The 63,413-nt window shown below is 48.0% G+C and overlaps 5 protein-coding genes and 2 long non-coding RNA genes across 8 annotated transcripts in view; 4 read left to right on the top strand and 3 right to left on the bottom strand.

Moving 5' to 3' along the window:
• Window positions 1-20,082: 20,082 nt before the first annotated feature.
• Window positions 20,083-24,395, top strand: LOC308679225 (uncharacterized protein; the record flags this gene model as incomplete). The annotated part of the gene is made up of 4 exons (XM_081346814.1): window positions 20,083-20,237; window positions 20,468-21,483; window positions 23,306-23,410; window positions 24,071-24,395. Exons 2-4 carry the CDS (start codon window positions 20,555-20,557, stop codon window positions 24,393-24,395), a joined length of 1,359 nt encoding a protein of 452 aa, XP_081202940.1. The 5' UTR covers window positions 20,083-20,237; window positions 20,468-20,554.
• Window positions 24,396-26,107: 1,712 nt separating this feature from the next.
• LOC308679221 (mitochondrial-processing peptidase subunit alpha-like) lies at window positions 26,108-28,117 on the bottom strand. The gene is made up of 6 exons (XM_081346813.1): window positions 28,045-28,117; window positions 27,719-27,915; window positions 27,554-27,633; window positions 27,136-27,218; window positions 26,727-26,813; window positions 26,108-26,377 (listed from the first exon to the last, which is right to left on the bottom strand). Exons 1-5 carry the CDS (start codon window positions 28,089-28,091, stop codon window positions 26,753-26,755), a joined length of 468 nt encoding a protein of 155 aa, XP_081202939.1. The 5' UTR covers window positions 28,092-28,117; the 3' UTR covers window positions 26,108-26,377; window positions 26,727-26,752.
• Window positions 28,118-28,275: 158 nt separating this feature from the next.
• On the top strand, window positions 28,276-34,435 carry LOC308679222. The gene is made up of 3 exons (XR_014028730.1): window positions 28,276-28,343; window positions 33,166-33,264; window positions 34,406-34,435. It is a non-coding gene; the product is annotated as an uncharacterized lncRNA (long non-coding RNA).
• Window positions 30,210-31,961, top strand: LOC308679216 (uncharacterized protein). The gene is made up of 2 exons (XM_081346807.1): window positions 30,210-30,242; window positions 30,472-31,961. The coding sequence occupies exon 2, from the start codon at window positions 30,554-30,556 to the stop codon at window positions 31,805-31,807; it is 1,254 nt and encodes a 417-aa protein (XP_081202933.1). The 5' UTR covers window positions 30,210-30,242; window positions 30,472-30,553; the 3' UTR covers window positions 31,808-31,961.
• Window positions 34,436-36,844: 2,409 nt separating the features above from the next.
• On the top strand, window positions 36,845-39,422 carry LOC308679226 (uncharacterized protein). The gene is made up of 2 exons (XM_081346815.1): window positions 36,845-36,933; window positions 37,169-39,422. Exon 2 carries the CDS (start codon window positions 37,256-37,258, stop codon window positions 38,513-38,515), a length of 1,260 nt encoding a protein of 419 aa, XP_081202941.1. The 5' UTR covers window positions 36,845-36,933; window positions 37,169-37,255; the 3' UTR covers window positions 38,516-39,422.
• A 3,492-nt stretch (window positions 39,423-42,914) lies between these two features.
• On the bottom strand, window positions 42,915-44,878 carry LOC308679228. Of its 2 annotated transcripts, XR_014028732.1 has the most exons (3): window positions 44,252-44,878; window positions 43,810-44,149; window positions 42,915-43,080 (listed from the first exon to the last, which is right to left on the bottom strand). It is a non-coding gene; the product is annotated as an uncharacterized lncRNA (long non-coding RNA). The 2 variants fall into 2 exon arrangements; XR_014028733.1 differs by lacking the exon at window positions 42,915-43,080 and having other exon boundaries at window positions 43,685-44,149.
• Window positions 44,879-60,738: 15,860 nt separating this feature from the next.
• Window positions 60,739-63,413, bottom strand: part of LOC308679218 (uncharacterized protein) — a 4,329-nt gene continuing 1,654 nt past the window's right edge. Inside the window, exon 2 of the mRNA XM_081346808.1 lies at window positions 60,739-63,413. This exon is cut by the window's right edge and continues 504 nt beyond it. Coding sequence (XP_081202934.1) covers window positions 61,788-63,413 — 1,626 coding nt within the window. The 3' untranslated portion in view covers window positions 60,739-61,787.

Below are 63,413 nucleotides of genomic sequence, written 5' to 3'. Positions count from 1 at the left end.
GCAGGGGGCTGGACAGCTCCAGGCTATAACCGCTTGGCGGGAAAGCCTGAATAGAGCGAGTCATTGACAGCTCCAGGGCATGGTCAGCTCTGGCGGGAAGCCAGGGTTTAAAGCCATTGGCCACCTGCACTGGCGGGAAGCCCAGGTTCAAATCTATTGGTCACCATTCACCTGGGCAGGTATAAGAGATGCCAGGTAAACCCCTTTGTTTCAGCTTCATTCCTGATCCAAATAAAGAAGTACTACCCAGCTCAAGTGTCCGTCTCTCTGTGCGACCACGCGACATTGCACTGGCGACGAAGGTGGGATCCTGCACCGGACAACGTTAGCCGTGGACGGAATCCAATCGGCAGCCCCGGATCAAGACGCAGGACGACTGAGACGGCGGAATGGCACAACTGGGTCAGTATCCCCTTTTCAATAGCAACCGCCCAGAGGAGTGGGAAGCCTTCGTGGGGCAGCTCGAGTGCTACCTACGGGTGAACGGGGTGAAAGAGGACCGGCAGAGAGCGGTGGCGTTACTCTGCAGCTGCAGCACGGAAACGTACCAGCTGGCGGTCGGTCTCTGCGCTCCCAATGACATCCACTCCGTCGGGTACAATGAGTTGCTGGCTAAACTGACCGAGCACTTCAAGCCCGAGACGTCCGAGATCGCCTGGCGGTATCGGTTCGAGAAGCGGGACCAGCGGCTGGGTGAGTGCCAAACAATACATGGCAGCCCTGAGGCAGGCAGCTCGCCTCTGTAATTTTGAGAACTTAGAGATCCGACTGCGGGATCGGATCGTCTGTGGGTTGAGGGACAGGAAGCTGCGCCAGAAAACTTTGCCAAACAGAAGCTGACCCTGAGGGATTGATTACATCCAGAACAAATATGGAACTAAAAAGTTTCATTTAGCATTTGTATAAGTTTTGATGTGATATTAGTATTGCTTGTAGTCATTTTACATGAGCTAGAGTGCGATAGACTTAATAGCTTATTGTTGTTAACATATGGTTGTTTATGATTGTTTTTACTTTTATACCTTGTATTTAGCTCTGGGAAGTCGGGGAGGGGGAGGGGGGAAGGGGTGAGGGGAGGGTTAGGGAGGGTTAGGAAGGGTTGGGTGGAGGGAGGGGGGGAGGGATTGTTAAAGATAAAATGTAATGTAAAACTTTTCAATAAAAAAAAAAGAAGCTGACCCTGAGGGATGTCCAAGAGGAATTCCTAGCCTGGGACGCGGCCGAGGAGTCCAACGCGAGGGAAGGCGGATCCATCCACCAGTTGAGAGGGTGCAGCGACATAGACGGGGCAGAGCTGGAAGTGGACGCCATCCACCGACAACAGCGACCCATCACCCCCAACCGAGACAACGTGAGGGAGCCGAGACCAGCCGCGGCGGACGCAAGAGGCCAGGAGTGCAGGTGCGGAGCGAACGGCCCCCGGTCTACCCAGCTCCACGGCCACAGCGTGAATCGCCCCCAGTCTACCCAGCATTGCGGTTGCGGCCCCCGGTCTACCCAGCACAGCGGCTGCGGACAACCCCGGTCTACCCAGTGTTCCGGCTGCGGCACGAACAGCTCCCGGTCTACCCATTGTGCAAGCTGCAGAGGACAGCATCCCTGGTCTACCTGCCGTTTCAAGTCGGCAAAGTGTCGGACATGTGGGAAAACCGGGCACATTGCGGCGGTCTGCAGGAGCAAGCAGCGGGACAGCCTGCACGAGGTGGAAGCTGAGTTCCAGTGTGCTACAGGTACCGGGAAGCGGTTGCCGGGACTGACTGTCAGCCACACGGCGGGACGGCCGGGCGGTTTTCTAACAGGGGCCCCTGCGGTGCTAACCCCAAAAATAAAACTGAGGGTGAGGCTGCAAGGGGTCCCCTGCACGATGGAGTTGGACTCAGGGTCAGCCGTGTCCATCATCTCCACCAAAACATTTAAGGAAATTTGCAAGCAGAGCGGCCAATGGGTTCCCTTGAGGCCATCCAGACTGACCCTCTCTGACTTTCAAAATTCACCCATTAACATCCGGGGGGAGGCATTGGTGAGGGTTCAGTACAAGGGGTTCGAGGGCAATTTAAGTGTACTGGTCGTCAAGGGCCAGCGGACCAGCCTCGTGGGCTTAGGGTGGTTCAACGCGCTGGGCATCGGAATCACGGGGATTCACCAGACGCAGAGCTGCCTTTCCCTTGAAGCTGTCTGCAAGGATTTTGCGGACGTGTTCGACGGGCAGCTGGGAAGGTACACAGGTCCCCCAATCTCATTTAAGTTAGACCCCCAGGTGCAGCCCATAAGAATAAAGGCTAGGAGAGTTCCGTTCGCGCTAAAGTATAAGATAGAGCGGGAATTGGATAAGCTGGTAGACCAGGGGGTGCTAACGCCAGTCGATGGAGCGGAATGGGAAACTCCCATCGTAACGGCGCTCAAGGCAAACGGCGAAATTAGAATCTGCGCCGACTATAAGGGGACCATTAACCGAGCTTTGAGTGCCCATTCCTACCCGGTTTCCGCGGTCAACAGCATCCTGGCGTCCCTGCAAGGCGGGTCGGTGTTCGCTAAATTGGATCTTGCCCAGGCTTATCAGCAACTGCCGGTAGACCCAGGGGCTGCTAGAGCACAAACAATCATCACTCACAAGGGAGCGTTCCAGGTAGACCGGTTGCAGTTCGGGGTCAGTGTAGCTCCTGGAATATTCCAGGAGGTGATGGAAAGGACCCTCAAGGGAATACCAGGGGTTTGCCCTTACTTTGATGACGTCCTGATCGCAGCTAGCTCCAAGGACATACTAGCAGCTCGGTTGAAGGCACCCTGCACAGCCACAGGCAAAAGTCCAGCGGAACTCAGATGGGGGAGACGCCTCATAACAACATTAGACAGGCTCCACCCAGACAGGGTAGCAGCAGACGCCGGGACCCCCAACATCAAAACAAGTTTCAACACGGGAGACCCTATCTGGGCTAGGAACTACAGCACAGGTCACCCATGGGTGCCAGGGGAGATATTAGAGCAGACAGGACCCCTTTCCTACAGAGTAAAGGTGGAGGGGGGACTCCTTTGGAAGAGGCACCTGGATCAGCTGAGGAAAAGGGCTCCTGAAAGGGTCATAGAGGACACACTGGGGGCTGAGGAGGAAGAGCCAACACAAACACAATCACCCAGAAGGGTTACCAGAGGGGCACAGTGGCAACCCCACCCCAGGCAGGAGACTGACAGAGAAACCAGGCAGTCACCAGAACCCAGCAAAACACACACACAGACACACCACAATCCACCACAACAGGAGCAACAAGGAAGAGAACCTAGTCACAACAACACACCATCTGGAGAACCAGTCCCAAAAAGATCAAGCAGGCCGCACAAGGCTCCAAGCTGCCTCGCAGACTATGTGCGTTCTTAGGGGGGTGGAGAACAACCAAGGATTAACAATTGTAATTCTGTGTTTGTAAATATTGTACAGTGTAAATAAGTGTATATAGTTATGGAGACAGAATGACAGAGGGAAGTTCCTCACTATGGGGGAAGGGGTGTAGTGTATGCTCTTAAGCACACACGGAAATGTCAGCATAGCAGGGGGCTGGACAGCTCCAGGCTATAACCGCTTGGCGGGAAAGCCTGAATAGAGCGAGTCATTGACAGCCCCAGGGCATGGTCAGCTCTGGCGGGAAGCCAGGGTTTAAAGCCATTGGCCACCTGCACTGGCGGGAAGCCCAGGTTCAAATCTATTGGTCACCATTCACCTGGGCAGGTATAAGAGACGCCAGGTAAACCCCTTTGTCTCAGCTTCATTCCTGATCCAAATAAAGAAGTACTACCCAGCTCAAGTGTCCGTCTCTCTGTGCGACCACGCGACATTGCACCCATGTTCTATGAGCTCATTCTAACTAGCCTTGCCAAGGACTGCAAGGGCCAGCCAGATAAGAACTGGCTAGATAAGGAAGGCTCTTCCCTGGCTTGGGAGGTTCGGGATGTTTTGTAAGATTGACTAGGGAGTAGAACAATAGATAATGCTTTTGCTGTGCGTAATTTCCTGCTTGTTAACACTGTATAAATACAATAAACTCTGCGTAGGCAGACAGACATATTTGGGACACCCTGCTTGACTGGTCTTTGAATCCCACAGTGGTAGTGAAATGCTCAGGATGCAACAACAATCATATGTTTGCTGATAACTTGGACTGTTCTTCACGGTTTGCTACTGTACTTCAGCTGGAATTAGTTCCTGGGAACAGTTCAGAGCTGACAGGTTATTAGTGAAGGCAAATTCAAATTTAGAATAGAAGTGGAAGGGGACTTGGAGGTCTTGTTAGGACCCACCCCAATCGACATCTTAGGAAAGAAAGAACTCTTGAAACAGGAATTATCCAAAAGGAGCTTTTACTAAAACATGATTGGTAATGGAATACTAGACAGGATCTGAAACTGTGTTACAGATTGGTACTTTTAAAGAGTCCCCGAGTCAAACCCCTCCCCTCAAACCATCTGGTTAGTCCCGGATCAATGAAAATTCAGGTGTCAAACCCTTCCATGGGAAAGAGGGATCTTCCGATACCTTTACGACAATTACCTCCTTCCTTTTAGATTCTAATCGGAGATACAAACCAGATCTCTCCCCCTCCTTCCTTTGTTGTTCTCAGTTCAAAGGTACGTCCCCTGGTCTTTGAAGACAGCCTCCCGGCAGGCTGAATATGCATCTTCTCTTCTCCTCCTTGGAAAAATGGCAGAATCCAGGGAACGGTATAAGATTTTAGAAACATACAGATAGAGTTTTATGAATGGGATATGAATGGATTCTGACAGGTCTTCTAGTCCAACGCCCAGCTGAAGCAGGAGACCCTATATAAAGGGGAGAACACATCAGCGGGGCACTGTGTGACTGTCGGGAATACACGCCAGTTGCCTGAATTTTGGTCACGTGACCATGGGGATCTGCAATGCTCACAATTGTGCAAACCGATCAGGTCACTTTTTTCAGAACTGCTGTAACTTCAATCAGTAAACAAAGGGTTGCAAGTCAAGGACTCTCTCTGTTGTTGTTGTTGTTAGCTGCGAAGTCGTGTCCGACCCATTGCGACCCTATGGACAACATTCCTCCAGGCCTTCCTGTCCTCTACCATCTTCTGGAGTCCCTTTAAGCTCACGCCTACTGCTTCAGTGACTCCATCCAGCCACCTCATTCTCTGTCGTCCCCTTCTTCTATTGCCCTCGATCTTTCCCAGCATTAGGCTCTTCTCCAGTGAGTCCTTCCTTCTCATTAGGTGGCCAAAGTACTTGAGTTTTAGCTTCAGAATCTGGCCTTCTAAAGAGCAGTCAGGATTGATCTCCTCTAGGACTGACCTGTTTGATCGCCTTGCAGTCCAAGGGACTCGCAGGAGTCTTCTCCAGCACCACAGTTCAAAGGCCTCAATTCTTTGGCGCTCAGCCTTTCTTATGGTCCAACTTTCACTGCCATACATTGCAACTGGGAAGACCATAGCCTTGACTATACGCACTTTTGTTGACAGGGTGATGTCTCTGCTTTTTAGTGTGCTGTCTAGATTTGCCATGGCTTTCCTCCCCAGGAGCAAGCGTCTTTTAATTTCTTGACTACAGTCCCCGTCTGCAGTGATCTTGGAGCCCAGGAAAATAAAATCTGTCACTACCTCCATTTCTTCCCCATCTATTTGCCAGGAATTGAGAGGGCCAGATGCCATGATCTTGGTTTTCTTAATGTTTAGTTTCAACCCAAGTTTTGCACTCTCCTTCTTCACCTGCAACAAGAGGCTCTTTAGTTCTTCTTCACTTTCTGCCATTAGACTGGTATCATCTGCGTATCTTAGGTTGTTGATATTTCTTCCGGCAATCTTAATTCCAACTTTTGATTCATCTAGCCCTGCCTTTCTCATGATGTGCTCTGCATATAAGTTAAATAGGCAGGACGACAGTATACAGCCTTGCCGGACTCCTTTCCCAATTTTGAACCAATCAGTGGTTCCGTGTCCAGTTCTCACTGTTGCTTCTTGACCCGCATATAGGTTTCTCAAGAGACAAATAAGATGGTCTGGTACTCCCATCTCTTTAAGAACTTGCCACAGTTTGTTATGATCCACACAATCAAAGGCTTTAGCATAGTCAATGAAGCAGAAGTAGATGTTTTTCTGGAACTCCCTAGCTTTCTCCATGATCCAGCGTATGTTGGCAATTTGATCTCTAGTTCCTCTGCCTCTTCGAAATCCTGCCTGTACTTCTGGTAGTTCTCGATCCACATACTGCTGAAGTCTAGCTTGTAGGATTTTAAGCATGACTTTACTAGCATGAGAAATGAGTGCAATGGTGCGATAGTTTGAACATTCTTTGGCACTGCCTTTCTTTGGAATTGGAATGTAAACTGATCTTTTCCAATCCTGTGGCCACTGTTGAGTTTTCCAAATTTGCTGGCAAATTGAGTGTAGCACTTTTACTGCATCGTCTTTTAAGATTTTGAATAGCTCAGCTGGAATACTGTCACTTCCACTAGCTTTGTTGTTGCTCAGCTTTTCTAAGGCCCACTTCACTTCACATTCTAGGATGTCTGGCTCGAGGTCAGTGACCACCTCATTGTGATTATCAGGGACGTTAAGCTCATTCTTGTATAGTTCTTCTAAGGACTCTCTCTACAGCCCTTTAAAAATAGCCCATAAGGCATCTTGAACCTAACCCCATCAATAAGTCAAGGCAGTCAAGCCTCTGGGTACATGATTAGCTTAACCCTAGACTAATTCTATGGACATTCAAAACAAACAGAATAAGCTAAATAAACAATTAACAGAGGCCTCTGCTTTTAGGAAACAACCCCAACTTTGGGGAGCTGGGAAATAATAATAATAATAAATGCTTTTTATTTCTAATCATTCTAGCCTAATGATGCTTTTAATTTTTGTGGAGTTTTAAAAATCAGCGCCTCAAAAGCAGGGAAAAAGGGAGGCCCTAAAAGGAGGCCAGGGCTTGCGTTTAACCCCCTTTTCTAAAAGGTATTTATTTCTAGGAGGTTTTAAAATCATTTTCTCGAATGCAGGGTGGGGGAAAAACATTTAAAACATGCCTGTGCATGTCATACCACGTGATTCTGGACAGGCGCAAGGCTCAAGGACGTGTCATAGCATACGCGGGGGAGATTGTACAGGCAGGTCTGAACAGCTAGCGATTTAATTCCACCAGTCTCTTGAAGATGGCAACCTCTGGTTCCAAAGCTGGTTTTAAAACAACTGCAAAAGCGAGCGTCACACGGGCTGACACAAGGCCCCAGCCGGAAGAATGTGACAAAATCTGTTGCAGGGCTTATGATAAAGAAATTTTTTTATTCAGGCCCGTTTTGCCCGGCTGTAGCATGGTGTGTTGTAATTTTAACGATGAGGTGCAGAATACTTACTGTATAGCCTGTGAAATGAAGAATGATGCTACATTATCTCCCTGCAATGGTAAGTAAAATATGTTTTTATTTATGTTAATGTAAATGCTGCTGGCGCTGATATCACACTAGCAGGATGTGCTTTATATTTTGCAGACTCTGAATTAATAACGCCTAGACCAGGGGTGTCAAACTCAATTTCATGGAGGGCCGCATCAGCATTGCGGTTGCCCTCGGGCCGGGTTGGTGTGGCCTGGGTGGGTGTGGCCTACTGGGTGGACGTGGCTAGAGTGCGTATGGCCTACTGGGTGGGCGTGGCCAGCTCTACATCGTTCGCATCAAGGGTGCCTATGGGGGCCTGGGCAGGAGTGGGACAGATCTGAGAGTCTCTGGCAGAAGGAGGGTCTCTGGGCCAGGGCCAAGGCAGCGGGGGCCGTTCCCTCACTGTTTCCAGGATGGCTTCGCGGGCCGCATGAAACCACTTCGCGGGCCGGATCCTGCCCCCGGGCCTGGCCTAGACAGCAAACAGCCTTGGTGGAGCAATAGGCTAATGCCTCCTTAAGTAACACCAGCTGCCTGCAATTAGTGCAGGTTCGCATCCCACCAGGCTCAAGGTTGACTCAGCCTTCCATCCTTCCGAGGTAGGTAAAATGGGGACCCAGATTGTTGGGGGCAATTAAGCTGACTTTGTAATAATGCCGCTTGGGGTGTGTGTGAAAGCCCTAATAAGCAGGCATATACATAGAATGAAGGCTACTGCTAAGCTTGTAAGCCGCCCTGAGTCTTCGGAGAAGGGCGGTATATAAATGGAATTAAAAAAAAACACTTCAAGACACCCCAATTTTATATTCCTGTGGTAATCGCAGCAGTCACAAAGCTTCTGCAGATTTTGCTGATCTAGACTATAACTGGAGTTCTGAGCTATCCCAGAGACCACGCTACCAACCCTGTGAGTTAAAGAGCTGCAATTTGTGTAAAGACTGGCTTGCTTGCAACTGTGGACATGGATTGGAGGGTACAGGCGGGTTAGGAGCAGGAGCTCTATCACTGCTGGATTAGCAAAACTGAAACAAAAACACCCCACAATTAAAGCTAATTAGGATTTAGCACCATGTATAAACCGGCACAAGAATGAGCTTAACGTCCCTGATAATCACAATGAGGTGGTCACTGACCTCGAGCCAGACATCCTAGAATGTGAAGTGAAGTGGGCCTTAGAAAAGCTGAGCAACAACAAAGCTAGTGGAGGTGACAGTATTCCAGCTGAGCTATTCAAAATCTTAAAAGACGATGCAGTAAAAGTGCTACACTCAATTTGCCAGCAAATTTGGAAAACTCAAGAGTGGCCACAGGATTGGAAAAGATCAGTTTACATTCCAATTCCAAAGAAAGGCAGCGCCAAAGAATGTTCAAACTACCACACCATTGCACTCATTTCTCATGCTAGTAAAGTTATGCTTAAAATCCTACAAGCTAGACTCCAGCAGTATGTGGATCGAGAACTAGCAGAAGTACAGGCAGGATTTCGAAGAGGCAGAGGAACTAGAGATCAAATTGCCAACATACACTGGATCATGGAGAAAGCTAGAGAGATCCAGAAAAACATCTACTTCTGCTTCATTGACTATGCTAAAGCCTTTGATTGTGTGGATCATAACAAAGTGTGGCAAGTCCTTAAAGAGATGGGCGTACCAGACCATCTTATTTGTCTCTTGAGAAACCTATATGCGGGCCAAGAAGCAACAGTGAGAACTGGACACGGAACCACTGATTGGTTCAAAATTGGGAAAGGAGTCAGGCAAGGTTGTATACTGTCGCCTTGCCTATTTAACTTATAAGCGGAGCACATCATGAGAAAGGCAGGGCTAGATGAATCAAACATTGGAATTAAGATTGCCGGAAGAAACATTAACAACTTAAGATACGCAGATGATACCACTCTAATGGCAGAAAGTGAAGAGGAACTAAAGAGCCTCTTGTTGCGAGTGAAGAAGGAGAGTGCAAAACTTGGGTTGAAACTAAACGTTAAGAAAACCAAGATCATGGCATCCGGCCCTCTCAATTCCTGGCAAATAGATGGGGAAGAAATGGAGGTAGTGACAGATTTTATTTTCCTGGGCTCCAAGATCACTGCAGATGGGGACTGTAGCCAAGAAATTAAAAGATGCTTGCTCCTGGGGAGGAAAGCCATGGCAAATCTAGACAACACACTAAAAAGCAGAAACATCACCCTGTCAACAAAAGTGCGTATAGTCAAGGCTATGGTCTTCCCAGTTGCAATGTATGGCAGTGAAAGTTGGACCATAAGAAAGGCTGAGCGCCAAAGAATTGAAGCCTTTGAGCTATGGTGCTGGAAAAGACTCCTGCGAGTCCCTTGGACTGCAAGGCGATCAAACCAGTCGGTCCTAGAGGAGATCAACCCTGACTGCTCTTTAGAAGGCCAGATCCTGAAGCTAAAACTCAAATACTTTGGCCACCTAATGAGAAGGAAGGACTCACTGGAGAAGAGCTTAATGCTGGGAAAGATTGAGGGCAATAGAAGAACGGGACGACAGAGAATGAGGTGGCTGGATGGAGTCACTGAAGCAGTAGGCGTGAGCCTAAATGGACTCCAGAAGATGGTAGAGGACAGGAAGGCCTGGAGGAACGTTATCCATAGGGTTGCGATGGGTCGGACACGACTTCGCAACTAACAACAACATAAACCGGCTACTTCTCTGTCCATTCGGACAGTTCCCCCCCTCCCAACTTCCCAATGGAAGGTCAGTGCCCTCCCCGCCCCCAGTCTCTGGCCCAGCTTGGCTCCACTCCTGGCTCTTAGCAGCGAAACCTTCCAGCTCCTTCAGGGGAGGCAGAGAGACGTACCGGTTGAGGACGTTGAGATACAGCCGCGTGAACATGCCTTTGCCGGGGCCTCCAGCCGAAAAAGACCCCCCGCCCCCCATCATCATGTTCAGGACAGCGAAGGGGATGAAGTCTTCCTCCTGGGGCAGAGAAGCCAAACCGGAAGGTCACTCGGGCGAACAAGCAAAAGGGCCGCCCCAGCTAGAAGTGGACACTTATTAGGAAGGAGCAGCTTTCCAGTCCAATCATGACGTGGGCCAACTGTGGGATGGGGATCGGGCCTAAACTCACGTCGGACATGTCCTTCTCGAGCTGCAGAGAGAGGGAGAGAGGCCCCGTGGGAATTTGTGCACCTAGTGATTGGCCCTAGAGCAGGGCTTTTTAACCTTTTCACCGATTGTGCCACTTTTAGGATATGCCAACATCCGAGTAGCACCAGTAGCCTAGCAAGGGGTCAAAACCTTGATGACCAAAAGAAAAAAGAAAAAAAGTGATGAACTACAGGTAGTCCTTGACTTACAACAGTTCATTTAGTGACTGTTCGAAGTTACAATGGCACTGGAGCCTGGCGATGATCCTGGCGCTTCCGCTGAGCCCTGACAGCCCTGCAGCTCCAGCCGTCTCTTGCTCAGGCTTGTGCGGTGCTGCCACCGGTTCCGCTTATTCCCCTTCCCCGCTACTTTTCTAGGATGGTTGCGTACCACCTGCCAGGTGCCAATGTACCACCGGTGGTACCTGTACTACTGGTTGAAAAGCCTTGGACTACAGTGTTCTTTTCACCTTCAGCTTTTGAAAGTGTGCCTTTTACTGCTTTTAACACTTGCTTATTTTTATAGTTGCAAGTGGCACAGAATCCTCGACTTATGACCGTAATGGAGCCTGACTCAAAACTACAGCGCTGGCTTTCCCCAGATGTCCAAGAAGGAAACAGCTGCCTGCCGAAAGAGGTCTGAGCTTCCTCCCACCAGCCGAGCACGGTGTTCCCTCCTCTTTCCAGCCTTTAGAAGCACTGCAAATCCAATCTTTCTGGAGCTTCCCCCTCTTTCAAAAGACCTTGATGATGTTCAGATATTTTGGATCAATATCCATAATTCTGTCTTCATGGTCAAAGGAAATACAGTAACTGGCCACATTCTACGCGTACTGCACATCCTTCCGATCTTTTTTTTTTTTATCACTTTAACTTTCTTCTAAGGGACGCGGTGGCTCAGTGGGTTAGGACGCTGAGCTTGTCGATCGGAAGGTCGGCAGTTTGGCGGGTCGAATCCCGAGTTCCGCGTAACAGAGTGAGCGCCTGTTACTCGTCCCAGCTTCTGCCAACCTAGCAGTTCGAAAGCACGTAAAAATGCAAGTAGAAAAATAGGGACCACTACGGTGGGAAGGTAACAGCGTTCCGTGCGCCTTTGGCGTCTAGTCATGCCAGCCACATGACCACGGAGATGTCCTCGGACAAGCGCTGGCTCTTCGGCTTTGAAACGGAGATGAGCACCGGCCCCTAGAGTCGGAAACGACTAGCACGCATGTGCGGGGGAACCTTTACCTTTACTAACTTTCTTCTAGCTGCTCTGAGAACAGGTTTAAGGCAAACCCTCCATTTTAAATTGTAAAAAATCACTTTATGTAACCGAGAATTGAACTGGTGTTCAATTCCCACTCCAGCCAACACCATCCAGTCGGGTGTGTAGTAATTCCTCAAGTACGAGTGGAGGACCGTCCTGTCGATTTTCTCGATGTTCTCTGCCGGACAGAACCTGTTCAATCCCACGGTGTTTTCCCTGTAAGCCGCCTGTGGGAAGGGCAAACTCAAATGATTTTCAGAAAAGAAGGCAATGACTAAACAGATATTTGGCCAGACTTTCTTGCTTTAGGATTGCTGTTGGCCACCGGCACCCAGAAGAGCCCTTGCTGCTTGCAATGTAGCATGGTCGCACAGAGAGATGGACACTAAGCTGGGTAGTAACTTCTTTATTGAGGTCAGGAACGAAGCTGGGGAAAAAGGGGTTACCTGGCGTCTCTTTATACCTGCCCAGGTGAATCCCAACCAATGGATTCAAACCTGGGCTTCCTTCCAGTGCAGGTGGCCAATAGATTTAAACCCTGGCTTCCCGCCAGAGCTGACCATGCCCCGGAGCTGTCAGGCTTTGTTCCATTCAGGCTTTCCCGCCAAAAGCGGTTATAGCCTGGAGCTGTCCAGCCCCCTGCTGTGCTGACATCCTGTGTATGCTTAAGACTACACCCCTTCCCCCATAGTGAGAGGTTATCCCCCTTTCATTCCAACCCTCACAACTATATACAACTTATTAACATACATATATACAATATTTACATTCTGTTGATTCTTTTGTGTCGCTTCCACCTTCCACACCCCCCCTTAGGAACACACATAGTCAGCGAGATAGCTTGGAGCCTTGTGGGCCCTCCTTGACCTTCTTAGAACTGGGTCACCCGGTGGTGTGGTGCTGTTTCCCTTCTCCCTTGATTGTTGTGGTGGTGGTGGTGGATTGTGGTGTGTGTGTGTGTGTGTGTGTGTGTGTGTGTGTGTGTGTGTTGAGGTTCCTGGGGTTTGTGTTATGCTGGGTTTTGGTTGGCTGCCTTGATAGTATTGCTGTGCCCTTCCTTCGCTTGGGTCCAGTGTCTCCCTGTTTCCCCTGCCAGTTTCCTGCCTTGCATAGGGTTGCCCATTTGACCCTCTGGTAGCCCTCCTGGATGCTTGTGTTAATGTTTCCACCTCCTCCTCATCAACTCCCAGGGTGTCCTCCAAAACCCTCTCTGGAGCCCTTTTCCTTAGCTGGTCCAGATGCCTTTTCCACAGGAGTCCCCCCTCCACCCTTACCTTGTAGGACAGGGGCCCTGTCTGGTCTAGTATTTCCCCTGGCACCCATGGGTGACCTGAGCTATAGTTCCTTGCCAGATAAGGTCGCCAGTGTTAAAAACTGTCTTGATATTTGGGGTCCCGATGTCTGCTGCTACTCTGTCTGGGTGGAGCCTGTCTAGTGTTGTTATCAGACGTCTGCCCCATCTGAGTTCCGCTGGGCTTTTGCCTGTTGCAGAGCATGGCGTTGAGTGTTGGTGAAGAAGGAAGGTGGCCAGTCGTTGCTTCCATTCCCCCTGAACTATGCGCTTGAGGGCGTCCTTTGTTGTGCGCACGAATCGCTCTGCCAAACCGTTACTGACCGGATGGAAGGGGGCTGAGGTGGCGTGTCTAATCCCCAAGGTCCACAGGAACACCTGGAAATCTGACGAAGTAAATTGTGTTCCGTTATCCGACACAATTACATCTGGCAGACCATGGGTTGCAAACAGCCCCCTTAATGCCTGAATGGTTCCTGCTGAAGTCATGTTGCCTACAGGCACCACCTCCAACCACTTAGAGTGGCTGTCTACCACTACTAAGAATGTGTGTCCTTGGAATGGGCCTGCATAGTCTATATGCACCCTGGACCATGGCGTGTGTGTTTCCTCCCACTTGTGTACTGGTGCATGTGGTTGTTCGGGCCGTGACCTTTGGCATGTGTAGCACCCAGCTACTAGCCCTTCTATTTCCTTGTCTAACCCTGGCCACCACAGGTAACTCCTTGCCAGAGCTTTCATCCTTACTACCCCTGGGTGGCCCTCATGCAGAGACTGAAGGACTCTTCCTCTTAGACCCTGTGGAATTATGACTCTACTCCCCCACAGCAGGCACCCCTTGTGTGTTGATAGCTCGTGCCTCCTGGAAAAATATGCAACGAACTCTTGCCCTGGTGATTTGTCCTGCCACCCGCTGCTTACCCATGCCTGTACCCTGCTCAGGATTCTGTCTTTGGGAGTCTCTGTCGCTACGTCTTTGGCATTGAGGGGGCATTCTGGCAGCTCCTGTATTGCCAATATTTGAGCAGCAGGTGCGGGGTCTGGCTCTGTGTCCCTTAAGGGAAGTCTGCTGAGGCCATCTGCGTGCCCCATCTCCTTGCCTGGTCTGTGTACCAACTTGCATGCATATGCTGACAGAAAAATGGACCAGCGGAGCATCCTGGGTGACAGGATTTGTGGCGTCTGCTTCTCAGTTGTAAACAACCCTAACAGTGGCTTATGGTCAGTGTATATTAGGAAGTCCCTACCATATAGGTAGTCATGAAATTTCTTTACTCCTGCGACCACTGCCAGTGCCTCCTTATCTATCTGCGCGTAATTTCTTTCAGCAGCTGACAGGGCCCTGGAGTAGTATGCGATGGGGACTTGAGTTCCATCCTCCTCTAAATGGCTGAGGACTGCCCCAATCCCATAAGGCAGATTGGCTTATTTTCCTTGAAGTGTGTAACTGTAGCATTGCCTGCTAACAGGTTCTTCAGTGTGTTGAACGCGTTTGTGTGTGTGTCAGACCAGTCCCAGGGTGATTGCTTGTCAAGCAGCCTGTGTAAAGGCTCTGCTATTGTTGCTTTGTGTGGCAGGAAGGTGTGATAAAAGTTGAGCAGGCCCAGGAATGCCTGCAACTCAGACTTGTTTTTGGGAATTGGGGCTTCTTTGATCGCCCTGACTTTGGATGCTGATGGGTGGATGCCTTGAGCATCAATCCTGAACCCTAGAAACTCTGTCTCAGTCACCCCAATCTTGCATTTTTCCCTCTTGAGTTTCAGTCCTGCAGCCCTAAACCTCTCTAAAACAGCTTTCAATCGGTCCGCCAAAACGTCCTCAGAGCTACCTGCAATTAGGACGTCGTCGAAGTAAGGGCAAACCCCTGGTATTCCCTTGAGGGTTTTTTCCATCACCTCCTGGAAAACCCCAGGAGCCACGCTGACCCCGAACTGCAGCCGGTCTACCCGGAAGGCCCCCTTGTGGGTGACTATCGTTTGCTCTTTAGCAGCCTCTGGATTGACCGGCAGCTGCTGATAAGCTTGGGCAAGATCCAGCTTTGCGAACACCAACCCGCCTTGCAGGGACGCTAGGATGCTGCTAACTGCGGGGACCAGGTAGGAATGGGCGCTCAGAGCTCTGTTAATTGTCCCTTTATAGTCAGCGCAAATACAGACCTCATCATTTGCCTTGAGGGGCGTCACGATGGGGGTTTCCCAATCCGCCCCATCGACCGGAGTTAACACCCCCTGGTCTACTAGCTTGTCTAGTTCCCGCTCTATCTTGTGCTTTAAAGCAAACGGGACTCTCCTAGCCTTCATTCTGATTGGCTGCACCTAGGGGTTTAATTTAAAGGAGATTGGGGAGCCTGTGTATTTCTCTAACTGCTCATCAAACACGTCTGCAAAATCTTTGCAGACAGATTCCAGTGAATAACAGTTCCACATCTGGTGAATTCCGGTGATTCCGATGCCCAGCACTTTGAACCACCCTAACCCCACAAGGCAATCCCTATGGGTGTCAATCCAAGGGGATTGGAGCCTTGCCAAATTTGGCAAATGGATGTCACACAATATGCACCATTTGCCCCATGGAAGTATTTGCATGTTTCAATTGATACCTTTTCAGGATTCATCATGGCCACCCCCCAAAGGGGAGAAGCCACCAAACATGTCATTAATCACTGTATTCGGACCTTTGCAGTGCTGGGATGTCCAAAAGAACTCAAAACAGATAATGGCCCTGCCTATAGCAGCCAAGCCATGGCAGAATTTTGTCATCATTGGCAAATAACACACAAATTTGTAATTCCATATAATAGCCAAGGCCAAGCCTTGTTGGAAAGGGCTAACCAAACCTTGAAACATGCTTTAGATCACTATAAAAATCAGAACGGGGGAAAACGAAGCCCCAAACTCCCGGCAGTGCAAAATATGTTAAATCTTTGTCTTTATACTTTGAACTTTGCTAATTTGAGTGGTCAGGTCAACCAGACACTGATGTACAACCTGGTTGCGTCCATCAAAGTCAGAACCCGTCTTAGATCCACAGGGCAGCCCTGGAACCAGCAACGTGTGTCCCTGGGTGCAGTGTGCGGGTTTTTCGCACCTGGCGGGCTCCTCATGAACTTGCCAATAAATGAGGACACGTCTCTCTGAGCGTTCTCGGGATGAGGGCTCAGACCGAAGTCCTCAGCTCTCTTTTATTGAAATACAATCCTACACAAGCAACAAGCAGCTATCCAATGGTTACATTTCAGCTATCCAATGGTTACATTTCAGCTATAGCCATGTATGGAATGTCATTGTTTCTGTTACTTTCTTCTGTTACTTTCTTGTACGTGTTCCAACGGGATTGTCCGTCTGCACGTAGCAGGGTCATCTGATTTCTGGTAAACTGCAACTTATGAACAGAAACGAAACTTATCTCTGCCCTGAGTCAGACCTGCGCCATTTTATGTGAGCCTAAGGTGGAAATATCACAGGTTTCCTACACCTGAGGGTTTTTTTTCTTTTTTCATATAGAAAAATCCAAGAGTGCTCTCCACCACCACCACCCCTGCTGGATACCCCAGGAAAAGTTCCTTCTTTACCCAGGAAACCAGTTCCACCAACCTGCTCTGCAGCTTCCAAGCAACAGCCTGGCTGACCTGATCAGGTGTCAGGACCCACCCCAATCCACATCTTAGGAAAGAACTCTTGGAGACAGGATTGTCCAAACAGGAACTTTTACTAAAACATGGTTGACAGTGGATAATCTAGACAGGATCTGGAAAATGTGTTGCAGATCGATACTTTTAAAGTGTCCCCGAGTAAAAACCTCTACCTTCAGTCCATTTGGTCAATCCGGGTTCAGTTAAGTTTCATGTGTCAAAACCCTTCTTGGGAAAAGAGAACTTCAATGCATTTTCAACTTTTGCTTCCTCCCCTTCAAATTCCAATCAGAGATAAACCAGAATTCCTCATCCCCCTCTTTCTTTGTTCTTCTCAGTTCAAAGTTTCTTCCCTGGTCTTTGATGATGGCCTCCAGGCAGGCTGAATAAACAACCTTCCATCTAATGGATAGGGATAGCCAATTAATGGGAATGGCAGAATCCATCGTCCCGGGCCTAGGTTTGCAGCTCTCCAGCCTTGAACAGGGCAGCAGTGGGAAGAGGACCCACAGAAATTGCTCTTGGTTGCTCTCATGGAATTTATGGAACCATCTTCCGGTCGAGCTCTGGATGGCGCCCGACCTTCGCTCCTTCCGGCACGATCTCAAAACCTACCTTTTCGAACAAGCTGGCCTGGCCTGATGGGATGGGGTTGGGTTTTATTAATCTGTTTTAACCTTTTTTAATGTGTTCTAACTTATTCATGGGCATTGTTGTTTAATCGTTTTTAATTTTTGTATCTTGTTTTTTAATATGTATTGCCCTGTTCACCGCCCTGAGTCCTTCGGGAGAAGGGCGGTATACAAATAAAATAAATAAACAAACAAATAAATAAATAAATAATATGTTGCCATTGAGGCTTATTGCAGGGACTCGCCCAAAGGGTGTCCACTGGGAACCTTCTCCAGCCGGGGACTCTCAGCCTGGCCCTGGACATCATTGGCTGTCCTGGGAAGTAATCTTGATTAGGGTTAGTTGGGACTTCAATGGGAAAGGTGGTTCTCAAGGCCAGTTTACGGGACCATCTCTTCTCCCCATTTTCCTTCTTTCTCTTTGGCAGGGCAGAAGAATTCCTCATCCCCCTCTTTCTTTGTTCTTCTCAGTTCAAAGTTTCTTCCCTGGTCTTTGATGATGGCCTCCAGGCAGGCTGAATAAACAACCTTCCATCTAATGGATAGGGATAGCCAATTAATGGGAATGGCAGAATCCAGTAACAGGGTGAGATTTAGGGTTGCACAGATAGGGAGTTAGGAATGGAATATAAATGGATTCTGACACCAGGGTTCCAAATTCACAGCTCTAGTGCCTTCCAAACTGCCTGATCAAAGGAAGCACCTGATTTTCCATGCTATTTTTTTATTTAGAAGAAAGTCATAAATCAAAATTTACACTCAATGCATTATGAAGGATCTGTCAATACTGTTTAATTGCATCAGTGTCAATGGATTTCACAGTAAATTGAAATTATTTGGTAAAAAGGTACCCCTAAATACTTTTTGCTCCAATGGGAGGATTCGACCATTCACCTTGTCCTTGACTCTTCTGCACAGAATTTGAGGGGCCGAAACTGGGCACAGTATTTATGATGCAGGTTGAGCAAAGCAGAACCGATCAGAACAATTCTTGGCCTCTGTTTCATGGCCCTGATCTGAATTCTTAGGACAGTTTCTGGCTCCTTCTCCTCCTTCAGGGTCTCAGCTGCAGCCAGGATGGCCCAGAAAAGGGGCAGCTGAGAGGCCGGCTGGAACTCAAGCAGGAAGTAAGGAAGGCTGGTCTTGGACAACAGGCAAAGCCCCAGAAATCCAGCCCTTGTCAACACTGCCACACTTAGCATGTGTGAATGGGGTGTTAGATTCTAGGGAAGAAATTGTGTTGTGTTGTGTGAACTGAAACAAGACGTTGTGCTGAAGTATAAAATCGCAACTTTCTTGCCATTCAGCCTCTACAGTGCGTTTGCCAGCCTACCTGGGCAGGTTGTTGTGAGCTCTAATCTAGGGCCAGACAGTGCCCCGCCTCCTTGAGAGGAATAGCTGCCCTCCAAAGGAAACACTGGGCCGAGCGTATCTGGGCTGCAGTGGTCCCAAGGGCCAGCAGGTGGCGCCAAGACCCATCCTTGGCTGCCCCTGATGGCCAGTGGGGGAGTTGCTGTTCAGCTGTACTTCATCTCCAGGGCTGGGAAAGCCATGGCGCTCCGCGCCCCCCCCTCAACAAAGACCTCAGCGGGTCCCTCAAAGATCTTTCCACTGGCAGTTCCTGGGCAAGTGCAAGGAAGGACCCGCAGATTGTGGGGGACGGAGCTGGAGGGCTGGCGTGGCCTTCATCGTCCCGGGCCTAAGTTTGCAGCTCTCCAGCCTTGAACAGGGCAGCAGTGGGAAGAGGACCCACAGAAGTTGCTCTTGGTTGCTCTCATATGTTGCCATTGAGGCTTATTGCAGGGACTCGCCCGAAGGGTGTCCACTGGGAACCTTCTCCAGCCGGAGACTCTCAGCCTGGCCCTGGACATCATTGGCTGTCCTGGGAAGTAATCTTGATTAGGGTTAGTTGGGACTTCAATGGGAAAGGTGGTTCTCAAGGCCAGTTTATGGTACCATCTCTTCTCCCCACTTTCCTCCTTTCTCTTTGGCAGGGCAGAAGATGTGAGAAAAAAACCCAAGAAAAACATTTGGGAAAATCATGAGATGAATACAAATATTTAAAGTCAAACAATAATTGCATATCCTCCTTCCCGCCCCCCTATGCACGAAGAGGTTCCAGTGTGAATGCAGAGCGAGTGAAGGGAGGGGCAGAAGCTCTGGAGAGCCAAAACACCGAAACAGGCAGATTCGTCCATGAGATCAGGATCAGAATCACAGAATTAATGTAAATGAATTAACAAATAAATGATGATGATGATGATGATGAGAGTTGGAAGGAACCCTGGAGGTCTTCTAGTCCAGCCCCCTGCTCAGGAAGGAGACCCTATACCATATCAGACAAATGGCTGTCGAGTCTCTTCTTAAAACCTTCCAGTGTTGGAGCACGTTCAGCTTCTGGTGGCAGGTAGTTCCACTGCTTAATTCTTCTCCCTGTCAGGAAATTCCTCCCTCCTCCCCGCTCGGTTTCCCTCCGTCCTGCTTCTCCCGCCTTCGGGGGGCTTCGGGGACGAGCCCGGCTCCCTCCTCCTCGGGGCGCCCCCCAGATACGGGAAGGCTGCTCTCCCGCCTCCCCCGCCCTTCTCCCCGTCTGCTCCCACCCCCGCGCGGGAGGGGGGCTGCCTGGGGGCCGCGGGGGGGCCTGGCCGGAGCCCCCCCGGAGGAAGAAGGGAGGAAGCGCCCCCCAACTGCCCCCCGCCCTGCCTGGGGAGAGACTTCGCTACTACGCAGGCGCCATGTAGCTGATGGATGCAAGGAGGACGCCGATTGGTCGCTCTGGCGAGGGCGGCTATTGGCGGAAAGACTCGTAGGGGCGGTCCCTTCAAGCGAAAGAGGAAAAGCAACCAGCAAAAGGGCTCGCAGGGAACTGTCGCCTCCACTTCCGGGAACGAATCGAACTGAGGCGCTTAATTGACTCGGCCGCGGACTGGCTCGGAGCCAGGTAGGGCGCAAGGGATGCCGGGAGTCGCAGTCCGAGCTCTTCTCTGGTGGAGAAAGGGGGGAGGGGGGAGCCCGAGGCCTGGTCTGGCGGGAGGGGCGCTGGGAGGGAGGCCTGCCCGGAAAGTCTCACTGAGAGGCCGAGGCTTCGGCCTTGGTTCCCGGGCGGGACTGGGACTCCCCTCTGGGGAAGGGACGAAGCCGTGACCCGCCTCTCCCCCTTCGCCCCTGCAGGAGTTCGGGCGAGCCCGGCGGAGGAAGGAAGGAAGGAGGACACGTGGAGCAGCCCCGGGAGGAGACGGCGGGGAAGGCGCGGAAGGGATGAGCCGAAGGGGACTCCGGGAAAGGAGGCCGCCTGGAGGGCGAAGCGGGGAACAGGAAACGGGCAGAGACCCTGAGACGGCCCTGGAGGGCGGAGGGTCCCTCAGAAGAGGCGGGAGACTCGGGAAACGCCACAGAATCCAGGAGGGAGGAAAGAAATATCAGTGCCTGGAATGTGGAAAATCCTTTAAAAGAAATAGAGATCTTGAAAGGCATCTAAGAACCCACACTGGAGAGAAGCCATATAAATGCCTAGAGTCTGGAAAGACCTTCATTCAGAGGGGAAACCTTTATGTACATCAAAGGATCCACTCAGGAGAGAAACCACATAAATGCCTGGAGTGTGGAAAGACCTTCAGTCAGACGGGAAACCTTTATTTACATCAAAGGATCCACTCAGGAGAGAAACCACATGAATGCCTGGACTGTGGAAAGAGCTTCAGTCGGAGGGGAAGCCTTTATGTACATCAAAGGATCCACTCAGGAGAGAAACCACATAAATGCCTAGAGTGTGGAAAGACCTTCAGTCTTAGGGGAACTCTGTATAGACATCAAAGGATCCACTCAGGAGAAAAACCATTTAAATGCCTGGACTGTGGAAAGAGCTTCATTCAGAGGGGAAACCTTTATGTACATCAAAGGATCCACTCAGGAGAGAAACCACATGAATGCCTGGAGTGTGGAAAGAGCTTCAGTCGGAGGGGAACTCTGTACAGACATCAAAGCATCCACACAGGAGAAAAACCATTTAAATGCCTAGAGTGTGGAAAGACTTTCAGTCAGAGGGGAAACTTTTATGTACATCAAAGGATCCACTCAGGAGAAAAACCACATGAATGCCTGGAGTGTGGAAAGAGCTTCAGTCTGAGGGGACACCTTTATAGACATCAAAGGATCCACTCAGGAGAGAAACCACATAAATGCCTGGAGTGTGGAAAGAGCTTCAGTCGGAGGGGAAGCCTTTATGTACATCAAAGGATCCACTCAGGAGAGAAACCACATAAATGCCTGGAGTGTGGAAATTGCTTCAGTCAGAGGGGAAGCCTTTATGGACATCAAAGGATCCACTCAGGAGAGAAACCATTTAAATGCCTGGAGTGTGGAAAGAGCTTCAGTCAGAGGGGAAAACTTTATACACATCAAAGGATCCACTCAGGAGAGAAACCACATAAATGCCTGGAGTGTGGAAAGAGCTTCAGTCAGAGGGGACACCTTTATACACATTAAAGGATCCACTCAGGAGAGAAACCACATAAATGCCTGGAGTGTGGAAAGAGCTTCAATCAGAGGGGAAGCCTTTATGGACATCAAAGGATCCACTCAGGAGAGAAACCATTTAAATGCCTGGAGTGTGGAAAGAGCTTCAGTCAGAGGGGAAAACTTTATACACATCAAAGGATCCACTCAGGAGAGAAACCACATAAATGCCTGGAGTGTGGAAAGAGCTTCAATCAGAGGGGAAGCCTTTATGTACATCAAAGGATCCACTCAGGAGAGAAACCACATAAATGCCTGGAATGTGGAAAGAGCTTCAGTCAGAGGAGAAGCCTTTATGTACATCAAAGGATCCACACTGGAGAGAAACCACATAAATGCCTGGAGTGTGGAAATTGCTTCAGTCGGAGGAGCAACCTTTATGTACATCAAAGGATCCATTCAGGGGGAAAAGAGCTTTACTGAAAATAGGGGTCTTCGTAGACATCAAAGAATTCACACAGGAGAGAAACCATATGTCTAGAGTTTGGAAGGTGTGAACACTTACCCTTCATTGCCACCTCATCCTTTGTGTTTCACCATTTTACTGTTCCCTTTATTGCTACTCTGTTTAATGATTTTGCTATTCTGCGATGTCTAATAGTTGAATTTGAATCTTACACACTTTTCAAAGGGGTACGTAATCTTATGAGTAGAAGTCTATTCAATTCCACAAACCCGTATCACAATTTCTTCTCATTGGTGAGATTTCATTTTGAGATTCAGAAGCTGCTACTGGAATGTTCTGAAGAAACTTAGCAATTTCCATTGTGCCCACGGTTCTTTCCATGGGCCTGGAAATCAGACCCTTCTGGGTTAATTTTCCCCTTGAAATAGGACTCTCGCCTCTTCTGTACCTTTTGGCACACTCCCTCCTTCTACACAGAGAACAAACCACTCTTATTACTGAATCAGTTAATTATTACTGAATCAATTAATGAGTCAATTTACCCTTGTCTCTCCTTATGCGGGCCATAACCTTTGCCTCCTCTGAAGACCTCTGTGTTGCAGGAATACAGTCCTTGCTGAAGGCCAAGCAACGGGTTTCTTGAACTTGGTTGTGCTTTCTTGTAACTTTAATATTTTTATGATAACCTTGTAATATTATAGGTGCCTGTAACTTTCTAACTGCAAAACAAGGCACTCTCTCAGGCTGAATAGCAAAGGACTTTTTCATTTGTACATGCTAAAGTTTCAGCTGGCCGAAATGGTAACTTTTCACCACAGATTTCTGTGGCTCATGATGCTCATGATGCCTTTTCCCATGCGAATGTTCTCCTTTTAATACATTGGTTTTAAATGGTTATGTTATGGGATATTTAACTTACTCTCCATGTTTCTGATTAACAGGATTTCTTCCGTCCAATCAACTGTTCTTTTGTACTTTTTCTACTGTATGTGTCCTGTGCTCTTTTCATTAAGAGAAACCTTGTGAGATTAATAAGTTGCCTTTAAATGATCTTCTAATTTGAACAAGTGTGCCGTGTCACAATCTAGGTGTCTGACCTACCCCAGCTTGGACCCTTACGAAGGAAAGATCCTCAACTTCATCAGATTAAAGCAAAAGGTGCCTCTGGTAGAAACCAGTTCTGGGCTTCTGTGGTCTTTGTCACCTGTCATTTCCCACTTTCCTGTTTCCCCATCATGTAGAAACATATTTTCCATTTGTCTAAATACAGCCCTGGGAGACTGAAGAGGTACCAGGTTGATTAGCACGTTTCATACAAATGCTGAATGAGAAAAAGTAACATCCCTTTGTACTGTATTCTCCATGTTCATCCAGATTTTTCTCAAATGTAGGTTTAAAATCTACAAAGTCTTCATGCAGTGATTTTGTCCGTGCCATTTTGTTTTACTGGGAAGAATGTTAGTGATAAATCAAAATTTACACCCGATGCATTATGCAAGGAAATATCAATGTTGTTTCATTGCATCAGTTTCAACTGATTTCACAGAAGATTGAGATTTGATAAAGTTACCCCTACTTTTTGCTTCAACAGGTGGACTCGACCATTCACCTTGTCCTCTGAAACTTAATAATAGTAATAGGTCACCTAGTCCAACCCCCTGCTCAGCCAGGAAACCCTATACCATTTCAGACAAATGGCTGTGTAAAGTATTTGAGGGACTCAAACTGGGCAAAGTATTTATGCTGGTGGTTGGCTGGAGCAGAACCAGGTGGAAGAATTCTTGGTCTGTTTTGTGTCTACCATCTGTATTTTTATGAGGGGGGCAGTTTCTGGCTCCTTATCTCTCCTTCAGGAAAGGTTTCAGCTGGAACCAGGATTGCCACCGAGATGGCAGCCCAAGGCATCTCGGCCCAGCCCAGGCCAACCAGACACTGATGTACAACCTGTTTGCGTCCATCAAAGTCAGAACCCGCCTTAGATCCACAGGGCAGCCCTGGAACCAGCAACGTTTCTCCCTGGGTGCAGTGGAGTCTGGTGACCCTGCTGACTATCTTGCCCCACAGGCTTACTTCACCCAGGGTGCTGGCCATCTCCTGTGTGCACAGCCTGTTGGCGGGGTGGCTCGCTGGTTCCAGGGCTGCCCCGTGAATCCGAGGCTCAGCTTGTTCTGGCTTTGATGGACGCAACCAGGTTGCAGATCAGCGCCACCCCCCACCTCCATGGTCCCCTCGCTGAACTAGCCTTGCAGCCACGAGGCTTCCCTTTCACCAGGACCAGCCCCGCCCACCCACGAGGCATAGCGACGGCCAGTGGCAGCATGGAGACCGCTAGCACTGCCAATGTCTCTGTCTCCTCCTATCACCGAGCATATCTGGGCTGCTGGGCTCCCGAGGGCCGATAGGTGGCGCCAACATCTGTCCTTTGCTGCCCCCTGATGGCCGGTAGGGTAGTTGCAGCAAAGACCTCAGTGGGTCCCTCAAAGATCTCTTCGTTGGTGCTTCCTGCAGCCTGCGGGCCGGAGCTGGAAGGCTGCCCGGGCGGCGAGGGCAAGTGGAGCTGCCTTCATCATCCACGACCGCAGTGGAGAAGACCTGTGAATGAAAGTGCTGGAAGGCACCATCTTTGTACCTGGCGGAAGCACTGCAAGTGCCATCTTTGCAGCAGGAGGAAGCAAAAGTTAACTGAGCTCGCTGTCGCATTTGCAGCTGCCGGAACAGAGTGAGGCTCCTGGTACCCTCTGCAGGCGGTCAGCGGGAAAAGGAAAGGGATGAACTGGGCAATCGCCTAGATTAGAACTATGGCCCTTTTTTGACTTGTGGACTTCAAGTCCCAGAATTCCTCAGCCAGCCAAATACTGTCCATGCTGGCTCAGGAATTCTGCGAGCGGAAGTCCACAAATAATAGAGGATCGTTCCTCACCTCTGACATACAGCAACCTGAAGGGGGATGTAGCAGTACCCAAGGTTCTGTTCACATGACCTGCTTCCCCACTCCTGGCTTTGCATACCCAGACCCCTGGCATTGTTTAACGGTGTGTGTGTGTGTGTGTATAGAAAACTGATTTATAATACATGATGTGTTTGGTTTATAATACATGTGTAGGCGAATTTTTCCCATGTAATTTTGGGAGATGGGCAATCCTCCGAGTGTAACAAAAGGAGTCATACCTAAATAAATGGGCACATCCCCCAAATTCCCTGCCCTTGGATATCCCAGAAAGCCACTTTTGAACATCCCTGAGTGGATCCTGGCTTCTCTGTTAGGTATGCAAGATACAATCTGTGAAAACTATTTCTAGGGTGGCTTATCATCATGGAGTCGTGTTATGTAGAGATGGAGGTCAAGGATATGAAGGGACGTGCGCAGCAAACTGCCTGTCTTAGTATCTTATTCCCATGTTCTATGAGCTCATTCTAATTAGCCTTGCCAAGGATTGCAAGAGCCAGCCAGATAAGAACTAGCTAGATAAGGAAGGCTTCTTCCCTGGCTTGGGAGATTCGGGATGTTCTCTAAGATTGACTAGGGAGTAGAACAATAGATAATGCTTTTGCTGTGCGTAATTTCCTGCTGGTTAACACTGTATAAATACAATAAACACTGCGTAGGCAGACAGACATATTTGGGACACCTTGCTTGACTGGTCTTTGAATCCCACAGTGGTAGTGAAATGCTCGGGATGCAACAACGATCATATGTTTGCTGATAACTTGGGCTGTTCTTCACGGTTTGCTACTTCAGCTGGAATTAGTTCCTGGGAACAGTTCAGAGCCGACAGGTTATTAGTGAAGGCAAATTCAAATTTAGAATAGAGGTGGAAGGCGTCTTGGAGCTCTTGTTAGGACCCACCCCAATCGACATCTTAGGAAAGAAAGAACTCTTGAAACAGGAATTATCCAAAAGGAGCTTTTACTAAAACATGATTGGTAATGGAATACTAGACAGGATCTGAAACTGTGTTACAGATTGGTACTTTTAAAGAGTCCCCAAGTCAAACCCCTCCCCTCAAACCATCTGGTCAGTCCCGGATCAATGAAAATTCAGGTGTCAAACCCTTCCATGGGAAAGAGGGATCTTCCATTCTCCTCTGGCAGAAATCACAAACATCTTTATGGCAACGCAATTTGCGTTCAGGTGGGACAGCGAAATCCTGTCTGGCTCTCTTTTGAAGCACAGAAGACGCCATGACAATCTCACCTGGCAATCTACTTTTTTAACTATACTATTTAAATTTTGTGTGTGTGTGTATATATATATATATATATATATATATATATATATAGAGAGAGAGAGAGAGAGAGAGAGAGAGAGAGAGAGTGTGTGTGTGTGTGTGTTGGGGGAGGGGATATACATACATACAGATATACACATATGTATTCTCTATATAGATACATACATACACATACACACATATTCACTCTCTCTATATATACATACACACACACACATGGCCAAGTGAGATTGTCACGGCATCTTCTGTACATACATATATATCTGAACTAGATTATTACCTGACAGTCTGGGCTGGAGAACCACATCAGCTGACCATGGGGTCCAGGCCCCTGCTATCTGCAGAAACAGCGTACATTGTGGTATCCCTGAAAGAAGAGCAAATTGGTTTTATGTTCTACTGGGGTGGCATGGTCGCCTCCACCCAGGGTGTGAAAAATGGCATCACTCAAAGCAAACTCGAATGACAGAATTTCCCCTTAGCCTCCCTGTGAAGGACAGATCACATGCTAAAACGGGAGCCGGGAAAAGTCCCAAAGATGCTTTTTCAGTAACTACGACGTGGATAATTTGAGAATCTCCACATAGACAGAGTTAGGAAAAAGGACGCCATACGCCAAACAGGTTCCAGTCAAAAGCCACACATAGCTCGGCTAGGCTTTGTCGAAGGATGCCTGACAGGAAACAGACCTTGACACCTGGCAATCACAGATGCCTCCGTGCTTCTCCAACGTGAGAAGGATCTCATCCTTGCTGCTAAACCGGGCGGTAGACTAAACGGAGAAGGGAGGGAGAAAGCAGGAACCGGGTCAAGGAGGCAAAAATAAAAGGCAACTCAGCCCTAGTACAGGGCTAGGCAGCCTTGGCTCTTTTCTGAGCCGGCTCAGCAATTCTGGGCGTGGAAGCCACGAAAGAGCCAAGGCGGCCTACCCCTGCCCTCACGCATCCGAGGCTGGCTGGCAGCTTTTGGAGCAGAACTCGGGCCAAGAGCCCAGCAGGCAGGGGCGGGGGACAGGTGGCCTGCCTGGGGGCCTCGCTGACCGTCCGGCAGGCTGGCCATAAGCCCGACCCTTTCGCCTCCCCACCCCCCTCCGGGAAAGGCACTCACGGAAAAGGCCAGCTTCTCCAGGAAGTGGGCAACGCCGCCGGTGTACTTGGCTTCGTGCCTCGAGCCGGAGTTGATCAGCACTGGGCAGACGGGCGGGGGAGACGGTCAGCTCTCGGCCACGCTTCGGCCCCGCCGCCCCCCGCCGCCGCCCCCCGCGCCCCTTACCGCCCAGGGTGCAGAAGGGCCCGAACCTCCGCTGGGAGGCCACGCGCAGCCCGCCCTCCAGGGCGCTGACCTCCGTCTCGAAGCCCTCCGGCCCGTCCAGGCCGGCGAAGGCGGGCTTGGGCAGCCCCGGCAGAGGGGCCGTCAGCGGCGTGCCCGGGTAGCCGCCCCCGCTGCTGAACCGCCGCGAGCCGGCCAGCCTGCAACGGGAGGAGGGGGAGGCTGAGGCGAGGGAGGGCGAAAGGAAGCCCCGGGGGCAGGGAGGCCGTTCCCCACAGGAGTCCCCTCGGCCGGGGGACGCGAAAATCGAGGCCGAGGCCTCGACTCACCTCCGCGCCGGGCCCAAAAGGCCCCTCCGCACCGCGCTGGCCGCCATCTCGCTCGCCGAGGAGGAGGAGGACGCCGATTGGTCGCTGGGCTGACGGCGCCGGCGATGGGCGGGAAGGAGGTGAGGGTCCCGCCCCCGCTTCCGGCATTGGGCCGGAAGTGCCCGGAGGCAGGTGAACCCCGGGGGATGCCGGGAGTGGCGGTGGGCGGAGCGCGAGGCCTGGTCGGGCGGGGGGGGGACGGCTGAGGAGGCCCCAGAGCGGCCCTTGGAGCCGCCCGGAATGGCCTGGAAAACGTTCCGGTGACGAAAGGAGTTCGAGTGGAGGGAGGGGGGTTAACTTGCAAATGTGCTGGCAGACAAGCAGGTGCACTGTTTTGCCAGTCAGCTGCAGGAAGAAGAGGAAATTTTATTTTATTTATTTTAATCCCATTTATATCCCGCCCTTCTCCGAAGACTCAGGGTGGCTTACAATCTAAGCACAAATCAAATGTGCTTAGCAATATGAGACAGGTGCCAGCCCAGGGTTGGAAGGCTGTGTCTCAGGACACGCTGGCCACGGCAGCAACAGGAGCCCCTTCCGAAGGGGAGATAGGGAGGAAAATGGGAGATAGGGAGGATATTGCCTGTGTGGGCAATAGAGGTTGAAAAATCCAAGTGTTAAGGGGAGAGGCGTTGGAGGGATTTCCCTTCCCTCAGCTGCAGTTTTGCAAAGGGGTCCTGGGGAGAGAAGGGGCCAGAGAGAAGCTGGATCTGGGCAAGGAGGGGCTCTTGTTGCAACTAGAGGCGAGGGGGCTGACTGACACAATAATTTTGCTGCCCCTGATGTAATTTGCAGTTATCGTTCATGACAGATTGATATATTGACCCCAAACTGTACACCTATGACCACAATTGAACCAAAAGTTTCTGTTGCTGACCGTTGTTAAGTGAGTTGCGCTCCATTTTACTACCTTTTTTTTGCTATAGTTTTCAGGTCATCTCCCCAGTTTTTAAGCCAGTTAGTGCAGCTGCTAAGTGACTCACACCATTGTTAAGCGAATCTGGCTTCCTTCGCTGACTTTGCTTGTCAGACGGCAGCTGCAGAGGTTATAAAGTGTGAGCACGTGAGCCTGGCACTGTGCGACTGTCGGGAATACACGCCAGTTGCCTGAATTTTGGTCACGTGACCATGGGGATCTGCAATGCTCACAATTGTGCAAATTGATCATGTCACTTTTATTCAGAGTTGCTGTAACATCAATCACTAAACAAATGGTGTTAAGTCGAGGACTCTCTCTACAGCCCTTGAAAAACACCCCATAATATCCCCCAAAACAGAACTGTCCTGCAACCAATCTCCAAAACTAGCCCAATTGGGTAGAAAAACTGCTCCACTCTCTGTTCCCAGCCAGTATTCCAACTCAGTCCCCAAACTTCCACCTCATGGACACAGTTTGGCTTTTCAAGGGAAGAAAATGACACTGTTGTACTTTTGGTACACCCTACAGTTAAATTTGGTCTGCTAAAGCTTTGCAAACTCAGGAGATAAATGTGGGAATGGTTGAATCCAAAATAAAGCATCTCACCCCACTGAAAAGTCTTCTGCCCTGGAAATAGTCAGCTGGTTTCTAATCAAAGCTTTATTACGGTCAAAGAGAGAAGGGTAGAGTTAGGTGTATGAAAAAGCATAAAAACTATTGCAAAAGTAAAAGATTGATTTTACTATATGTGGAAGTAGTCACAATCAGAGCACTCAGGGCGGGGAGTCCCAAGCTGGGCGAGGGGCTTCTTGGCACCCCAGGAGCCGACTCTGAGCTCCCTCTGCCCAGAGGAAGGCAGTGCTAGGAAGCGCCAAGATCCGGCGCAGAAGCTTCAGTCTCCCTGCCCTGCGATGGACGAGTCAGGATTAAGGAAGAGACATAGCTGCCACAGTCGGGGATATGGAGCCCCCAAAGGGGCAGCAGCGTTAAGACGTTATACGGCACCCCCAAATCCACAGACTTTGCGCAGGCGCCACCTGGCTGGCTGAGGAAGGGCGACGCGGATTGGTCACTCTGGCGAGAGCGGCGATTAACAAAAAGACTCTTCGGGGCGGTCCCTTCAAGCGAAAGAGAAACAGCTACCAGGAAAAGGGTGCGCAGAGAAGTCCCGCCTCCACTTCCGGGAACGAATAGAACTGAGGCGCCTAATTGACTCGGTCGCGGCCTGGTTCGGAGCCAGGTAGGGCGCAAGGCATGCCGGGAGTCGCAGTCCGAGCTCTTCTCTGGCGGAGAAAGGGGGGAGGGGGGAGCCCGAGGCCTGGTCTGGCGGGAGGGGCGCTGGGAGGGAGGCCTGCCCGGAAAGTCTCACTGAGAGGCCGAGGCTTCGGCTTTCCTCCCGGGACGGGCTGGGACTCCCCTCCGTGGAAGGGACGAAGCCGTGACCCGCCTCTCCCCCTTCGCCCCTGCAGGACTTCGGGCGACCCGGCGGAGGAAGGAAGGAGGCCCCTCGGAGCAGCCCCTGGAGGAGACTGCGGGGAAGGCCCGGAAGGGATGGGCCGAAGGGGACTCCGTGAAAGGAGGCCGCCTGGAGGGCGAAGCGGGGAGCGGGAAACGGGCGGAGACCCCGAGACGGGCCTGGAGGGCGGAGGGTCCCTCAGAAGAGGCGGGAGACTCGGCAAACGCCACAGAATCCAGGAGGGAGGAGAGAAATATCAGTGCCCAGAATGTGGAAAATCCTTTAAGAGAAATGGAGATCTTAAAAATCATCTAAGAATCCACACTGGAGAAAAACCAATTAAATGCCCGGAGTTTGGAAAATCCCTTGAAAGAAATGGAGATCTTGAAAGGCATCTGAGAATCCACACAGGAGAAAAACCATATGAATGCCTGGAGTGTGGAAAGAGCTTCACTCGGACGGGACACCTTCGTATCCATCAAAGGATCCACACAAGAGAGAAACCGCATAAATGCTCTGACTGTGGAAAAAGCTTCAGTCGGAGGGGCACCCTTTATATACATCAAAGGATCCACACAGGAGAAAAGCCGTATAAATGCCTTGAATGTGGGAAAAGCTTCAATGTGAGGGGAAACCTTTATAAACATCAAAAAATTCACACTGGAGAAAAACAGCATAAATGCCTGGAGTGTGGAAAGAGCTTTAGTCAGAGAGGAAACCTTTATAAACATCAAAAAATTCACACTGGAGAGAAACCATATGAATGTTTCGAATGTGGAAAGAGATTTATTAATGGTGAAAAACTCAGTAATCATCAAAGGATCCACACAGGAGAAAAACCATATAAATGCCTGGAATGTGGAAAAAGCTTCAGTCAGAGGGGAGATCTCTCTAATCATCAAAGAATTCACACAGGAGAGAAACCATTTGAATGCTTGGAGTGTGGAAAGAGTTTCACTCGGATAGGACACCTTTATATCCATCAAAGGATCCACACTGGAGAAAAACCATATGAATGCCTGGTGTGTGGGAAGAGCTTTACTGTGGCTGGACACCTCCGAAGACATCAAAGGATCCACACAGGAGAAAAAACGTATAAATGCCTGGAGGGCTTTGAGTGTGGAAAGAGCACCTTTTCCATTCATCAAAGAATCCACTCAGGAGAGACACAGCATAAATTCCTGCAGTGTAGAAAGAGCTTCAGTCTAAGGGGAAACCTTTATGTACATCAAAGGATCCATTCAGGGGAGAAAGCATATAAATGCCTCCAGTGTGGAAAGATCTTTACTGAAAATAGTGGTCTTCGTAAACATCAAAGAATTCACACAGGAGAAAAACCATATGTCTAGAGTTTGGAAGGTGTGAACACTTACTGTTCATTGCCATCTCATCCTTTGTGTGACAACATTTTACTGCTCCCTTTATTGCTACTCTCTGTTTAATGATTCTGCTATTCTGTGATGCCTAATAGTTGAATTTAAATCTTACACACTTTTCAAGGAGTACAAAATCTTATGAGTAGAAGTGTATTCAATTCCACAAACTCATATCACAATTTCTTCTCATTGCTGAGATTTCATTTTGAGATTGAGAAGCTACTACTGAAATGTTCTTCCCATGGGCCTAGAAATCAGAGCGCTCTCTCCTGGGTTAATTTTCCCCTTGAAAATTTTCCATTCGTCAAAGAATCCACTCAGGAGAGACACAGCATAAATTCCTGGAGTGTAGAAAGAGCTTCAGTCTAAGGGGAAACCTTTATGTACATCAAAGGATCCATTCAGGGGAGAAAGCATATAAATGCCTCCAGTGTGGAAAGATCTTTACTGAAAATAGTGGTCTTCGTAAACATCAAAGAATTCACACAGGAGAAAAACCATATGTCTAGAGTTTGGAAGGTGTGAACACTTACTGTTCATTGCCATCTCATCCTTTGTGTGACAACATTTTACTGCTCCCTTTATTGCTACTCTCTGTTTAATGATTCTGCTATTCTGTGATGCCTAATAGTTGAATTTAAATCTTACACACTTTTCAAGGAGTACAAAATCTTATGAGTAGAAGTGTATTCAATTCCACAAACTCATATCACAATTTCTTCTCATTGCTGAGATTTCATTTTGAGATTCAGAAGCTACTACTGAAATGTTCTTCCCATGGGCCTAGAAATCAGAGCGCTCTCTCCTGGGTTAATTTTCCCCTTGAAATAGTTCCGTACTTTTTGGCACACTCCTTCCTTCAACACAGAGGACAAACTGCACTCTTGGTTATTACTGAATCAATTAATGAGTCTATTTACCCTTTTCTCTCCTTATGCGGGCCATAACCATTGCCTCATGTGAAGACCTCTGTGTTGCAGGAATATAGTCCTTGCTGAGGGCCAAGCAACGGCTTTTTTGCACTTGGTTGCACTTTCTTGTAACTTTAATGTTTTTGTGATAACCTTGTAATATAGAAGGTTTCTGCCTTAGCATCTAGGTGCTTGTAACTTTCTAACTGCAAAACAAGGCACTCAGGCTGAATAGCAAAGGACTTTTTCAGTTGTACATGCTAGAAGATTCAGCTGCCTAAAAATGTCCCTTTTCACAATAGATTTCTGTGGCTCATGCTCTGGATGCCTTTTCCCATGTGAACATTCTCCTTTTAATACAATGGTTTGAAATGGTTATTATGGGATGTTTAACTTATTGTCCATGTTTCTGATTAACAGGATTTCTTCCATCCAATCAACTATTCTTGTAGTATGAAAGGAGACTCACACGAATCTTGAGCAGCTGTGTTCTTTATTGGTTAACATTCACTCATATATGTATGTCTTAAAACAATAGCTTTAGCAGTTAAACATTAACAGTTTACATGCCATCCCGAAATTGGTTGTTTTTCCTTATCTATTGCTTATCCTTTTCAATTAACACAAGGAATAATATATGATCCAGTTTCCTGCATTCCATAAGCTTATCTTTCTAATTTAAGATCTTGTTTTTTGCATGTTATCTCAAGCCCACTCTGTACACATCCTTTGCAGTCCCTGTCTGAGCTTTGCCATCCAAAAAGGAACATACAGAATGTGTACTTCAAGATGGACTCAGGAAACATGCTACATATTCTTTTGTACTTTTTCTACTGTATGTGTCCTGTGCTCCTCTTTTCATTAAGGGAAACCTCCTTGTGAGATTAATAAGTTGCCTTTAAATGATCTTCTAATTGGAACAAGTGTCCCATCAGGTACAAATTTTCCCTTTGTCCACACCCCACCCCACCCCCAATGCCCGTCCAGATGGCAGGACCTGGCTCTAGAGCTAATTTGGCCTTCATGGTTGGGGATGTCATTGTTTGATATAATCTAAATGGGTTTTCCAAATGTCAGCACCATGTAAGACCATCCCCAGATATCTGAAACTCTTGTAAATTGGATGCTCTCAGTAGTTCCCTTATCTTTATAAAGCTTTTTAGCAGAAACAAGAGACTCTAAGGCCAACAAAGCTTTGTGAGATACGATCCATATCCTCAGCATATAGGAGGAGAAGTAGGGCCCAGGGATTGACACAGGTGTTAGCAGGAGAATGATCAGATGAGCTGTTGAGCAGCGGAGTTGCTACATAAAGAGCGTGGAGGTCTAAATACAGCCCTGGGAGACTGAAGAGGTACCAGGTTGATTAGCACATTTCATACAAATGCTGAATGAGAAAAAGTAACATCCCTTTGTACTGTATTCGCCATGTTCATCAAGATTTCTCTCAAATGTTGGTTTAAAATCTACAAAGGCTTCATGCAGTGATTTTGTCCATGCCATTTTGTTTTATTTAGAAGAATGTTAGTCATAAATCAAAATTCACAGCCGATGTATTATGCAAGGAACTATCAGTGCTGTTTAATTGCATCAGTTTCAACTGATTTCACAGTAGATTGAGATTTGATAAAAAGGTACCCCTAACTTTTTGCTTCTACAGGGGGACTCGACCATTCACCTTGTCCTTCTCTGAAACTTGGAAGGGACCTTGCAGGTCCAGCTCGAACCAGGATTGCCACCGAGACGGGCCAACTGATAGGCCAGCTTGAACTCAGCCAGGAAGTAATGAAGGCTGGACTTGGACAACAGCCAGAAATCCAACTCTTCTCAACACTGCCACACTTAGCAAATGTGAATGTGGGTGTTAGATGCTATGGAGAGAGTAGTGTTGCGTGAATCAAATCAAAATTTATTTATTTATTTATTTATTTATTGATGGGATTTATATCCCGCCCTATCTCCTGAAGGACTCAGGGCGGCTCACAATAAAACATATAATAAGTGCATAAATCAAGATAAATGAAATTGAGAACATCAGTGCAATAAAAAATTAGAGAATTTAAAAATGAATTAAAAATACTAAATATAAATTAATTAAGATGCCTGTCAGTCTAGGTCAGCTTGGTGGAACAGGTGTGTTTTGAGGCCGCGGCGAAAGGAAATTTACTGGTCTGGCCACGATATCTCAAGCTCTGGAGCAGACATGTCAAACACAAGGCCCACGGGCCACATCCAGCCTGCAATGTTGTCCGTCTGTCCCGGAGACCTGCTCTGGAACAACAAAAGACCACCCCAGGCCAACCAGACATTGATCTACAACCTGGTTGCGTCCATCAAAACTAGAACGTGCTCAGCTTTAGATCCACAGGGCAGCCCTGGAACCAGCGACGTTCCCTGCCCTGCTTACCGGGTGCACAAGCAAGTGGAGTCTCCTGGCTATCTTGCCCCGCAGGCTGACTTCACCCAGGGTACTGGCCATCTCCTGTGCGCACACCCTGGTGGTGGGGCGGCTTCCTGGTTCTAGGGCTGTCCCATGGATCTAAGGCTGAGAAGGTTCTGGCTTTGATGGACGCAACCAGATTGTAGATCAGCGCCACCCCCCACCAGCACCTCCACGGTCCCCTTGCTGAAATAGCCTTGCAGCCACAGGCTTCCCTTTCACCAGGACCAGCCCTGCCCACCCACAAGGCATAGTGACGGGCAGTGGCAGCATGGAGACCGATAGCATTGGCAATCTCCCCGTCCCCTCCTATCACCGAGCATAAAGGCCGGCAGGTGGCGCCAACAGTTGTCCTTTGCTGTCCCCTGATGGTCGGTAGGGGGGTTGCCGCTTGGCTGTACTTCATCTCGAGGGCCGGGGAAAGGCCACGGCGCCCCCCCAGCAAAGAGCTCAGTGGCTCTCTCAAAGATTCCTTCGTTGGCACTTCCTGCAGCCCAGGGCTCGTGGGGGCTGGAGCTAGAAGGCTGTCCGGGCGGACAGGGCAAGTGGTGCGGCCTTCATCATCCACGACCGCAGCGGAGAAGACCTGTGAGTGAAAGTCCTGGAAGGCACCATATTTGTGCCGGGCGGAAGCGCTGCAGGCTGAAGGCACCATCTTTCCAGCAGGCGGAACGAAAAGTTAACTGAGCTCGCTGTCGCATTCTTTGCAAGTGTCGGAACAGAGCGAGACTCCTGGCGCCCTCTGCAGGCGGTCAGCGGGAAAAGGGAAGGGACGAACTGGGCGATCGCCTGCCCTAGATTAAAACGATGGCCAATTTTTGACTTGTGGTCTTCAACTTCCGGAAATCCTGAGCCAGCCAAATACTGTCCATGCTGGCTCAGGAATTCTGCGAGCGGAAGTCCACAAATAATAAAAAGACTGTCGTTCCTCACCTCTGACATACAGCAACCTGAAGGGGGACGCAACGGTACCCAAGGTTCTGTTAACACGACCTGCTTCCCCACTCCTGGCGTTGCACACCCAGACCCCTGGCGTTGTTTAACAGGCTCAGTGCATGCCGATTTAACCTGGCAAACTGAGCAGACCCTGCATGTGTGAGGGCTTCCCTTGCCACTGTGGCTTATTGCAGGGACTCCACCGGGGAACCTCTCCAGGCAGGTGACTCTCAGTCTGTACCTGGGCAGCCTTGGCTGACTTGGGAAGGAAAACTTGCTTAGGCTTGGATGGGGGACCACCAGGAAATGCAAGAGATGATGTCTAGCAATGGAACGTTTAAAAAGCTCGGCTCCCTCCTCCTCGGGGCGCCCCCCAGATAAGGGAAGGCTGCTTTCCCGCCTCCCCCACCCTTCTCCCCATCGGCTCCGACCCCCTCGCGGGAGGGGGGCTGCCTGGGGGTTGCGGGGGGAGCCTGGCCGGAGCCCCCCGGAGGAAGAAGGGAGGTCAGAAAAAACCCCGGCAGGCCCCTCAGCTCCGCCGGCCTGGATGTAGGGGGGTGGGAAGACGGGACCCCAAAGATCAAAGGGAGCCCCTCGCTCCCCTTCCAAAAGAAAACCTTCGCTACTGCGCAGACGCCAAATGGATTATGGATGGAAGGACGACGCTGATTGGTCGCTCTGGCGAGGGCGGCGATTGGCACAACAGCTTCTCAGGGCGGTCCATTCAATGGAAAGAAGAGCTAACAGGCGCTCTGAGAAGTCCCGCCTTCACTTCCGGTATCAAACATTACAGAAGGGCCGAATTGACTCAGGTAGGGCGCAAGGGATGCCGGGAGTCGCAGTCCGAGCTCTTCTCTGGCGGAGAAAGTGGGGAGGGGGGAGGCCGAGGCCTGTCTGGTGGGACGGGCGCTGGGAGGGAGTCCTGCCCGGAAAGTCTCACTGAGAGGCCGAGGCTTCGGCCTTCTTCCCTGGGCGGGGCTGGGACTCTCCTCCAGGGAAGGGACGAAGCCGTGACCCGCCTCTCCTCCTCTCCATTCCCCCCTGCAGGAGGACGGGCGAGCCCGGCGGAGGAAGGAAGGAAGGAGGCGCCGCGGAGCAGCCCCGGGAGGAGACGGCGGGGAAGGCCCGGAAGGGATGAGCCGATGGGGACTCCGCGAAAGGAGGCCGCCTGGAGGGCGAACCGAGGAGCAGGAAACGGGCGGAGACCCCGAGACGGGCCTGGAGGGCGGAGGGTCCCTCAGAAGAGGCGGGAAACTCGGGAAACGCCACAGAATCCAGGAGGGAGGAGAGAAATATCAGTGCCCGGAATGTGGAAAATCCTCCAAATCAAATGAAGCTCTTAAAAAGCATCTAAGAATCCATACTGGAGAGAGACCGTATGAATGCCTGGAATGTAGAAAGAGCTTCAGTCTGAGGGGAAACCTTTATAGACATCAAAGGATCCACACAGGAGAGAAACTGAATAAATGCACAGAGCGTGGAAAGAGCTTCAGTCGGAGGAGCAGCCTTTATAGACATCAAAGAATCCACTCGGGAGAAAAACCATATGAATGTCTGGAGTGTGGAAAGAGCTTTTCTGATAGTGGAAACCTCCGTAATCATCAAAGGATCCACACTGGAGAAAAACCATATGAATGCGCGGAGTGTGGAAAGACCTTCACTCGGATGGGACATCTCCGTACACATCAAAGGATCCACACTGGAGAAAAACCGAATAAATGCACAGAGTGTAGAAAGAGCTTCAGTCGGAGGAGCAGCCTTTATAGACATCAAAGGATCCACACAGGAGAAAAACCTTATGAATGTCTGGAGTGTGGAAAGAGCTTTTCTGATAGTGGACACCTTCGTATTCATCAAAGGATCCACACTGGAGAAAAACCTTATGAATGCTTTGAGTGTGGAAAGAGATTTAGGGATAGGAGCACCTTTCGTGTTCATCAAAGAATCCACTCAGGACAGACACAGCATAAATGCCTGGAGTGTGCAAAGAACTTCAGTCGGAGGAGCACCCTTTATAGACATCAAAAGATCCACTCAGGTGAAAAACCATATAAATGCCTGGAGTGTGGAAAGAGCTTTGATCGGAGGTCCACCCTTTGTGTGCATCAAAGGATCCACACAGGAGAAAAACCACATAAATGCCTGGAATGTGGAAAGAGCTTTGGTCACAGGGGAAACCTTTATGTACATCAAAGGATCCATTCAGGAGAGAAACCGTATAAATGCCTCCAGTGTGGAAAGAGTTTCAATCATAGGGGAACCCTTTATGTACATCAAAGGATCCATTCAGGGGAGAAAGCATATAAATGCCTCCAGTGTGGAAAGAGTTTTACTGAAAGTGGTGGTCTTTGTAAACATCAAAGAATTCACACAGGAGAGAAACCATATGTCTAGAGTTTGGAAGGTGTGAACACTTACCATTCTTTGCCACCTCATCCTTTGTGTGTCAACATTTTACTGTTCCCTTTATTGCTACTCTGTTTAATGATTCTGCTATTCTGTGATTTCTAATAGTTGAATTTGAATCTTACACACTTTTCAAAGGGTACGTAATCTTATGAGTAGAAGTGTATTCATTTCCACAAACCCGTATCACAATTTCTTCTCGTTGGTGAGATTTCATTTTGAGATTCAGAAGCTGCTACTGGAATGTTCTGAAGAAACTTAGCAATTTCCATTGTGCCCACGGTTCTTTCCATGGGCCTGGAAATCAGACCCTTCTGGGTTAATTTTCCCCTTGAAATAGGACTCTCGCCTCTTCCGTACCTTTTGGCACACTCCCTCCTTCCACACAGAGAACAAACCACTCTTATTACTGAATCAGTTAATTATTACTGAATCAATTAATGAGTCAATTTACCCTTGTCTCTCCTTATGCGGGCCATAACCTTTGCCTCCTCTGAAGACCTCTGTGTTGCAGGAATACAGTCCTTGCTGAAGGCCAAGCAACGGGTTTCTTGAACTTGGTTGTGCTTTCTTGTAACTTTAATATTTTTATGATAACCTTGTAATATTCTAGGTGCCTGTAACTTTCTAACTGCAAAACAAGGCACTCTCTCAGGCTGAATAGCAAAGGACTTTTTCATTTGTACATGCTAAAGTTTCAGCTGGCCGAAATGGTAACTTTTCACAACAGATTTCTGTGGCTCATGATGCTCATGATGCCTTTTCGCATGTGAATGTTCTCCTTTTAATACAATGATTTTAAATGGTTATGTTATTATGTGATATTTAACTTACTGTCCACGTTTCTGATGTAACAGGATTTCTTCCATCCAATGAACTGTTCTTTTGTACTTTTTCTTCTGTATGTGTCATTTGCTCCTCTTTTCATTAAGGGAAACCTGCTTGTGAGATTAATAAGTTCCCTTTAAATGATCTTCTAATTTGAACAAGTGTGCCGTGGCACAATCTAGGTATCTGACCTACCTCAATTGGGTCCCTTAGGAAGGAAAGATCCTCAACTTCATCAGATTGAAGCAAAAGGTGCCTCTCGTAGAAACCAATTCTGGTCCAATTTCCTATCCCTCGTGGGTGGGCGGGGCTGGTCCTGGTGAAAGGGAAGCCTGATGGCTGCAACCTCCCCACCCCCATCATCCTTTTCTGAGCGGAGGAAGGAAAGAGATGAGGAGGGAGAGAGGGAGGGAATAAGTGAGGAAGGAAAAGCACCTTGGTAGCATCAATCCTGTATCATTGAGACTTGGGCTCAAAGGAGAAAGCAATTTTATGTTCTCTTTTGTCGCAGACAGGACTTTATTGGCAGTCCAAGTTAACATTGGTATTCTTGAATTGTGAGCTCTTTAGGAAAGTGTCCCCTCCTTGTGTGTTGCAAAGAGCCATTTCCAGTGGGGAAAACATTTTCTTTTGCTATATTTCTAGTCTGAATTAGACCAAGGCAGGGTCCCTACAGGAGAGCCCTTGTAAGGGTTATGTATTAATAGAAAAGCAACTAACTTACACCTGCTCCTAAATGCTAAAGCTGTTGCACATAAAAAATGGAGGTGCTCTGATCAACTATCACAGCCACCATTTTGACACTTTTGCTGTACTGTTGTCTGTGGACGTCCCCACTAAATGCAGGCATGGGATAAATTGAACCTGGTTTGTTCTCGGTCTTTTAAGTGGCCACAGACTACCAGCCAAAGTGGCATTTGATCACAAGGGAAGAAGGCATAGAGAAATGTTTCCCCTTTTGCCTTTCAGCATCCTTTCAGCAATGGGGAGGGAGGAAGATTATAAAGAGAGGAAGGGACCGAGAGAAGTCCTGCCTTAGCACTTAACTTAGCATTTAGCACTTAACCACAAGCAGCCATGCTTCCAATCCCTTGTACCTTCCTCCTGACCTCTCCTCGTGGTCTCCCATCAAATTGCCAAGGAGAGCGAGCCAATCAGCAGCAGCGTTGAAGAGATAAGTGCAGCCGGGTGCCCCCCAAGCAACTGGCATGACTGAGGGTCCTCTGCATGGCCTGATAACAACAGCCAGGCTCCTCTGGTGGACAAGGCTATAGTGCCTTCCTCACCTGGAGACAATGGTTCCCCCCCAACCTGGGCCCTCACAGGTGCCCTCCCAAAGCGAACAATATTTTTTTAAATTTTATTTTAATACCATTTATATGCCGCTCTTCTCCGAAGACTCAGGGCGGCTTACAATCTAAGCACAAATCAAATGTGCTTAGCAATAGCCTTCATTCTGTGTATATGCCTGCTTATTAGGGCTTTCACCCCCCCCCAAGCGGCATTATTACAAAGTCAGCTTATTGCCCCCAACAATCTGGGTCCTCATTTTACCTACCTCGGAAGGATGGAAGGCTGAGTCAACCTTGAGCCTGGTGGGATGCGAACCTGCAATAATTGCAGGCAGCTGGTGTTATTTAAGGAGGCATTAGCCCACTGCTCAACCAAGCTTCCTAATATTGAGATGGCCACCCCCATCCCGGCCCCCCAAGGTCAACCAAAACGCTAATGAAGCCCTCAATGAAATTGGGCATGTTGGGCAGACTACCTGGGCAAGTGGTTGTGAGGCATTAATCTAGGGAGACCCAGCACCCCACCTTCTTGGCAGGAAGGCAGGCTAGGAATGGCCCTTCAAAGGAAACTTGGGGCTGAGCATCTCAGGGTCTGCTCCTTTGCTGCCCTCTGATGGCCGTTAGTGGAGCTGCTGCTGTGATCTAATTCCATCTCAAGAACCCTGAAGACTTTGGCAGCCCCCACAGTAAGGATGGCAGTTGGGTCCCTCAAAGTGCTCCCCTGACCTCTCTGGTGGTTCCTCAGCAGGTGCAAGGGCCCTTGGACCATGGGGGCCAGAAAGCAGGGGCTGGGTGGGTGGCTGGTGCGGAGGGAAATATCTCCATAGTCCCCATCTGTGGCTTCCTGGCCAAGAGTAGCTTTGTTTGCCTAAAGTCACTTCCATCAGCTATATTATATGCCTAGGCCAGGGGTTGGCAACCTGAAAAAGCAAAAGAGCCACTGGGAACCGGTTCCATCACACATAAAAAAAAGTGGGAGCCGCGTGCGTGCGTCCATGCATGTGCATGCGAAAAAAAAAATTTTGCGCATGCGCAAAACAGTTTTTTCTTGCGCATGTGCGGACGCGCGCGGTTGCCATTTTTTTATGTGATGGAACCGGTTCCCGGTTACGCGATGTCGACGGCCCGTTTGCAGAGCTACCGCCTTCGGCAGCCTGCAAACGTGCCGCGACAGCTTTCCCAAAGAGCGGCGCCGCTGCCCATTTGTGCGGAGGTGCGGGCGCACCTCTCCAAAGGTTTGGGGAGGTGCGCGCGCACCTACGGTCATTCGAAGAGGTGCACGTGCACCTCTCGGAATGGGCAGCAGTGCCGCTTGTTGGGAAAGCTGCTGCGGCCCGTCTGCAAAACTGCCGCTTTCGGCAGCCTGCAAACATGCTGCGGCAGCTTTCTCAAAGAGCGGCGCTGCTGCCCGTTCGCGCGGAGGTACGCGCGCACCTCTCCAAAGGTTTGGGGAGGTGCGTGCGCACCTACGGTCGTTCGGAGAGGTGCGCGCGCACCTACGGTCGTTCGGAGAGGTGCGCGCGCACCTACGGTCGTTCGGAGAGGTGCGCGCGCACCTCTCGGAATGGGCAGCGGCGTCACTTGTTGGGAAAGCTGCCGCGGCCCGTCTGCAGAGCTGCCGCTTTTGGTTTGGGGTGGTGCCACTCTCCATTTGGAGAGGTGCGCGTGCACCACTGCCCGTTCGAAGAGGTGCGCGCGCACCGGGCGGCTGGGAGCCGCAGGAGACGGCTCAAAGAGCAGCATGCGGCTCCGGAGCCGCGGGTTGCCGACCCGTGGCCTAGGCAGAAAAGAAGTTTTCAGTGCCAGAGAAATGCTGTTCTCCAATTGCCGCTGCCTTCTATCAAGTGCCAGGAACACTGGTGGTGTGTTCCTGGCCCCGAGTTTTTTTCTTTTTTCATATAGACAAATCCAAGAGTGCTCTCCACCACCACCATCCCTGCTGGATACCCCAGGAAAAGTTCCTTCTTTACCCAGGAAACCAGTTCCACCAACCTGCTGTGCAGCTTCCAGGCAACAGCCTGACTGACCTGATCAGGTGTCAGGACCCACCCCAATCCACATCTTAGGAAAGAACTCTTGGAGACAGGATTGTCCAAACAGGAACTTTTACTAAAACATGGTTGACAGTGGATAATCTAGACAGGATCTGGAAAATGTGTCGCAGATCGATACTTTTAAAGTATCCTTGAGTAAAAACCCCTCCCCTCAGTCCATTTGGTCAGTCCGGGATCAGTTAAGTTTCATGTGTCAAAAGCCTTCTTGGGAAAAGAGAACTTCAATGCATTTTCAACTTTTGCTTCCTCCCCTTCAAATTCCAATCAGAGATAAACCAGAATTCCCCCCCCCCGCTCTTTCTTTGTTCTTCTCAGTTCAAAGTTTCTTCCCTGGTCTTTGATGATGGCCTCCAGGCAGGCTGAATAAACAACCTTCCATCTAAGGGATAAAGGTAAAAGGTAAATGTTCCGCCGCACATGCGTGCTAGTCGCATGTGCTAGTCGTTTCCGACTCTAGGGGCCGGTGCTCATCTCCGTTTCAAAGCCGAAGAGCTTGTCCGAGGACATCTCCGTGGTCATGTGGCTGGCATGATTAGACGCCAAAGGCGCACAGAACGCTGTTACCTTCCCACCCTAGTGGTCCCTATTTTTCTACTTGCATTTTTACGTGCTTTCAAACTGCTAGGTTGGCAGAAGCTGGGAGGAGTAACAGGCACTCACTCTGTTACGCGGCACTGGGGATTCGACCCGCGAAACTGCCAACCTTCTGATCAACAAGCTCAGCGTCCTAGCCCACTGAGACACCGCGTCCCTTTCTAATGGATAGGGATGACCAATTAATGGGAATGGCAGAATCCATGGGGCGAGATTTAGGGTTGCACGGATAGGGAGTTAAGAATGGAATATAAATGGATTCTGACACCAGGGTTCCAGATTCACAGCTCTAGTGCCTTCCAAGCTGCCTGATCAAAGGAAGCACCTGATTTTCCATGCTATTTTTTTATTTAGGAGAAAGTCATAAATCAAAATTTACACTCAATGCATTATGAAGGAACTGGATACTGTTTAATTGCATCAGTGTCAACGGATTTCACAGTAAATTGAAATTATTTGGTAAAAAGGTACCCCTAAATACTTTTTGCTCCAATGGGAGGATTCGACCATTCACCTTGTCCTTCTCTGACTCTTCTGCAGAGAATTTGAGGGGCCCAAACTTGGCACAGTATTTATGATGCAGGTTGAGCAGAGCAGAACCGATCAGAACAATTCTTGGCCTCTGTTTCATGGCCCTGATCTGAATTCTTAGGAGAGGACAGTTTCTGGCTCCTTCTCCACCTTCAGGAGGGGTCTCAGCTGCAGCCAGGATGGCCCAGAAAAGGAGCAGCTGAGAGGCCGGCTGGAACTCAAGCAGGAAATAAGGAAGGCTGGTCTTGGACAACAGGCTAAGTCACAGAAATCTAGCCCTTCTCAATACTGCCACACTTAGCACGTCAATGGGGTGTTAGATCCTAGGGAAGAAATTGTGTTGTGTGAACGAAAACAAGTCATGCTGAAGTATAAAATTGCAACTTTCTTGCCATTCAGCCTCTATAGTGCCTTTGCCAGCCTACCTGGGCAGGTTGTTGTGAGCTTTAATCTAGGGCCAGACAGTGCCCCGCCTCCTTCACTGGGCCGAGCATCTCTGAACTGCAGCGCTCCCAAAGGCCAGCCGGTAGTGCCAACACCCATCTTTGGCTGCTCCCTGATGGCCGGTGGGGGAGTGGCTGCTCAGCTGTACTTCATCTCCGGGGTCAGGAAAGCCAAAGTGCCCCCCCCTGCAGCAAAGACCTCAGTGGGTCCCTCACAGATCTCTTTGCTGGCAGTTCCTGGGCAAGTGCGAGGAAGGACTCACGGATTGTGTGGGCCGGAGCTGGAGGGCTGGTGCGGCCTTCATCATCCCGGGCCTAAGATTGCAGCCCTCCAGCCTTGAACAGGGCAGTAGCAGGAGGACCCACAGAAGTTGCTCTTGGTTGCTCTCATATGTTGCCATTGAGGCTTGTTGCAGGGACTCGCCTGAAGGGTGTCCACTGGGAACCTTCTCCAGCCGGGGACTCTCAGCCTGGCCCTGGACATCATTGGCTGTCCTGGGAAGTAATCTTGATTAGGGTTAGTTGGGACTTCAATGGGAAAGGTGGTTCTCAAGGCCAGTTTATGGGACCATCTCTTCTCCCCACTTTCCTCCTTTCTCTTTGGCAGGGCAGAAGATGTGAGGAAAAAACCCAAGAAAAACATTTGGAAAAATCATGAGATGAATACAAATATTTAAAGTCAAACAATAATTGCATATCCCCCTCCCCCCCCATGCACGAAGAGGTTCCAGTGTGAATGCAGAGCGAGTGAAGGGAGGGGCAGAAGCTCTGGAGAGCCAAAAGACCGAAACAGGCAGATTCGTCCATGAGATCAGGATCAGAATCACAGAATTAATGTAAATGAATTAATAAATAAAGATGATGATGATGATAATGATGAGAGCTGGTAGGGACCCTGGGGGTCTTCTAGTGCAGCCCCCTGCTCAGGAAGGAGACCCTATACCATTTCAGACAAATGGCTGTCGAGTCTCTTCTTAAAACCTTCCAGTGTTGGAGCACTGACAGCTTCTGGTGGCAGGTAGTTCCACTGCTTAATTCTTCTCCCTGTCAGGAAATTCCTCCCTCCTCCCCGCTGTTTCCCTCCGTCGCTGCTTCTCCCGCCTTCGGGGGGCTTCGGGGACGAGCCCGGCTCCCTCCTCCTCGGGGCGCCCCCCAGATACGGGAAGGCTGCTCTCCCGCCTCCCCCGCCCTTCTCCCCATCGGCTCCCACCCCCGCGCGGGAGGGGGGCTGCCTGGGGGCCGCGGGGGGGCCTGGCCGGAGCCCCCCCGGAGGAAGAAGGGAGGAAGCGCCCCCCCACTCCCCCCCGCCCTGCCTGGGGAGAGACTTCGCTACTACGCAGGCGCCATGTAGCTGATGGATGCAAGGAGGACGCCGATTGGTCGCTCTGGCGAGGGCGGCTATTGGCAGGAGGACTCGTAGGGGCGGTCCCTTCAAGCGAAAGAGGAAGAGCAACCAAGAAAAGGGTTCGCAGGGAACTCTCGCCTCCACTTCCGGGAACGAACCGAACTGAGGCGCTTAATTGACTCGGCCGCGGACTGGCTCGGAGCCAGGTAGGGCGCAAGGGATGCCGGGAGTCGCAGTCCGAGCTCTTCTCTGGCGGAGAAAGGGGGGAGGGGGGAGCCCGAGGCCTGGTCTGGCGGGAGGGGCGCTGGGAGGGAGGCCTGCCCGGAAAGTCTCACTGAGAGGCCGAGGCTTCGGCCTTGGTTCCCGGGCGGGACTGGGACTCCCCTCCGTGGAAGGGACGAAGCCGTGACCCGCCTCTCCCCCTTCGCCCCTGCAGGAGTTCGGGCGAGCCCGGCGGAAGAAGGAAGGAAGGAGGCCCCGCGCAGCAGCCCCGGGAGGAGACGGCGGGGAAGGCGCGGAAGGGATGAGCCGAAGGGGACTCCGGGAAAGGAGGCCGCCTGGAGGGCGAAGCGGGGAGCGGGAAACGGGCGGAGACCCCGAGACGGGCCTGGAGGGCGGAGGGTCCCTCAGAAGAGGCGGGAGACGCGGGAAACGCCACAGAATCGAGGAGGGAGGAAAGAAATATCAGTGCCCGGAATGTGGAAAATTTTTTAAAATTAATGGAAACCTTAAAGCGCATCTAAGAACCCACACTGGAGAAAAACCATATAAATGCCTGGAGTGTGGAAAGAGCTTCAGTCAGAGTAGTAGCCTTTATGTACATCAAAGGATCCACTCAGGAGAGAAACCATTTAAATGCCTGGAGTGTGGAAAGAGCTTCAGTGAGAGTAGTAGCCTTTATGTACATCAAAGGATCCACTCAGGAGAGAAACCACATAAATGCCTGGAGTGTGGAAAGAGCTTCAGTCGGAGGGGAAACCTTTATAGACATCAAAGAATCCACTCAGGAGAAAAACTATATAAATACCTGGAGTGTGGAAAGAGCTTCAGTCTGAGGGGAAGCCTTTATAGACATCAAAGGATCCACTCAGGAGAGAAACCACATAAATGCCTGGAGTGTGGAAAGAGCTTCAGTCGGAGGGGAAGCCTTTATACACATCAAAGGATCCACTCAGGAGAAACACCATTTAAATGCCTGGAGTGTGGAAAGAGCTTCAGTCGGAGGGGAAGCCTTTATAGACATCAAAGGATCCACTCAGGAGAAAAACCATTTAAATGCCTGGAGTGTGGAAAGAGCTTCAGTCTGAGGGGAAGCCTTTATACACATCAAAGGATCCACTCAGGAGAAAAACCATTTAAATGCCTGGAGTGTGGAAAGAGCTTCAGTCAGAGGGGACACCTTTATAGACATCAAAGGATCCACTCAGGAGAGAAGGCACATAAATGCCTGGAGTGTGGAGAGAGCTTCAGTCGGAGGGGAAACCTTTATAGCCATCAAAGGATCCACTCAGGAGAAACACCATTTAAATGCCTGGAGTGTGGAAAGAGCTTCAGTCGGAGGGATAGCCTTTATATACATCAAAGGATCCACTCAGGAGAGAAACCACATAAATGCCTGGAGTGTGGAAAGAGCTTCAGTCAGAGGGGAAGCCTTTATACACATCAAAGGATCCACTCAGGAGAAACACCATTTAAATGCCTGGAGTGTGGAAAGAGCTTCAGTCACAGGGGAAGCCTTTATAGACATCAAAGGATCCACTCAGGAGAGAAACCACATAAATGCCTGGAGTGTGGAAAGAGCTTCAGTCTGAGGGGACACCTTTATAGACATCAAAGGATCCACTCAGGAGAAAAACCATTTAAATGCCTGGAGTGTGGAAAGAGCTTCAGTCGGAGGGGAAGCCTTTATATACATCAAAGGATCCACTCAGGAGAAACACCATTTAAATGCCTGGAGTGTGGAAAGAGCTTCAGTCGGAGGGGAAGCCTTTATAGACATCAAAGGATCCACTCAGGAGAGAAACCACATAAATGTCTGTAGTGTGGAAATTGCTTCAGTCGGAGGAGCAACCTTTATGTACATCAAAGGATCCATTCAGGGGGAAAAGAGCTTTACTGAAAATAGGGGTCTTCGTAGACATCAAAGAATTCACACAGGAGAGAAACCATATGTCTAGAGTTTGGAAGGTGTGAACACTTACCCTTCATTGCCACCTCATTCTTTGTGTTTCACCATTTTACTGTTCCCTTTATTGCTACTCTGTTTAATGATTTTGCTATTCTGCAATATCTAATAGTTGAATTTGAATCTTACACACTTTTCAAAGGGGTACATAATCTTATGAGTAGAAGTCTATTCAATTCCACAAACCCGTATCACAATTTCTTCTCATTGGTGAGATTTCATTTTGAGATTCAGAAGCTGCTACTGGAATGTTCTGAAGAAACTTAGCAATTTCCATTGTGCCCACGGTTCTTTCCATGGGCCTGGAAATCAGACCCTTCTGGGTTAATTTTCCCCTTGAAATAGGACTCTCGCCTCTTCCGTACCTTTTGGCACACTCCCTCCTTCCACACAGAGAACAAACCACTCTTATTACTGAATCAGTTAATTATTACTGAATCAATTAATGAGTCAATTTACCCTTGTCTCTCCTTATGCGGGCCATAACCTTTGCCTCCTCTGAAGACCTCTGTGTTGCAGGAATACAGTCCTTGCTGAAGGCCAAGCAACGGGTTTCTTGAACTTGGTTGTCCTTTCTTGTAACTAATATTTTTATGATAACCTTGTAATATTCTAGGTGCCTGTAACTTTCTAACTGCAAAACAAGGCACTCTCTCAGGCTGAATAGCAAAGGACTTTTTCATTTGTACATGCTAAAGTTTCAGCTGGCCGAAATGGTAACTTTTCACAACAGATTTCTGTGGCTCATGATGCTCATGATCCCTTTTCCCATGTGAACGTTCTCCTTTTAATACATTGGTTTTAAATGGTTATGTTATGTTATGGGATATTTAACTTACTGTCCACGTTTCTGATTAACAGGATTTCTTCTGTCCAATCAACTGTTCTTTTGTACTTTTTCTACTGTTTGTGTCCTGTGCTCTTTTCATTAAGAGAAACCTTGTGAGATTAATGTTGCCTTTAAATGATCTTCTAATTTGAACAAGTGTGCCGTGTCACAATCTAGGTGTCTGACCTACCCCAACTTGGACCCTTACGAAGGAAAGACCCTCAACTTCATCAGACTGAAGCAAAAGGTGCCTCTGGTGGAAACCAGTTCTGGGCTTCTGTGGTCTTTGTCACCTGTCATTTCCCACCTTCCTGTTTCCCATCATGTAGAAACATATTTTCCATTTGTCTAAATACAGCCCTGGGAGACACTAGATTGAGATTTGATAAAAAGTTACCCCTACTTTTTGCTTCAACAGGTGGACTCGACCATTCACCTTGTCCTCTGAAACTTAATAATAGTAATAAAGTTGGAAGGGACCTTGCAGGTCACCTAGTCCAGACAGGAAACCCTATACCATTTCAGACAAATGGCTGTGTAAAGTATTTGAGGGACTCAAACTGGGCAAAGTATTTATGCTGGTGGTTGACTGGAGCAGAACCAGGTGGAAGAATTCTTGGTCTGTTTTGTGTCTGCCATCTGTATTTTTATGAGGGGGCAGTTTCTGGCTCCTTATCTCTCCTTCAGGAAAGGTTTCAGCTGGAACCAGGATTGCCACCGAGATCGCAGCCCAAGGCATCTTGGCTCTGCCCAGGTCAACCAGACACTGATGTACAACCTGGTTGCGTCCATCAAAGTCAGAACCCGCCTTAGATCCACAGGGCAGCCCTGGAACCAGCAACGTTTGTCCCTGGGTGCAGTGGAGTCTGGTGACCCTGCTGACTATCTTGCCCCACAGGCTTACTTCACCCAGGGTGCTGGCCATCTCCTGTGTGCACAGCCTGTTGGCGGGGTGGCTCGCTGGTTCCAGGGCTGCCCCGTGAATCCAAGGCTGAGCTTGTTCTGGCTTTGATGGACGCAACCAGGTTGCAGATCAGCGCCACCCCCCACCAGCACCTCCATGGTCCCCTCGCTGAACTAGCCTTGCAGCCACGAGGCTTCCCTTTTACCAGGACCAGCCCCGCCCACCCACGAGGCATAGCGACGGCCAGTGGCATCATGGAGACCGGTAGCACTGCCAATTTCTCTGTCCCCTCCTATCACCGAGCATATCTGGGCTGCTGGGCTCCCGAGGGCCGGCAGGTGGCACCAACAGCTGTCCTTTGCTACCCCCTGATGGCCGGTGGGGTAGTTACAGCAAAGATCTCAGTGGGTCAGCCCGGGGGTCGTGGGGGCCGGAGCTGGAAGGCCGCCCGGGCGGCGAGGGCAAGTGGAGCTGCCTTCATCGTCCACGACCGCAGTGGAGAAGACCTGTGAATGGAAGTGCTGGAAGGCACCATCTTTGTGCTGGGCGGAAGCACTGCAAGTGCCATCTTTCCAGCAGGCGGAAGCAAAAGTTAACTGAGCTTGCTGTCGCATTGTTTGCAGCTGGCAGAACAGAGCGAGGCTCCTGGTACCCTCTGCAGGCGGTCAGTGGGAAAAGGAAAGGGATGAACTGGGCAATTGCCTACATTAGAACTATGGCCCTTTTTTGACTTGTGGACTTCAAGTCCCAGAATTCCTCAGCCAGCCAAATACTGTCCATGCTGGCTCAGGAATTCTGCAAGCGGAAGTCCACAAATAATAAAAAGAGCATCGTTCCTCACCTCTGACATACAGCAACCTGAAGGGGGACGCAGCAGTACCCAAGGTTCTGTTCACGTGACCTGCTTCCTCACTCCTGGCTTTGCACACCCAGACCCCTGGCATTGTTTAACGGGCTTAGTGTGTGTGTGTGTGTGTGTGTGTGTGTGTGTGTGTGTGTAGAAAACTTTGATTTATAATACATGATGTGTTTGCTTTATAATACATGTGTAGGTGAATTTTTCCCTTGTAATTTGGGGAGATGGGCAATCCTCTGAGTGTAACAAAAGAAGTCATACCTAAATAAATGGGCACATCCCCCAAATTCCCTGCCCTTGGATATCCCAGAAAGCCACTTTTGAACATCCCTGAGTGGATCCTGGCTTCTTTGTTAGTTATGCGGGATACAATCTTTGAAAACTATTTCTAGGGTGGCTTATCATCATGGAATCGTGGTATGTAGAGATGGAGGTCAAGGATATGAAGGGACGTGCGCAGCAAACTGCCTGTCTTAGTATCTTATTCCCATGTTCTATGAGCTCATTCTAACTAGCCTTGCCAAGGACTGCAAGAACCAGCCAGATAAGAACTGGCTAGATAAGGAAGACTCTTCCCTCGCTTGGGAGGTTTGGGATGTTCTCTAAGATTGACTAGGGAGTAGAACAATAGATAATGCTTTTGCTGTGCGTAATTTCCTCTTTGTTAACACTGTATAAATACAATAAACTCTGCGTAGGCAGACAGACATATTTGGGACACCCTGCTTGACTGGTCTTTGAATCCCACATTTTGGCACCCTGAACAGGGACGTATAAATCTTTAAAAACAAACAAAAAGAGATTTGGAATAGGAACCTCCCTCCAGGGGAGCAACTTTCAACATATTTACCTTCGTCTGGAATAGAACCCAAAGGTACCTTCGTCCTACGGGACCCCTCCGAGGTAAGTATGGGTTGCAATCTATCTCTCCAACAGCAGCAGCAAGTAGAGGAACTTACCTTCCTGCTACCAAAGTCAGGCCTTAAAACACCCGTGGCAGAGTTAAAGAAACTCATAGGAGAGAGAGGGAAACATTGTCCTTGGTATCCGGAGTGCGGGACGCTCCATTTACAGGACTGGGTAAAGATAGGGCATACTTTACATCTTGAACCCCGTGCTCCAGTTGAGATATTACATCTATGGCTTCAATACCGTCAAGCAGTGGAAATTTTTGGCTCTGATGCTTTGGCAGGACAGCAATTGACCACAACACCTCCACCAAATTATGATCAAATAAATTTTTTTCCTCCAGTGTTGTCTTTAATTGGACCTTCAGCTCCTCATGAAGAGGTTAATTCTTCTGCTTCTTCACAGCCATTGTATACCCCCAAGAGGCAAATTTTAAAGGAACAATTAGCAAAAGGGGGGGGGGAAATGTAGAAGAAATTGCTGACAGGTCTGGTCCCTTTGTTCCAGTTGATGCTGCAGTTCTTTTACCAGCTGCTACTTTACAAATTTCTTTCCAAGCATTTGGAAAAGTATCTGTTTCTGGCAAACCTCAACAAGCCTTCTCTAACATCAGGCAGAAGGCTACTGAGCCGTATCCTGATTTTGTTATCAGATTACAGGATATCGGAACAGCCTTTTATCAAACCAATTTATTGGCAGCCGCTTTATCACAAGGCAGCAAGCCCCAAGGAAAGTGTTATAACTGTCTTCTGTCTTAACCTGGCTCTTTGGACTATTTGATTCTTTTGTCGGAGGTGAGGACACCTCCCACTTCACACCTACAAAAGATCCCAGGTTCAATTTTCCTTTTAGTCTTTCCCCACTGTCTTTTGAAGTTGGTGGGATAAATTGTAAGTAACCATAAATGTTCCTCTCCTTTTAATAAAAAGGGGAGGCCTGTTTTGGCCTCAAACTCCAAATTGATGTGTGTTTTGTTTTGTTATATATATCTCTGTACATTTGGAACATTAAGCTTGGACTTGGAATGGTGAGAAAAATGGGGGATGGTTAAAGGGCCCTATAATCACTTCCTGATTTTCTCAATTCTGGCAGGACAAGCCATATGTCTAAATGAATGTTGTTTTACTAGTATCTGTGTATGTATGTCTGTTTATGTTGTTCTGTGTTATTCCAAGACTTGGAAGAGGGTCTAAATCCCCTCTGATAACAATAAACAAAAAGGCCTTATTAACAATAAACAAAGAAACAAAAAAGATTGGGAACGAGCTCATTGGCTTGTAAACAGCTCCCTGAAATTATAATAAGTGATTGGTTTGCGTGGAGAAAGTATGAAGTGTTTGCATGAGAAGATGCCGGCAGTTGGAATGGACGCGAATGAGTTAATTTGTTGATGTGTAAATGTTTGTGTGTTAGCCACCTTGTCCCAGGCTGTGAAAGGAACAGTAAATTGCTGATTTTATTGTTGTGTTTGCATGTGAAGAGTTTTATGGGGGATCTGTGAGTAAAATTCCTTTTAACTTTTCTTTCCCCCCTCCAGTCTCTTTCTCCCCCCCCCCTGTGTTACTCTAAGAATGAGACACACACACACAAACACACACGGAGGAGAAAGGGGGGGGCTGGTCGTTTTAACTGCTTTTTTCTCTCTGCTTGGAATTCTGGTCTGAGAAAGGGAGGGTGGATGTGAAATTTAATACCCATTCTTGCAGTTTCAGCTTGCAGTTTTCTTTTGTTTTGTTCTTTTCCTGGAAGGAGGAGACTACTTGTTGGACAATTCTTTTTGAAATCTTTTGAGTTTTAAAAGAAATTACTCTGCATTGTTTTGTTTAGATTTGTAAGTTTTAACCTACTTGACAGACGTTTTTTTCCATCTGATTGGAATCTGATTTTCAATTTTATTTTCAGAATAAGCTATCTCTTCAGTGTGCTTTAACTGACTATGTGGGCTGTATTACATATCATTTGCCTAAAGAACCTAGGCTTGTGTGTTTAATGACTTTAATAATAATAATAATAATAATAATAATAATAATAATAATAATAATAATAATAATAATAATAATAATAATAATAATAATAAGTTGGAAGGGACCTTGGAGGTCATCTAGTCCAACCCCCTGCTAAGGCAGGAAACCTTATGCCATTTCAGACAAATGGCTGTCCAGTCTCTTCTTAAAAACTTCCAGTGTTGGAGCACTCACAGCTTCTGGTGGCTGGTAGTTCCACTGGTTAGTTGTTCTAACTGTCAGGAAGTTTCTCCTTAGTTCTAGGTTGCTTCTCAATTCAGTTGTAGAATTGATGGAGATAATAACGCAATATGGGAAAGTTTCTGGATTTAAGGTTAATATACAAAAAACTAAAATGTTGTCTAAAAATATGACAGTATTACAAAAGGCTGTTTTAGAAGAACTAACGGGATTTGAAATAGTTAAAAGGGTTAAATATTTGGGGATATATTTGTCACCCTCAAATGTGAAGTTATATAAAAATAATTATGAAAAGTTATGGGGAAAAGTACAAAAAGAATTAGATAGTTGGAAAAAATTACAATTATCCTTATTGGGAAGAATTGCAGCAGTGAAAATGAATGTTTTGCCAAAATTTTTATTTTTATTTCAAATGATACCTATACTTAAAAAGGATTTAAATTTGGAGGAATGGCAAAAAGGAATTAATAAATTTGTTTGGGCAGGGAAAAAGCCACGAGTTAAATTTAAGATAATGCAAGATACGCGTGAAAGAGGTGGTCTTAAAATGCCTAATTTTAAATTATATTATGAAGCTGCTGCTCTATCAGCGATAAGTGACTGGTTTAACACAAGCGAGATTATTAAATCTTGAGGGTCATGATTTGTTATTTGGATGGCATGCATATTTATTGTATGATAAGGTGGATAATGTGTTTAAGATACATATTATAAGGTATGCTCTGTTGCGAGTTTGGAAAAAGTATAGACATAAGTTAAATTATAAGATACCACTTTGGGCAATACCTAAACACACAATAGAAAATATAAATGTGGGATTTAAACATGATGTGACTACATATAAGGAAATTTTAAGGTTTGAGAGGAATGTATGGCAATTAAAGTCATATAATATTTTAAAAGAAGAAAAGATTGTACAAACCTGGTTTCAGTATGGGCAATTACAGGCTAGGTGGAAAGAGGACCAGAAAACTGGTTTTTCAATGTTTGATGAAAATTTGGTAAAGCAAATTAGAGATCAAGGTCAAGCACATATAAAAAGGATATATCTTGCATTGATAGAAATTGATTCAGAGATGGAACTTGTCAAAAACTGTATGATAAAATGGGCTCAGAATTTTCAAGAAGTTATCACAATGGATACTTGGGAAAAGATCTGGGTGAGAAATGTAAAATTTACACAGGCCCAAAATTTAAGAGAAAACTTTTATAAAATGTTTTATAGGTGGCACTTAGATCCTAAAAAATTAGCAAGTATGTATCCGAACTGCCAGCCCAAATGTTGGAGGTGTGGTTGTGAGGATGCAACGTATTTTCATATATGGTGGACTTGCAAAAGGGTTAAAGCTTTTTGGATTAAAATTTGGTGGAATATGCAAAAAATATTGAAGAAAAGGATAAAGTTTTGTCTGCAATTGTTTTTACTGGGCATTATCACAGACACTACCGTTGTGGACACTAAGTTGATGTTGAATTTAATTACGGCAGCGAGACTTTTAGTAGCGCAATATTGGAAGAAGGAAGAACTGCCGACTATAGAAGAATGGACTTTAAAAGTTTCCAATTTGGCAGAAATGACAAAGATTTCAGCGTATTTGAAAGACCAATCGCAACAGAGATACATTGTGGAGTGGAGAAGATGGATTGATTATATCCAGAATAAATATGGGACTAAAAAGTTTCACTTAGCATTTGAATAAGTAATGGATTTATATGATGTATAACTAGCTTGTAGTTATTTTATTAAGAGTTAAAGTGCGATAGAATTTAATATTTTATTGTTGGCATATTTTAGATTATGTTTGTTTGTATTTTTATACCCTGTATTTAGCTCTGGAAAGTCGGGGAGGGGGGGACGGGAGAGTTGGGGAGGTTTGGGGAGAGGGGAGGGGAGGGGTTTTGTATTCAAAAATGTACTGTAAAGCTTTTCAAATAATAATAATAATAATAATAATAATAATAATAATAATAATAATAATAATAATAATAATAATTTGGAAGGGACCTTGGAGGTTATCTAGTCCAACCCCCTGCTAAGGCAGGAAACCCTATGCCATTTCAGACAAATGGCTGTCCAGTCTCTTCTTAAAAACTTCCAGTGTTGGAGCATTCACAGCTTCTGGAGGCAGGTTGTTCCACTGGTTAGTTGTTCTAACTGTCAGGAAGTTTCTCCTTAGTTCTAGGTTGCTTCTCTCCTTGACTAGTTTCCATCCATTTCTTCTTGTCCTGCCTTCGGGTGCTTTGGAGAATAGCTTGACTCCCTCTTCTTTGTGGCAGCCCCTCAGATATTGGAACACTGCTATCATGTCACCCCTCAACCTTCTCTTCATTAAACTACACATACCCAATTCCAGCAACCGTTCCGCATATGTTTTAGCCTCCAGTCCCCCAATCATCTTTGTTGCTCTTCTCTGTACCCTTTCTAGAGTCTCAACATCTTTTTTACATCGTGGAGACCAAAACTGGATGCAGTATTCCAGGTGTGGCCTTACCAAGGCATTGTAAAGTGGTATTAGTACTTCACGTGATCTTTTGCCTTCTCCGCTTTTGCAAGCTCCAACTGTTTTTCCCCCCCCAGACCGAGGGAGAATGAGAGGAGCGATTGCTTACAATGATGATACATGGAAAGTGTCCTATACTGCAATACAATCATCTCTGCAACGCTCAGAATTGTCTGCTGTTATTTTAGCTTTTCATACTTTTTCTCAACAGCCTTTTAACTTAATCTCTGACTCTTATTACATGTTTGATTCCTGTCTGTACTTCTTCTGCAGTAATTCAAAACTTTACTGGCTTGAGTAACTTTCTATTGTATAAAAACTTTAACTATGGGACTATATCTAGTTGGGGGTTGACTGCATATGATACCCCCTGATGTAATTGCTTTGCACACCCCAATAGTAGCAATCCCTGAAAATATAACATGTGCTAAAATAGTTAATTGTACATTTTCAAGTAAAAAACCTCACTGTTTTCGTATTAGTTCACCTGTTTAAATTGTACAGCTTTTGAGGAAACTTTAATTTTGTTCATGTTTGACTCCCGCAAGGATGGTTTTTTACATGTAGTCAAGAAACTTTTAATTACATTCCTGCTAATATTAGTGAAGCACAGTGTTGTTTCCTGCCTGAGCAGGGGGTTGGACTAGATGACCTCCAAGGTCCCTTCCAACATTATTATTATTATTATTATTATTATTATTATTATTATTATTATTATTATTATTTTATTATTATTATTATTATTATATTGAAAGTTTTATAAAAGTTACAATATAAACCCCAAAACCCAGCCCACCCCACCCTCCCGCTCCCTCACTTCCCAGAGTTGAATACAGGGTTACAAATAAAATACCCTGACTGCTCTTTTGAAGGCCAGATCCTGAAGCTAAAACACAAATACTTTGGCCACCTAATGAGAAGGAAGGACTCACTGGAGAAGAGCCTAATGCTGGGAAAGATTGAGGGCAATAGAAGAAGGGGACGACAGAGAATGAGGTGGCTGGATGGAGTCACTGAAGCAGTAGGCGTGAGCTTAAATGGACTCCAGAAGATGGTAGAGGACAGGAAGGCCTGGAGGAACATTGTCCATAGGGTCGCGATGGGTCGGACACGACTTCGCAACTAACAACAACAACAAACTGGCCTGCAGGTGGTGCTGGTTGTGCAGGCTGTGCCATCCGGACATAGCCAGCAGGGGGCACCAGTGGCGCCTGTGCCAGGGCTTGCGGCAGTTGCATTGAAGCTGCCAGTAGTATTGGTGCTGGCTGTGACTGTCTTTGAGCTGCTATTCCACCCTGGCCAGCAGAAGGCGCTGGCACATTAAGTTGGCCTGCAGTTAGCACTGGCCTTTGTATTTGAGAAACCAGTGGAGGCCGCACTTGGGCTGAAGGCTGCTGTGCTCCATCTGAGACAGGAACCTGGATAGTAGCAGTATTAATAGGCATTCTAGCTGATGCTCCCAATGAATGAGGAGGTGTGGCAGCTTGGAGCGATGTCTGATGAAGAGACATCTGTGAAAAAGCATTCGGCATTCTTTGAAATGCATCTTGTAAAACAGGCTCACCAGCAGATGGTGCTATAACATTAGATTCAGGCACCATTGTATCCTCACATGTCATTTGACACAGCAGGCAGTCAGGCTCCCATTTGTCTGACATAACACTCAATGGGTGTGCCTTTGTCTCTGAGGAAGAAGGCAAAATGACTGACCCTTGTGGGTGTGGCAATGCTTGTGAAGAGGGGGGCAATATGGCTTCTTCTGAAAACTGAATGCCAGCAGAGGCTCTCCCTTGCTTTTTATACCATGCTGCACACAACTTTGCGTTTTGCAGCTCTCTCTCAAAAACTTCAATTTGTTCATAATAACTTTGCAAAGCCTTCTCCTGCACAGTTTGCTCAGAACTTGGAGAATAATCCATTACTTCCTTCCCTAGTGAAGCCTTAGGTCTAGCACCAAATCTCTCATAATCAGCCTCATCCCCATGAGCATAGGTTACTACTGGGGCATCAGCTTGAGAGTCTGCAAAAACAGAAAACGGTGAAACTGACCTTGGCTCAAAGGCTGCTTCTGATGTTATAGTTAGGTGTTATAGTTATCCAAGAGACTCACATTAAGGAACAACATACACAGGTGTTGGAATGCCCTAAACTGGGAAAGATGTTTGCATCTTTATCACAGCACAAATAAAGAGTAGCAATATATATCAGAGAGTCAATCTTAGCCAAGCAAATTTATAAAGATAAGAGAAGGTAGGATTTTAGTAGTGGAGATGATAATTAAGCAAAAACAGATATTAGTAGGAATCTATGCCCCAAATGAGTGAGGGGTACTTCCCTGCCGCCTTGAAAGAGGCGGTGGTAAGGCCCCTCCTCAAGAAACCGGCACTGGACCCAGCTGTTTTAAACAACTTCCGTCCTGTCTCCAACCTTCGCTTCCTTGCGAAGGTCGTTGAGAGCGTGGTGGCACGACAGCTCCCTTTGAACCTGGAGGAAGCTGAATATCTAGATCCGTACCAATCAGGTTTCAGACCCGGGCACAGCACAGAGACGGCATTGGTCGCACTGGTGAATGATCTCTGGCGGGCCCGAGATAGAGGTTATTCCTCTGTCCTGGTCCTATAAGATCTATCAGCGGCTTTTGATACCATCGACCATGGTATCTTATTGCGTCGTCTTGAGGGGCTAGGAGTGGGAGGCACTGTTCTGTGGTGGTTCTCCTCCTACCTCTCGGACCATTCGCAGACAGTGTTGGCAGGAGGGCAGAGGTCAAGCCCTAGGCCTCTTAATTGTAGAGTGCCTCAGGGTTCGGTGCTCTCGCCCCTCCTGTTCAACATCTATATGAAGCCGCTGGGAGAGGTCATCCGTAGCTTCGGGGTGAAATATCAATATGCTGATGATACCCAGCTATTCATCTCCACCCCGAACCAACCCAGTGATGCCCTCGATGTGATGTCCCGTTGCCTGGAAGCGGTACAGATTTGGATGGGAGAAAACAGGCTTCGACTCAACCCGGCCAAGACTGAGTGGCTGTACATACCATCATCTCGTTTAGTCCAAGAGGTTCCATCTCTGACTATAGGAGGAGAGATGTTACCTCCCATTGATAGAGCATGCAATCTGGGCGTCCTCTTAGACTCACGACTCAGTTTTGAAGATCATATTGGAGTCGTGGCTAGGGGGACATTTGCACAGATTCGTCTTATATACCAATTGCGCCCCTTTTTGGACCGAGATGCCCTACGTACAGTCACCCACGCACTCGTCACCTCCCGTATTGATTACTGTAATGCTCTCTACATGGGGCTGCCCTTGAAGTCCACCCGGAGGCTTCAGCTGGTGCACAATGCAGCTGCACGGGTTGTGATGGGAGCATCCCATATCACACCCCTCCTGCGTGAGCTGCATTGGCTACCAGTTGCCCTCCGGGTGAGATTTAAGGTGCTGGTACTTACCTTTAAAGCCCTACATGGCTTAGGTCCGGGATACTTGCAGGACCATCTGCTGCCGGGAACAAATTCCCATCGTCCAGTACGCTCACACATAGAAGGCCTCCTCAGGGTACCGTCAGCTAGGCAATGTCGGCTGGCGACCCCCAGGGGGAGGGCCTTCTCTGTGGGAGCGCCAGCCCTATGGAATCAGCTCCCCCCTGAGCTTCGGATGGCCCAAAACCTCCAATCCTTTCGCCGCGGCCTCAAAACACTCCTGTTCCACCAGGCTGACCTGGACTGACAGACATTTCAATTAATTTATATTTAGAACTTTTAATTTATTTTCTAATTTCCTTAATTTTAATTTATTGCACAGATGATTTCAATTTTATTTTTATCTTGATTTCTGTACTTATTATATGTTTTGTTGTTAGCCGCCCTGAGCCCTTCGGGAGAGAGGGCGGGATATAAATCCCATCAATAAATAAATAAATAAATAAATAAATGGGGGGCAAGAACAGTTCTACAGGAAACTATATAATGCACTATGGGCGATAGACTGTGAGAACATCTGTATTATGGGCGATTTTAATGCAATAATAGACAGAAGCTAGACTATAAAAGCAAGGAAGGAAGAAAAGGACCCAGAAGATTGCCAAAAACTTTTTCAAGATGGTGGACGAATTAAGGATGCAAGATATTTGGAGAGAAAGGAAGCAAGGGGGAAGCCAATACACGTACTATTCAAGTAGATATAAAATGTGGTCCAGGATAGCCCTGGAACCAGTGACGTGTGCCCTTCCCTGCGCCCTGGCGCACGAGCCAGCAGAGTCTGGTGACTTTGCTCCCTATCTTCCCTACAGGCTGACTTTACCCAGGGCTCTGGCGCGGGCCATCTCCTGTGCGCACACCTTAGTGGGGGGGGGGGAACTTGCTGGTTCCAGGGCTGTCCCGTGGATCTAAGGCTGAGTATGTTTTGGCTTTGTTATACCAGGTTGTATATAAGTGCCACCCCCCAAAACCACCTCCATGGCTCCCTTGCTGATGTAGCCTTGCAGCCACGAGGCTTCCCTTTTACCAGGACCAGCCCCAGCCACCCACGAGAGATAGCGAATTGGACCAGAATTGGTTTCTACGAGAGGCACCTTTTGCTTCAATCTGATGAAGTTGAGGATCTTTCCTTCCTAACGGACCTAGTTGGGGCAGCTCAGACACCTAGGTTCTACCAGGCAAAAGAATAGTTGATTGGATGGAAGAAATCCTGTTAATCAGAAACGTGGGCAGTAAGTTAAACATACCATAATAACATAACCATGTAAAGCCATTGTATTAAAAGGAGAATGTTCGCATGGGAAAAGGCATCCTGAGCCATATAAATCTGTTGTGAAAAGATACCATTTCGGCCAGCTGAATCACATGTACAATTGAAAAAGTCCTTTGCTATTCACCCTGAGAGAGTCCCTTGGTCCTCAGCAAGGACTGTATTCCTGTAACACAGAGGTCTTCAGATGAGGCAAAGTTTATGGCCCACATAAGGAGAGAAAAGGGTAAATTGACTCATTAATTGACTCAATAATAACCAAGAGTGTAGTTTGTTCTTTCTGTGGAAGGAGGGAGTGTGCCAAAAGGTACGGAAGAGGCGAGAGTCCTATTTTAAGGGGAAAATCAACCCAGGAGAGAATGTTCTGATTTCCAGGCCCATGGAAAGAACTGTGGGCACAATTGAAAGTGGTAAGTTTCTTCAGAACATTCCAATAGCAGCTTCTGAATCTCAAAATGAAATCTCACCAATAAGAAGAAATTGTGATACAACTTTGTGGAAATGAATACACTTCCACTTATAAGATTATGTACCCCTTGAAAAGTGTGTATGATTCAAATTCAACTATTAGAAATAACAGAATAGCAGAATCATTAAACAGAGTGTAGCAATAAGGTAAAGCTTCCCCCGCACATGCGTACTAGTCGTTTCCAACTCTAGTGGCCAGTGCTCATCTCCGTTTCAAAGCTGAAGGGCCAGAGCTTGTCTGAGGACATCTCCATGGTCACGTGGCTGGCATGACTAGACGCAAAAGGCACACAGAACGCTGTTACCTTCCCACCATAGTGGTCCCTATTTTTCTACTTGCATTTTACGTGCTTTCGAACTGCTAGGTGGGCAGAAGCTGGGACGACTAACAGGAGCTCACTCTGTTATGCGGCACTCAAAATTCGGGCCGCCAAACTGCCGACCTTCTGATCGACAAGCTCAGCGTCTTAACCCACTGAGCCACCACGGAATAGTAGGGAATAGTAAAATGTTGACACATAAAAGGATGAGATGACAATGAAGGGTAAGTGCTCACACCTTCCCAACTCTAGACATATGGTTTTTCTCCTGTGTGAATTCTTTGATGTTTACGAAGACCACCACTTTCAGTAAAGCTCTTTCCACACTGGAGGCATTTATACGCTTTCTCCTCTGAATGGATCCTTTGATGTACATAAAGGTTTCCCCTCTGACTGAAGCACTTTCCACACTCCAGGCATTTATTTGGTTTTTCTTCTGTGTGGATCCTTTGATGTAAATAAAGATGTCCCCTCCGACTGAATTTCTTTCCACACTCCTGGCATTTATGCTGTGTCTCTCCTGAGTGGATTCTTTGATGAAGACGAAAGGTGCTCCTATCACTAAAGCTCTTTCCACACTCCAGGCACTCATATGGTTTGTCTTCTGTGTGGATCCTTTGATGTATATACAGGCTGCTCCTCCGACTAAAGCTCTTTCCACACTCTGTGCATTTATTCGGTTTTTCTCCTTTGTGAATCCTTTGATGTGTATTAAGAGTGCCCCTCAGACTGAAGCTCTTTCCACACTCTGTGCATTTATTCGGTTTTTCTCCTGTGTGAATCCTTTGATGTCTATTAAGGGTGCCCCTCAGGTTGAAGCTCTTTCCACACTCCAGGCATTCATATGGTTTTTCTCCTGTGTGGATTCTTAGATGTCTATGAAGGCTACCCCTCAGACTGAAACTCTTTCCACACTCCAGGCATTTATACGGGTTTTCTCCTGTATGGATCTTTTGATGACCATTAAGGGCGCTACTCTGACTGAAGCTCTTTCCACACTCCAGGCATTTATGCTGTTTCTCTCCAGTGTGAATTTTTTGATGTCTATAAAGGGCACTACTCTGACTGAAGCTCTTTCCACACTCCAGACATTTATATGGTTTTTCTCCTGAGTGCATTTTCTGATGTCTATAAAGGTTGCCCCTGCGACTGAAGTTCTTTCCACACACTGTGCATTTATTCGGTTTTTCTCCTGTGTGAATCCTTTGATGTCTATTAAGGGTGCCCCTCCGACTGAAGCTCTTTCCACACGCCAGGCATGCATATGGTTTTTCTCCAGTGTGAATCCTTTGATGTCTACAAAGGGTACCCCTCAGACTGAAGCTCTTTCCACACTCCAGACATTTATATGGTTTTTCTCCAGTGTGGATCCTTCGATGATTATAAAGGGCGCTACTCTGACTGAAGCTCTTTCCACACTCCAGGCATTTATGCTGTTTCTCTCCAGTGTGAATTTTTTGATGACTATAGAGGTTTCCTCTCTCACTGAAGCTTTTCCCACACTCCAGGCATTTATGTGGTTTTTCTCCTATGTGGATTCTTAAATGCCTTTCAAGATGGTGGTTCCTTCTGAAGGATTTTCCACATTCTGGGCACTGATATTTCTTTCCTCCCTCCTGGATTCTCTCGGGACTCCTGAGTCTTCCATCTGTTCTCCTCTCACTGAATATCTTTCCACACTCCAGGTATTTATGTGGTTTCTCGCCTAAGTGGATCCTTTGATGTCTATAAAGGTGTCCTGTCTGACTGAAGCTCTTTCCACATTCCAGGCATTTATATGGTTTTTCTCCAGTGTGGATTCTTAGATGGTTTTTAAGATCTCCATTTCTTTGGAAGGATTTTCCACAGTCCGGGCATTTATACGGTTTCTCTGC

This window comes from Vipera berus (assembly GCF_964194415.1).
Source record: "Vipera berus genome assembly, contig: HAP1_SCAFFOLD_58, whole genome shotgun sequence".
In the NCBI taxonomy this organism is placed as follows: Eukaryota; Metazoa; Chordata; class Lepidosauria; order Squamata; family Viperidae; genus Vipera; species Vipera berus.
Note: the sequence above shows the minus strand (reverse complement) of the source record. Positions and strands in the feature narration are given on the sequence as shown.

What these genes read in the sequence shown, in the direction of transcription:
- LOC308679221 (XM_081346813.1), bottom strand. Translation starts at nt 28,091, where the DNA reads ATGGCGGCCAGCGCGGTGCGGAGGGGCCTTTTGGGCCCGGCGCGGAG. An exon ending in CTTTTGGGCCCGGCGCGGAG is followed by an intron (nt 27,916 to 28,044) that starts GTGAGTCGAGGC and finishes CTCCCGTTGCAG; the next exon opens with GCTGGCCGGCTCGCGGCGGT. An exon ending in GCCCTTCTGCACCCTGGGCG is followed by an intron (nt 27,634 to 27,718) that starts GTAAGGGGCGCG and finishes CCGTCTGCCCAG; the next exon opens with TGCTGATCAACTCCGGCTCG.
- LOC308679226 (XM_081346815.1), top strand. Translation starts at nt 37,256, where the DNA reads ATGAGCCGATGGGGACTCCGCGAAAGGAGGCCGCCTGGAGGGCGAACC.
- LOC308679216 (XM_081346807.1), top strand. Translation starts at nt 30,554, where the DNA reads ATGGGCCGAAGGGGACTCCGTGAAAGGAGGCCGCCTGGAGGGCGAAGC.